The sequence below is a fragment of the Rhipicephalus microplus genome, chromosome 5, assembly GCF_043290135.1.
Source record: "Rhipicephalus microplus isolate Deutch F79 chromosome 5, USDA_Rmic, whole genome shotgun sequence".
Taxonomy (NCBI): domain Eukaryota; kingdom Metazoa; phylum Arthropoda; class Arachnida; order Ixodida; family Ixodidae; genus Rhipicephalus; species Rhipicephalus microplus.
Window position 1 is genome coordinate 117,223,562 of NC_134704.1, and position 72,089 is coordinate 117,295,650.

At 47.6% G+C, this 72,089-nt stretch overlaps 2 protein-coding genes across 2 annotated transcripts; one reads left to right on the forward strand and one right to left on the reverse strand.

The window, feature by feature from the left end:
* The first annotated feature begins 32,199 nt into the window (after positions 1 to 32,199).
* Positions 32,200 to 45,322, forward strand: LOC142817545 (uncharacterized). The gene is made up of 5 exons (XM_075894581.1): positions 32,200 to 32,310; positions 33,545 to 33,748; positions 34,787 to 34,909; positions 38,123 to 38,455; positions 45,189 to 45,322. The coding sequence occupies exons 1-5, from the start codon at positions 32,241 to 32,243 to the stop codon at positions 45,320 to 45,322; spliced, it is 864 nt and encodes a 287-aa protein (XP_075750696.1). The 5' UTR covers positions 32,200 to 32,240.
* A 7,500-nt stretch (positions 45,323 to 52,822) lies between these two features.
* Positions 52,823 to 56,474, reverse strand: LOC142817546 (uncharacterized). The gene is made up of 3 exons (XM_075894582.1): positions 55,451 to 56,474; positions 54,458 to 54,690; positions 52,823 to 53,234 (listed from the first exon to the last, which is right to left on the reverse strand). The coding sequence occupies exons 1-3, from the start codon at positions 56,453 to 56,455 to the stop codon at positions 52,823 to 52,825; spliced, it is 1,650 nt and encodes a 549-aa protein (XP_075750697.1). The 5' UTR covers positions 56,456 to 56,474.
* Between the last annotated feature and the right edge of the window lie 15,615 nt (positions 56,475 to 72,089).

Consider the following 72,089-nt stretch of genomic DNA (forward strand, 5'->3'; position numbering starts at 1 on the left):
ACTGCGGTTGAAAGAATACATCAAATGGGGTCACTGTCTTTGTGGATAAGTGGGCCACTTTCTCGCCGTAGAACTCTCTTACAATGGAACACACCGGGTTTCTCCAACACGCACCTGTACTCGGTCGACTCAAACTTGCAACTTCGTTTGCCATACGGGCTCCCACGATGCGCTGAAACTTCACTGTGTCGCATGAGGTTGGGTGTGGCATTTACGAATGCGTACTCTCGTCTCTTTGGAATGGCGAGCACTTCGGCATGCAACATCTGCGCCTGTGAGGAAACGCTCGAGCACATTCCATGTCATTGCCCAGCAAACCAGTCTGAACGACGTATAGTGGAAGCCAAGCTCCGTCAGCTGGATTCACGGCCGCTTACAGAAGAGAAGATCCTGGGACCTTGGCTGGCGGTCTCCCATACACGCAAAGCCATGAAAGACCTCTTGCACTTCTTAAGGACCACCAGACTTCACGATCGCTAGTGAAAGAACAGTGTGACACCATGCTAATTAGTCTCGAGCTGACTATTTATCCCTATTTTTCTTACTCTTCTTCTTTTCTATCTCTTCCCTTACTATCATACTCCCTTTCCCCCACCGCAAGTGTAAAATAGCCAACCAAGCCAAGCTTGGTAACCCTCCCTGCCTTTCCTCTCTATTTATCTATCTCTCTCTCTCAGCCATCTGAGAATAGATCGTTTGGTATGGTGCTAGACGTTAATTCAATCGCGACTCAACACATCGACAGCTTGCAAACGAACAGACAGCATATGCAGTTACCACTGAGATGCGTTCGAACGACCGCAAAACTACCATCATCCCCCAGAAATGTGGCGTTGTCCGTCTGAGCACTGTAGCTAACAGCCACCGTAAGAGATGCATGAAATTTCGCTAGATTATTAACATATTCAATATTATATCAAGGTAATTTATAAACAAAAATTACGAATTGAAAATAAAATTTAAGTGTGTGGTGTATACCATTAAAAACGTGGTATTTCCACATCTCATTGCTGTTGTTATATTAAGAGAGTGAAACGTGTTTTCATTGAAGTTTGTTAATGTTAATTGCACAATTAAACACAAGAGGTGGTTCAATGTCAGTCATTCTATGAAAGCTATAGCACCATTAGTGCAGATGCACCTACATCGACCACTGGTGGCACATGTTTATCCCAACAAGAAACATTCATATATATCTTGAACATTTTGAAGTATTTGACATACACCTGGAAAAAGCACATTGTGCATTCCTCAAAAAGGTGGCGTAAATATGCACGTCATCAACGCTGGTACTCGACATGCACCCATACAAATCACCTTCATTTCAGGCAACAAACAGCAAAGCGAAATTCTTATCTCAAGCCGTGAACTGGCGAATGGGTCCCACTTCCCACTTGCGTGTGTTTCGCTGGGTCAAAGCATCCGCTTGAACAAAATTGGACCATTGACATCGTTACCTTACTGCACCGCTTATTGAAGCTGTTTTATCGGTGTTTGCCAGCCCATGCACTCTACTCTACTTCGTGCATCGGGTATAGCGCTGCGCAAGCTGCGCAAAAAGCTGGGTAAGAAGACTTATGGGAGCACAAGCATCTATCGCTTCAATCTGGTCGGTGCAAACGCTTCTTTAAACCACACTAATTGCACAGCGGTAATTTAGTATTAGATAAAACTTCATAAAAATATAAGTAGTGTTCGCAGACTTTTGTGCATATTACCATTGTGTGCAATGTAATGAGTTCGGGTTGTTGCGGCCATTGAATAAAACTGCAATTTCATAACTCTGGCGTGACTATGCGTCATCTTTTTTCTTTTAAAACCGAAGAACACAAGTATTGTGCATGCTAAAGAGCACGCGTACGTAAGGAGCAAATAAGCATCGCTGCAGATATGACAGGAATACGCTTTTGGTTGCTTTAAACCGTGTTCGAATAATGACACGAACGCCCAATAAAAATTCCAAAAGAAAGATCCCCCTTAAAACAGGCACAAAGTGAACGGTAGTACACTTAAACATAGCTATCTAGTCATGAGTCGGTATCAGATTAGCTGTCGTTGATTTGAAGCGCACTCGTGGGGGAACTCGCCGCTAACCGACTCAGCGCGAGTCCTCAGCGATAAGGGGCCTAAGAAAAGTAGTTTGAGATCAAATATCCCACTAGTGCACGCAACATTACGTCACTTGTTAACCAGCTATTTCGTAACGTTCAAATAATTTTTGTTCCGCCGGAAGTATTCCACCTCACAGAGATGGCGCTAAGCCCTATGAGCAGCTGATCAGCCGCCATCTTCTGAACGTATGGGCTTCTATGGAGCCTTCGCCACCAGCTGTACCTACCTTGGAAGATATCTTGGCCACAACCACGTCACGAGCAGCCAACTAAAGCTCTGAAATTCAGGCGAATGCAACGCACTCCTTGCTCGGCGAAGAACGGTGTTTTTGCACAGTCAGCCGCGTATTAGACATAGACGCGCCTGTTGCCAAGGTCAAGCTTTCCACTGGATATTTATTTCTCGAATACTTCTGCCATCGCGAAGCGCTGGAACCACTCCCCCATAGACGCCGACAGGTATCGGTGTTACAACACGCGATGTTTAACGTTATTGTATCAGCAATAGTAGACTACCAAAATATAGACGAAGTATCACACACAATTTACAAAAAAGTGATTGAGTTTACTTACAGTTTCCGATCGCAATTTTGCTGGTCTCACTAAAGATCGTGATGTCGCTGGTGTAACTTTCTAGGGGGGCTGGAACGCGTACTCATGGTCACTCACGAGCTTCGACGTCAACTCTCTGCATCCCGGCAGCGCCATTGTAATTTACCGGGGCGGGAAAAGGTGAAATGGCACCAGAAAACTAGAAACAGTGAAAAACGAAAGTACCACACGCAATAAGTTTTCTTGATAACAATGCGAGCAATCTTGACTGTAATTACAATATCTTTCGTTTAACATTTTCGTTTATGCTGCGTAATATATAATCGTTTTCGACTACCTGCAGAAGCGTAATAAAAAGGGCGTGCGTTGGTCTCTTAGCCTTAATTTGCTGCCACAGAAAGTTGTCGTAATCCATCGCCTAAACCTCTCGGCCACCCCGGCTGCGGCGGCTGCATTTCCGGTGGAGGCGGAAATGTTGTAGGCCCGTGTGCTCAGATTTGGGTGCACGTTAAAGAACCCCAGGTGGTCTAAATTTCCGGAGCCCTCCACTACGGCGTCTCTCATAATTATATAGTGGTTTTGGGACGTTAAACCCCACATATCAATCAATCAAAGTTGTCGTAAGGTATAGTGGAGCGCATGTGCTAACACAAACCTCAAATTTTCGCTCACAAAACGAGCCTAAAAGATTTAGCTGCTTGTGACATTACTTAAAGAATAACTTAAATAATAATATAATATAAAGAGAGGTATGGCACAGTAGTTATGGGATCTGCAATTGTGAGGGTTTATCCAGCATGGTATAACGACGCAGTCAGTGTAGAGATTTGGCTCAAGTTTGTCTTTATGACTTGAGACGGCTTTTTCGTCATTGAAAATTGACAAAGCTATGGTGAAAGCACTTGTTTCAAGGCACCGAAGGACGTTGGCCCAAATGGCCATAGCGATGCTCGGCAGGAAGAGACGATTTCATGGGTGGCTCCCGCAGGACGTTCGGGAAACGGTGACACCCTGATTGCGGCGCACTCACGCGTCGGCTATGTCCAAATTTTCGCTTTCACATACTTGTATATAAGCATTTCCCTATAAGTTTTACGGAATAATGTGTTGCACGACTAATCATGATTACCTCTTTTCTCTGAAAATCAATAGCTAAAATTTTTTTACGAATTTTGAAGAGTTGGGACCATCCGCCCCAAGGAGTGGAAACCATGGATAAAAACTTCGACAATTTGTTAGTGGGTGGACGTTCAACTAGCACGCTTGAATTACATGAAAAGCCCGGGCAGCGACATTGTTCACTTGCCTACGTCTCGGCGGAGCACACGCCGAAGGCACGCCCACCAGCCCGAAGCAAACTATTGGCCGGCGCGTCAGCTGCTTCTTTTGAATGGTCCGATTGTGTCATGCGCATCTGTGATGCGCAGCACGTGTGCCACTGGAAGTAGCCGCCAGATACGAGTGACTTCCTCAACTTCAACGACTTGTACACTAGAAGATAAGCGGTAAAAATAACGCATACAGAGCGTGTGATGTCACAGCCATCAGTACCGTATAGATAACCAACCCTATACCACCCAGCGGGCTTAATTTTTCTGGACGATTGCCACGCCACATCATGACCTGGTAACTTTATATAAAACTTCATGGCAGCGGCCGAAAGCGGCGCCCCCGTGGGTTTGACGCGAGTAGGTTGCTGCTCCGGGACGTCCGAGCACGCTAGTGTCTCGCTTTAATCCCCCTACCCCTTCCCCCTTTATGCCGGATCGTCAATAAAGTTGTTTCACTCACTCATGGCATCTTTCTTAGACCCGGCCGATAGTATAGACTTGTTAACTTCACAATCATGCATTGATGATAAAATTTCTGACGATTTGTAAGAGCTGTTCAATTATTTTCTTTAATTTGCATTTCAGATCTGTGTAACCGTTTTCCGTGCTTAACATATCACCGTTGTCGAGCAGCTTCTTTGTAATTTTCGTAAGCATATTGATTGGCATGCTTGTAAGTGTTATGACTTGTAAGACTGTTGGCCTGTGTTGAATTTTTTACATTTAGAGTATCATACAGTCAATTTGCACGTTAAGTTTACACTTAATTAAAAGTAACCGTAACGTGGCGTACTCCACCATATAGCTTACGAGTGCGGTGGCAATACTGTGTATACCTGGCAGTTCATTTCTTCCCGTGCGAACACAGTTGTTTTCTGTTAAGTGTCTCGTGTAAGTAAGTCGTATATTTATGCTACAACGTATTCACGCTGTGCTCAAGTGTGCAGCTAATCACAGAAAAAGGCTGTATCAGCCACCCATGACTGCGAACATTAACTGCCAAACAGCTTTGGCTTTCTCCTCTGTTGCTCTCCCTGCACTTGTCTGTAGGTCCCGACATATCAACCCTCCTGAAGTATTCCGTAGGGCTGCCACCCAGGTTCCTTGGTTTCACTATGTGCTCAAGAAGATACGTTGTCATGTCTTTATAGTGCATGTCAGCAGCCGATTTTCACTCTGCGTGGCGACACCTTGAGGCAGTTTCGGGCTCTGGCGTGGTCAACCTGACTGCAAGGCCACGCATGCTCCTGACACATAAATTTAGAGCCCGAAACTGCCTCAAGGTGTCGCTCCGCAGAGGGAAACCCAGCTGCTCGCGCGCCCTAAGCAGACGTGGCCACGGCTGCACATAGTTCATTGAAAATTATCACTGTCACTGTTATACGGCGTCATTTGTCCGGCTCATTCCATTTCTACTTTTATTCTAGGAAGAACATAAAGTATCCATCAGAGCTCCTTTTCAGAACTCATTAACTATCAGAGCTCCTATCTATCGAAGCTCAATCTCTATCAGAGCTTTTTTGGTCGCAACCCATATCCTGCCTGTTTCGTGAAATTCATGACTGTGTTCAAGATTATTCATTAACTCTTCCTTTTGTAGGGTAAATAAACGAATCAAGGTGCGAGCCATAAACCCGGAGAGCGACGAGTGGCCTCGTCAATACTCGGCCTCCGGTGCGGCGCTGTCTGGGTTCATTTGGCATCATCGAGCCGGGAAGCGCGGCGGCCCACCACGCTCGACCCGGCGCTAATCTTACCCGCATTCACGCAAGTGCACACGATATCGTTGCTGTGCTTGGATCAACGAATCATGGGCGCCGCCTTCATTACGCAGCGATGTTCTTATTTTGTTGTGGCCAAAGCTTTCTAAGACGGCTGGAAAGGATAAAAGTTAATTCCGTGCTATGAACGGCTTCCTTTCAAAGCATGCAGGTGATGTTGTCAACACGCATTGTAGTGTTCGACTTGCACGTGAACGTTTGCCGCCATAAGTATATATGTGGTTCATTCAACAGAAAAAAGTCACAGTTTCACGCAAGGCCGCAGCAATGATTGCGATAGCAACAAAGTTAGATAGCCTTCATGTGCGTACCACCGGAGGCGGCACGCACTTGAAGGCCCTTGAAACAAAGTGGAATATCACGCGAGGAATGGCAAGCGAATTGAAACGTGCAGCACGTTTTTCGTACACAAAAGTCACAAATGACGTACGAAAATAACACAAGCAGGACAAAAGCGAACTAACAACGTTCACAGCTCAACGCTTAATGCACTGTTCAAAGAAATACGATGCACGAAACGCACTCCCATATACAGACGAGCGCGAACTAACAAGTGCAACGGTTGTTACATCATTGTGTCTAAAAAGCACGGTCCTTTCGCAAGTCGAGATATTGCAGCCACCGAAGTAAACTACATGAGCCTGGGAACTACAACGTGATCGTTCTAGTGAAAGACAAAGGCGTACAATGCTCCACACCGCGAGATTAGCGCGTGCACATCGGTGTCTATACCCTCTGTGGGGCAAAGTATGCTTTGGAGGTGAACGCATGACCACGCGTCGTGACGAGCGGGGCGCCGAGCGCACTCTTGGCGCTTCTCGTACTCTCACTGGTAATGTTATGAACACGCTGATACTCACCCCGAGATGTTCACTGCCAGTGGTAAGTGGTGTATATAAATAGCTCGTCATTTGAACGTTGAAGAACGAGTGCCTGCGTTGCTCATTGGTTGACGCTGCGCGCTGCAGAGTGAGAGATCCCTCGTTAGATTCGGCACATGGAAAACATTTTTCTAAATTATTTTCTATGATGATTTTCTTAATATATAAATACATATACATACTCTCTTCAGTCGCAAGAATGAACCAAGGAAAAAAGCTTTTGCAAATCTATTATTTGATTCCCTACACACAAGAAAAAAAATGCCGAAAAATTATGACTCCTGAAAAATTGAATGGTTGTCTGAAAATGTGATTGTACCCATTTGCGTGCTCCTGATCTTTTAATGTCTCTAAATTGGGTGAAACAAAATTATCAGACAAAAATGACTTTCAATATGATCTATAAGGCTTCCACATTTAAAAAAAATATAATGCAAACGTTGTCGCTCGCGCTGCAACTAAGAAAACAACTTTCACTTATCACGAAAACACAGCCGAGCATTCGTGCAGTACGCATGAGAGCGCTCGTGCAGTACGCAGTAACTTCCGTTCGCTTGTTTTGTGAATATGACTACACACAATGCGCCATTTCTCAGGGCAACGTGTCGCTTCGATGAGTTTCTTCGTGAAACAAAGTCATCCTTATTGTGCCAAAGGAAATTTGGACACGCGGATATTGAACTGTGATAATCTAGGGCCTTTAAAACAACGGTGCTTAAATGGGTACCCAGGAACCAAGGAGCATATTCGGAACATCACGGCACGGCAAAAACCAGTATAGAAAGTCAGCCTCGCAAAGATGAAAATGGCTTTTTTTTAGCATACTTAACAAATTGCGAATGGGAAGTTAAATGAGTCCTGGAGGGTGACCAGCTTCTGATACCAAAGCAGGACACTAAAATGAAGACACGTGCTGACTTAGTCAAAACACCGAACAGAAATTGCCGCAAATAGGATCTGTGTGTATGCCGAACCTTCCGATTGCTACGGAAAGTATAAAAATAAAATTATCATTGCCGTCTCATGATTTTATATGCTGATTGTAAGGACTTCGAAAGTTTGACGTATGCCAACCGCTTTTCTTGGTTTACCGAAACAGACTATGCCTCAACAGTATCGAGCAGGGAGATGCAGTGAACGTTTGGCGGTTACCGTCAGATAAAACGATAGTGGAGGGGTACTACGTCGAGAGCCAACATTATCATTGTGAGGAACGCCGTATTAGAAGAGGCAGTGACGATTGTGACGGGGCCCGTCAACGCAGTACTATCGTTGGAGTAAGGGGGCTCGTCATAAAAGCGATGCAGCTATATACACGAGCCTCATCACTGTTAAGCATTGACTACGGCCCGTCACGTCAGTGTGCTGGAAAAAAATGAGGGGATGGGTACGTTGCCCTAAATGTTGTTGCGAAGCGCACCTCCGACGACGTTACGAAGGGCGCCTCGAAATCTCACCGCTGCAACCACTGTTGCGAAAGACGGCGACGCCAACACGGTCCCGAAGGCGCCACTGCTTCGAACTCCGCAGGGAAGGTCACCAGCCGTTTGGTAGCGTAGGTTTCTCAGCTCTCGACTGCTTCTGCGCAGAGCTGATAGACGAGCGGACGAGACGACGGTGAGTTAAACAAAGTTAATGTACAGCATGTGTACAGAGGCGTTACAAATTCGGCACTGGGGCCGACAGAGACTCGAAGAGCCGAGCTCTCCTCTCTAACACATAGGTCTGCTCTCAAACGGGTCCGCTCTGACACACATGTCAGCTTTCACCTAGGACCCCCGATCGCGACGCGCCGCAGGGCTTCTTTTATTTGCACCGGGTCCAACCAAAATGTCCAATCAGAAGTGCCGCTGGTCGTCAGGGCAGACTCCTCCAATGGGGTCGCCGCACAATGTGTCAGACCCCCAGACATGAAGACGCCAGCTGTTTACTCGACGGGTCGCTTGCCGAGGCTGACTCACTGCACGTGCACGCCAGAGAGGCGCCGTCGCCTGTTGACGCCGTTGAGTTGTTCGCGTCAGGCGGACTGGCCTTGACAAAGATTGCCTTTTTCAGAGGCACGGCCGTTCGCTGTGGACTCGCAGGCATAACAATGTGTAGCCGTTTTAGACCCCCCATCATCTAGCTGTTCTGCTGGCATAGGGGGTTGACGTGCAGTTGGGAAACCGATGGTGCCGCAGGTCGTCAGTTCAAGTTCACATTCTGTTATTTTTTACTTTTGATTTTAAGGTAATGCGTCAAGAGCGATGTTACTGTTCTGAAAGAGTTGAAATTGTGATTTTTTGCAGAAATGTTTTTCGCTGTTTGTGCCTGTTGTTATATAGAATTCGACTACGTTGATATTTTGAGGCGAGTGGGTACGTTGTTGGCGTACGACTTCAGTTCAATTCACGCTGACCAACTAAGTTTTTCTTCTTTTTTTATGCTTTCAATATTCTTCCGAGTAATGTTGCCCGTTTTAAAGAGAGAATTGCGCTGGCCAGCATTCTACAGTGGAGCCCCAAGTAATAGTATCTTGTGATGTCATTGTATGTGAATAAATTATCTTTATAGTCCCCGGAACGGTAGTGGGCTTCGGGTAGGGTCTGACCGGCAAGGCAAGCGAGTCCTCGTGCCACCTCATTCGTCACCTCGTTGAGGTTGACCCGAGCTTGGTCTAGTTGTCCCAAATGCGCATGAAATCATCGGATTTCAGTATTGATAGGATTGACTTTGTTCATAAGTTTAATCACAGTCCCAGCGACATAGCCCTTGTCGAAGCTCTTAATTGCTGCTTTGGAGTCGCTCTAGATGTATGGCCATTTTCTGCTCCTGAAAGCTAAAGCAATCGCGGCTTGTTCCGCCACCATGGAGTCCTTTGTGAGAGTATAGTCAGGGCATCTCGTACCTCTCCCTGGCTGTCGACCACCACAGCCGTGTTTTCCAGTATACCCTAGTAGAAGTAAGAAACCTCCATAGAGATGCTGGAATTTTTTATCGACGACCTCATGGCGGATCCGCCAGCGTGCGTTGAACCATGAAACAGTCCATAAAGTGAAGACGAGGAAGAAGATATCCGCGTGCATTTCGTCGTGTTTCGAACGCACAGTCCTCGCGCTGGCACATGTTCCTGCGTGCCGAAGCCTGAATTACGACGTTCTACCGTCGTTCTTCGGACATCGAGGCGCAAGCCAGCTAGTAATCGTCTCCGCTACAATCCAACAGCGAGGTCTTGTTGGCAGGACTTCAGTCGTGGGACCTGCCGTGTGACCCGCCAAGAGGCCCATAGCCCTATGGCTGAACAGAACAAACGTAAGTTGGCGAACACAACTGAACGGGGCTCCATGACGTTCGACACAGTGGGCAGTGAAGCGTAAATTATTGCTTTAGGGTAAAGCCATGCCTCCTACAAGATGGCGGGTGTGACCGCCATCTCACTAGGAGCACGATAAAGCGATACCATTCGGCGAAGAAAGAATTGCATTCTGCCCCTTAAGCCTGCTTATTTATTTAGAGAGGCCAACGCAAGCCTTTGCGTTAGCGTTGCGCATGCGTCGTACGCTCGCCTATTGCAGGCTTGAACTCAGTATCGAACGTTACGGCAACTTTCTTCGAGTAGGCACTGTTCAACGTGAGTCACGGTGTAAACCGTTTGCTTAGAAAGCGTCAAAGTCTCCTGAAATCCTACTGAAGATCAAGTCACCAGTACTCATCTCGATTTGTTACTTCCACCAAGATCTTTACTTTACAACTAACCTACCAAATATAATAACATATCAATGTCACTTATTCTCGAAGGAATCACCAGAACAGGCCATTTTTTTATTTGGAATGGGGGGGGGGGCAAACACTAGCTTCAACTTTGTCGGTAAGGCATTGTGACAGCTTCCTTTCTAAATTTTTTATGTCTTCGATGCCTCGTGCTCACGTCCGTGCGTCCATACATCCCTCCATACGTTCCCTGGCACGGTGCCAGCTGTGGTCTCTTCTCCTCTCACACTCTCAGCCATCGCGTTATGACACAGCGTCTCGTTGGAGCGTTCGAGTCAGTCGAATCAACGATCGAATGGGGCCAGATGGCTCCCATGCACACGCTTCTTTCTCACTCACACTCTCTCAGCCACCCCGTGGCCACCGGGAAGCGCCTGAAAATCCCTTCTGCGTCGAAGGCTCACGTCTTGCTATTCGAAGGGCCCTTTACCACTCGCAAACATAGGTGCTGACTGCATAACGCGTAGTGGCGCTTGCCAGAACTATTGCGAGTGTAAATAACGCGGGAAGGTTGCACAACATCATTGGATGAATGTAACGTTAAATGTAATCACGGCATTGCATCAAAATAGGGATCACTATTGGATTTTTTTAAAGACGATAGTCTTTCTTGGGGACCTTGGACGCAAACATTTTTGTCTGTGTCTGTCTGTACATTTGTCTGTTTTACTACTTTTAATAGCATCGGGTACTTGAGATGGCCAACCCCATCCGCAGCGCCTACCAATGTTGCTCAAAGTAGATTGTTCATGCTCGTGCAATTGTCAATGAAAAAGCAATTATTTCGCATCTATGGGGCCCCATAACAACACGTATATATTCTGAATGTGCGTCTCTTACTAGAAAAGGCATACATAAGTAATTTTAATGAGTGTAGCGCTTATCACGCTGCGCTTCCCATGCAACGCTTGCACGGAACGGGGATTGTTCCCAACGCTTTGCTAAGACAAGATGGTGGTGGCACCTACCCATCGCCTTGCATTCTACACCTTATCACCTCTGAGATAGGCGCGCACACCCGTCTCAGAGCCACGCGCTTTGTTTCTTAAGAAAACTGCCAGATGGCACTCATGTCTAAGGTCTGGCGCTCGTTCATCTCTGCTGCACGCTCGAGGCACTCTAACGCAGTGCCTCCAGAATACCGCTCACATTTTCTTCCGCCGAACATCAAATAAATGTCTTGTTCACTCTCTCCACACGCAAGACTATCGTCTTTCGACGAGATTTACAGAAACATGCAGACATGGGGCAATTGTTTGTTTAGCATGATTTTTCCCGCAAAGCGGAAGAGAATGAAGCTCTTCGAATTTCCAGCTTGAAAACTGCAAAGCTTGTTCAAGAATGCGCCTAACGCCTTGGTTCTGAAAAAAAAACGCGTCGGGGATGCTCCAGGCGCCGTTGTTTGCACAAAATAAAAAAGTAAAAGCGTGCTCCTATCACTGCCGTTCTTGTGGCACTTATCTCTTAAGCCATCAGTGTACGCAACCAGCTTTAAAGACATGTCAAACTATGAGGTCGCGAAAAGTGTTAGAGGACCCAATTAAAGACGATAGCCTTTCATTGGATACTTCGAAGCGAAAATTCTGATCGGTCTGTCCGTCACCCGCAGCGGCTAGTCGTTTTTAATTCTATTGTTTGCCTTTAATTCCGAAATCCAACCACAGCCTCCACCAATATTGCAATGATTTTCGAGTACATACTTTTGTGTAGTATTGATTATGAATCCAGTTTTGCGCATATTTGAGGCAAAACATGAACACGTCAATATATTGTGATGTGTTTCTTTATACTATAAAAGTCGTGAATTAGTAATTCTAAAGATCGTTGCGTTTATTACGATAAGCTGACAATGCAACGCTTTGCACGAAAAGGGGGGTGTTTCCTGCGCCTTGCTAGAGTGTGCTAACATTTTAGTACATTCAAGTTTTGCGAAGACGATACGCTGGTGGCACTTGCCCACTGTGCGCATTGAGGCATTTTAACATATAGCACCTCCAGAATCCCATTCACCGATTTTATCCAACAGAACATCAAATAAATGTTTTCTTCACTCTCTCTGGATGCAAAGGCTATTGGCCTTCGATGAAATTTGCAGTGAAACATGGGCAAAGGAGACAATTATCATGGTTGTGTTCCGATTCTACACATTATCAAATATATAGTCTACGCTGACAGCGTAGAAGAGCTTATGTTTCCCGAGAAATTGGGCACTTTTATGTGCCGTCTACGTGACGCTATGGTACTTAACGTTGAAGAGAGAAAGCTAAGTTTAAAAATGTAACTGTTATTTCTTTTGCCTTATTTCGTTCTCAAATCTACGAAAATTTGAAGGCTACTCACGTCGAACATATTGAAACGCGTCTGTATGTGTTCAAACGACCATACCAACGAGATCTGAGCTATCTGAGCACTTCGCTGAGCCCCCATCTTGTTGGGACAGCAGAGTACCCTGCATCGTTTTTGTATACGATGCCTTCTTATCGAAGCTCCCTATTTTGCCCGCTACTTGAGAATTGGAATGGAACTTAAGATGGCCGCTGACAAGTTAGCTGTCTATGGAGCCGTTTACGGTGAATATTGGAACACACCCTATAACGTAGCGTCGCGCCGAACGTGCCCACTCATTGAAATAGAAGACGCGCGCATCGCATTCCGTTCTCACCAACCCCGTCTCAAAGGGCACAGGCTTTCGCTCAACACACTTTGGAGCTCACAAAGTGTGCTTCGATTTCTCCTTCAAAGTTCTTGTGATGTAGCTATTGCGCGATCGGCCGTAGTTTCTATCCTAACTACCACATAATTACACCATATTGTCACATTCGCCATCTTGTCAACTATGATTGGTCCAGAGCACTGCGGAGGCCTCTGTGATGGGCTTAAGATGCCGCAATTACGACATGGGATTATTTGGAGCAGGGGCGCAGCCAGCCGAGCTATCTTAACAGCTCAAGGTTTCTTCGCGTAGCGTAAACTGAAAACTCAATGCATATGAGCCAAGCAGCTAGATCTTAGTACAGCATGACCATTCATGGTATACAAATGTATAGCATAGCAAAAGTGTGGGAGAGAAATTGAGGGTGAGGAAGAATGAAAGAAGGAGAGAAATAATGCGTGGTTTTTGAAGAAGGGAAAAGGGCACCTGATTTCTGTCATCCTCGTGGGCGCTAAGCTCCCTTTCGAACCTGCCCCGCCGCGGTGGTCTAGTGGCTAAGGTACTCGGCTGCTGACCCGCAGGGCGCGGGTTGGAATCCCGGCTGCTGCGGCTGCATTTCCGATGGAGGCGGAAATGTTGTAGGCCCGTGTGCTCAGATTTGGGTGCACGTTAAAGAACCCCAGGTGGTCTAAATTTCCGGAGCCCTCCACTACGGCGTCTCTCATAATCATATAGTGGTTTTGGGACGTTAAACCCCACATATCGATCAATCAAATCCCTTTCGAACCAGTTGAAAATTGACTTGAAACTCCTACCATTATTCATTATATAAATTCATCCTCACTCACTTCAACCGTACAATTATGCAAAATGCAAATAAAGTTATGCCTTAGAAGTTCGTGGAACGGCGGGTCTGCGAAGCTCTGACCATGTCTCTGCAGCCATGTTGGTGGAAGAAGAGGACGACGACTCGTCGGTGGCCAGCTCGCCATTCGACGATGGAGGCTTTCTGGACAGTTTAGACTCCGTGGGCGGGGCTGCCGGCGATGGTCTGGAATCGTCGTCAGCCGCTGTCTCAGCTGTTGTGGAGGGTCCCCCGTTTTCCCCAAGAGCACCAGCGGCAGCAACTGCAACAACGGAAGCGACCACTGCACCGGGTGAGGTACAGGAAAGTTTGAAGGAACCTTGTGGAAGTTTTGTTAGGCCGCGAAGGTTGTAATTGGACGCGCGTGCGGCGGCAATGGCCTTTGTAGCCGGCCACGTATTGTTCTGCTTAGATTAAGCACTCGCAAAGTGTCCGGTTTCAGCTTTAGGTGATGTACGTCTGAGAAGAGTAGACCTGCATGGACGCTTACCGAGACAAAGACTCGAGAAGCCTTTAAAGCATAGACGCTTTGCCACGAAAATCATTCAGACATGTCTAATCTTTTTACGCTGACGTCACCCAAAACGTCACCTACCTAATAGATGTGGTTGCGGTGGTTTTCGCTTTGTAATTTTAGGAGCGACCTTTTCAAGACCCCTTTGATTTATAATCACGTGATATAGGCACCCGACCGTGGACCAGAGGGCACAACGAAGCTCTTGAGGGGCTGCCTCAGCATTGTTGGTACCGACCACCAGGGATACTAGGAAAATGGAACGCTCACTGAACCCAGTGACACGCTGATGTGTCAGTGCCTTTTAGGGGCGAAGCTCCTTATAGCGGCACACGTTCGTCCCGCGTCCCGTCGTAGTATGTAACCAGTCTTACGCTTTGACCTGCAAACATTTTGACCTCCAGGGTGGTGCCGGTGAGAGATTCCGTCTGTGAGTTGTTGAACAACAAAAAAATAGTGCTCAATGTACATTTCAATAGCTGATAATGGGGTATGATAGACAGGAGCATTCGGCTTTTAGTTAACGTGCACGCTGCGATCCCCATTAGCAGCCATTGCATGTACATTGAGCACTATCTGAAGGAAAAGGGTTGCTACGTTATACCCGCTGGGTGTAACCACCTTAGGTTTAGAAAGGTTTAGCGAGCATTGAGCCGCAGTGCCATGAATAGAAAGAACTAGTATATACCATGAATGAACTCGCGGTAGTTAAAGGTGGGAAGAAGCTACGAAGTGCAAGCCGTAAGAAAGTAAAAGCCGAATTCTCCTGTCTCTCATTTCCCATGCAGCCATTGGCATGTACATTGAGCTCTATCTGCCAGGAAAAGGTTGCTACGTTTTACTCGCTGGGTGTAACCTCCTTGGCTTTAAAAAGGTTTAGCGAGTGTTGGGCCGCAGTGCCATGAATACAGTGAACTAGTATATACCATGAACTCGAGGTGGTTAAAGGTGGGAAGTAGACCCGAAGCGCAAGCTGTTAGAAAGTGTGCGTGTGCCACCTCTCGTTTAGTCCTTGGAATGTCCGCTAGATGGCGGTGTTTCTATATGGGGAATATATGATGAAAAGATGCGAGATGGTGGTAGCCCTGCCGCGGTGGTCTAGTGGCTAAGGTACTCGGCTGCTGACCCGCAGGGCGCGGGTTCGAATCCCGGCTGCGGCGGCTGCGTTTCCGATGGAGGCGGAAATGTTGTAGGCCCGTGTGCTCAGATTTGGGTGCACGTTAAAGAACCCCAGGTGGTCTAAATTTCCGGAGCCCTCCACTACGGCGTCTTTCATAATCATATAGTGGTTTTGGGACGTTAAACCCCACATATCAATCAATGCGAGATGGTGGTACTTGGAGTGTTAAATAGATGGACGAACGGACACTCAGACAGATGCGTGAATGGACGCATGAATGGACGCAGGGGCGGATGCATGGAGGAACGCAGGAATGGACGCACGCACGGACGGGCGAATGGACGCATGAACGGTCGCACAGACGGAAGGAAGCAAGAACGAATGGACGGACGAATGCATCGCCCCACTCTCCATCATTCACTCCGTGGATATGCTGCCAATTTTTTGGCACGTTTTCAAAGAACGCTTCCTGGGCGCTTACATATTCAGCCGTAACCCACTTGCTCACAACTTAATAACAAAATGATTTGCGCGTGCAAGTTTGGTTTCGCAGCGTCTACTCGCTAGGCTACGCATTGGAAGACTCTGTTTTGCTGCGCCTACTCGTTAGGCTATGTGTTATGGCGCTACCATCAGTTCTCGTAAACTGCATTGCCGGGTGCCTATTTATCAGAACACAGAACCAAGAAAGGGACTTGATAAACATGTAAATCGGGCTGGTTGGTATGATTCTGTGTTCACTTGTCTTGTTGCTTCTTCATTCCTGTCCCTGTGTAGCTTATGTTTGCGGATGAACACGCGTACTTTTCTTACGTATATCTTTCATGCAGCCACCCGACCTCAGCGTGGCAGGTCCGTCAATGAGCAGCGGAGAGCAGCATAACTATCAGCTGCGAAGACGCATCCCGCAGCCTCCAAACGCGTTCATGCTGTTCGCAATGGAGAACAGGCGATCAGTGGCTGCTGAGAACCCTAATGTACGCGCAGTTTCCTCTCTACTTGTCAAAGCGTTTCCTTTCTACAACAAAAGGTTTCCACAAATAGCTTTCTTTACATAACGAAAAACAACAACAACAAAAAACACCCACATGGTATGAGCGTTTAGCTTAGAGCACTTGCGAGCTTCATTTGGGCGTTAGAATTATTTCTACAGCAATCGAGCCATTCCTCGTAAACTTTCAGTTTCTCCATCTGTTCGCCTAATTTTTATTGCTGTTATACTTCACTTCTTAGCAACACTGATTGGTCTAGTTGCCGACTACGGGGTAATAGCTGTACAAAGCTCCAACGTGCGGGGCTGTTACGTCCAAAGCCCGGAGATGAAGGTGAAACAGTAAAAAGTTCCCAAGCATTTCCCCGAGGGTGAACATGGTTAAGTGCGAATGCACGGGGTGATGCTATGAGGGGTATTTATTAATTCGCACTATTATATTTATTAATCACACTATGGTGCCTTTATGGTGTAATGGTTCCTGGGAATCGCAATTTGATCACACGGGGGAGCTTACGGTAACTCACTGGCGAATGCCAACGGATTTTAACTTTACTCCCCCTCATAGCATCACCCCGTGCATTCGCACTTAACTATGTTCACCCTCGGGAAAATGCTTGGGAGTTTTATTACTGATGATGATGATTAAAGTGTAAAAAATGAATTTGAGTGTTGTTTGTCAAGAAGCATTTGTACACAGATACATTATATACGAAGTATTATTTATTTACACTTCACGACGCGTCTGGACGAGCAAAGTCCAGGGCTCGACCGCTCTCCCACGCGGCATGTTCACTGGCTGGAACGGCTTCGGGAACGTCCACTCGCCGTTGACGATTGCGAGCGGCGTCTTGACCCCGGCCTTCATCGCCCTTCTCCGCCTGACGCTTGCGTTGTCGTTCCGTTTCTTGGGGGGCGCTGCGAGCGCTCGATGGTGACGGACGCACTCCACATCGCCTCCGTAGATTTTCTGCTATTTCTGCGGACATCCACCCTGGTACCCCTGAAACTTGGGTTTATCGTCACCGCCAAGTTCTCCGCTTCGCCTAGACAACACCTTCGTCCAGGTGGGTCCAGTTTTGACAACTTGAGGGATATCCTTCACTCCAGGCTACAACACCGCCTCGCTAAGGGCTCTCAGCCCGGCGATGGCGGCCGCCAACGTGGTTACGGGCTATGATCCTACCTCAAGCCAAGTACTGTCCATGGAGATTTCATCCTCCGTAAACACTATGCCATCAGAAGACGAATACCTCGACGACATGGTGAGACTGTGGCAACGCAAGCAAACCAAATCAAAGTCTGCGTCTCAACAACAACGAGACGCCACAGCTGGCCGCCGTTCCCCAGCCTTGCAAGGAAAGCCGGCACGCCATCCCTCCGGTGGTGTGCCTACCTCTGCTCCGTCCTCGCAGTTAGCGAAGCAACGCAAGTTGCGTCCGCGTCAGACTCTTCGCCTCTCTCGCGACAACTACATCGTAGTAGTGAAACCTCGCGTTCCCTGCGAGCTACGCACATTTGTTCCGGCCGATCGCGCGGGCGACGCCATCCGCAGCTACCTCGGCGACCGGACTACCACGCAAATTCAAGTGTGGCCAATCTGGGAACAGAACATCTTGGTCTGTAGCACCACCATTTTGCCTATGGCACAGCGACTCCTCGGGGACTTCAAGCTGCAAGTGGGGGATCAGCAGCTGCCCGTTCGAGGCCACGCCAAGGCACCAGGAGATACATGCAAGGGCGTCATCAACGTAAACCCTGCTGAAAGGCCGGAGGAGATAAAGTCTGAACTGTATTGGCCCCGAGGTACTATCCTTGTGGTCCGCAAACTCGGAGATTCCGCGGCGGCGGTGGTGACTTTCGAGGGCACGAAGTTACCCCGCTTCCTCTTCTACCACTGCGTGGCGACGTATATCCGCCCTTACAAGAAAACGGTCCCTGTTTGCACCAAGTGCGGTACCATCGGCCATCGACCACTTCAGTGTCCTCGCCCCGCTCCAACGCAATGTGCCAAATGTGGAACCCCCACACCTGCAGGTCTCAATACCCATGACTGCCACCCCAAGTGCCTCCTCTGCCACGGCGCCCATGAGACTGCGACCAGTGGCCGCACGACAAAATATAGGAAACGCAAGAAGCCCTCAACATCTCCACGAGGAACCACCTCACATTCGTCACAGCCGGACAGCGGCACCAACCTGCATCAGTCGGCTCCACCACTCCACGCCGACACTCAGGCATTCCCACCGCTCGAAGCACCAGCGGCGGTACCTAAGGTGAGCAGTTGGGCAGGGAATGCTGCTTCTAAGCCTCTCTCAACCCCTTCTGTCGATCCTCCTTCTCCCGAACTTGCGGCCCTTCGCCAGCAAGTTGCGGCACTTCAAAAGCAAAAATCTCTTTTAACTAAACAACTCGAACTCATAAATAAGCGACTTCAACCCCAACAACAGTGTACTGCAAGGCCATCCGGTATTGCCTCCGCTGTCCAGGCGGCTACGCCAGCTACGTCCAAGCTTAGTCCTTGCGCTAAGTTCACTTCCATTAAACCGCCGGTTCAAGCAGCCATGTGTACTCCAGCACTTGGAACCGGTGCCGCATCTACTCCAGAAGCTCTTGAGGCTCCTGGGGCACCTCAGGTTCTCTTGCCCGCTAACCGAACTCTCCTTAGCGAGGAGCGCGCCCCGCGCATAGAGGAACGCCTTACGCGCGTCGAAGCTTCGATTAATCACCTCCTCACCAGCTTCTCTGTCCAACGCATAGTAGTAGAGGTTACCCAGGCTATTCAAGCCTGGGCAATCACCCAGTTTCAACCCAAGGCATCGCGTTCCCGCTCCTGCTCGGTGAGCAGTGAAAGTGCAGCTCCACGGCGTCGTCGTAAGATGTCTACCACCAGCCCGCCGTAGGACAATCCGGCCTCTGTGCCCCTCCCTGCCTCTGAGGATTCCGAGCGGGACATGGAGGGCCAAATATAAAACCTAAGACAATCACGATGGCTACCAATCGTACGTCCCGTTCAAACATTGCGTCTAAATTCGAGATCATACAGTGGAACCCTGGAGGCTTCGGGAACAGGCGAAAGCGTTCACATCTTTCCCTTTTCCTCAGCTCACTTGGCTCTCAGCCGGCCGTCTTGGCGCTCCAAGAATCTGGCCCTGCTCCATTCCTTTCTGGATACTGCTCCTATGTAGGCGGCACCACCACATGTCTCCTCGTGCATAAAGCTTACACAGCGATACAGATTGACCTCGATCTGGATCTTCCTTACGACTACTTCAGTGCTGTCTCAGCGGAGGGGCCAACTATCAATACATATCTTAAACGTGTACTGTCCCCCTCGCCTTGCGAGGGCTTCGTTCGCGCATCTCTTCCATCGGGCGCTGCGTATCGCGGCCCGACAACCACTGGTGATTGTCGGGGACTTTAATGCCCCCAGCCCTCACTGGGGTTACCACTACGAGAAGGCCCGGGTCAGAGAGTTCAAGGAACTCCTTTCCTCGCTGAGCCTCACGCTTCTTACCGATCCGGCACAACCCACACGTTCCGGCAACTCGGTCACGCGAGACACATGCCCCAACCTCTCCCTCACCCGTCATATCCGCGATGCTAAATGGGAAATTTTAGGCGAAACCCTAGGCAGCGATCACTTTTTACTCCGCATTTTGTTCAAACCGCAGCAGAAAATGCGCCAACACTGGGGATAAGCCCGTCTCACCGATTGGACTCAGTTCAGAATGCAACCATTTCCCGCCGTCCTCTCCTCGACCGAATATGCAGCGTGGGCACCATACGCCCTCCATTTGAAACAAGCGAACACTCGCACCCTTGCAACCTCTAATTTGACTCCTGCAATCGATCCACACCTCCTACATCTTTGGCACGCTCGCCGCAGGCTCGTAAGGCGCTGGAAACGCAACAAACCTAATCGGAAACTTCGCGCTCGCATTGAGGCGCTCACTGCAGAGGCGGCCGCATACTCTGCACAACTTTCCGATGCTAACTGGGCAGACACCTGTTCGAAGGCTGCAAACTAGATGAGCTCTAAGAGTGCGTGGCGACTCTTTAGAAGCCTTCCCGATCCCTCCACCACCAGGGGCGAAACGCAACGCCAGCTCCACCGTGCTCTGCATGCCTTTCAGGGCACTACGGATCAACTTGCGCGAGAACTTTGTGACCGCTACATCTGCCGCACAATTGATCCCGCGGGCCCAGCATATACGTATTCCGGCGCCCCTAGCAACGACCTCAACACCCCATACACGCTTTCCGATTTACAATTTGCACTCACGAAAATGTGACGTGGCACGGCCCCTGGACACGACGGAATCACAGTATCGCTTCTGGCAAATCTTCCCGACCAAGCACACCTCTCGCTACTCCTCCTTATAAATTCAATATGGGATGGCTCTCCACTGCCAACGGAATAGACCACATCGGTCGTGACATTCATACCCAAATCGGCAAAGTCCGTTAGTATCGAGGCACTGAGACCCATCTCACTTACGTCCTGCGCAGGCAAACTCATGGAAACCATGGTTCGCGAACGCCTTTCCGCCTACTTGGAGGCCAGGAGGACCTTTGCCGACACAATGTTTGACTTTCGCCCGCATCTGTCGGCGCAGGACGTCCTGCTCCAGCTTCAACACATCATAGAGCCGACTACTATGCGCCATAACGATAAAGCCGTGCTCGCTCTCGATCTCCGCGGGGCGTTCGACAACGTCAAACACAGCACTATACTCACTAACCTGTCTACCACAAACTGCGGGCAGAAGACTTTCAATTACATTCGCGCCTTTCTATCACATCGCACCACCATCATTCGCCTTAATTCTACCGAACACGGCCCGTACTTATTAGGCACGTGGGGTACACCTCAAGGGGCAGTCCTGTCTCCTCTTCTTTTTAACCTGGCGATGATGAACCTCCCCTCTCTTCTAAGCGAGGTCGAGGGAATACAACACGCACTATATGCGAACGATATCACAATCTGGACCAACACCGGCTCCTTAGCGCAAATCGAAGAACGCCTGCAAAAGGCTGCCCTTCTGGTGGATACCTACGCTGGTTCATGCGGCCTGGAGTGCTCTCCAGCTAAATCGGCTCTTCTTTCAGTCTCTCCGCTACCGCCGCCTAAATTTTTTCTTCCGTCCGGGCCCGTCCCGTCAGTGCAAAATATTCGGGTTCTTGGCCTTCACCTCACATCGTCCTTGGATCCAAAGGGCACAATAGCAGGCCTCAGACGCACCAGCGAGCAGGTGAGCCGCATGATACGGCGAGTGTCTACCAAGCGCGGCGGCCTCCGCGGGTCTCAGTCCCTCCGATTGGCCCACGCGTTTGTGACCAGTCGCATCCTCTACGCTTTGCCTTACTTTCGCCTGCGTCATCGACACGAGCACCAGCTGGACGTCCTTCTTCGTTCAGTATACAAACGCGCTCTGGACCTACCTATTGCAACTTCCAACAGCCGATTCGCGGCTCTGGGGGTACACAACACCTTTGCAGAGATGCGCGAAGCTCATGGCGTTAACCAAATCAATCGACTGTCACATACGCCTTCAGGGCGCCGTCTTCTACACAGACTTGGCCTTAACGCGATATCTGACCAAGACCCTCTGCAGCCGGTACCAGAGCTCTGGCGTCAAAAGCTATGGGTTGAACCTCTACCCCGTAATATGAACCCCGACCTCCATCCTCGCCGTAGACTAGCACGCGCCGCGGCCCTTCATACGCGACACTCCGATCGTCTTGGTGTTTTCTACGTGGACGTCTCGGGTCCCTCCCCCTCAGGTCACTTCATGGCTGCCGTGATTACAGAGGGCAAACACGTCGATGGCCTCTCCTTTCGAGCAGACACAGTAACGCACGCTGAAGAGGTTGCCATAGCTTTGGCCGCCTCTCACCCTGCCTCACGCACCATCATGACGGACTCGCGCTCGGCCTGTTCTCAGTACCTTCAGGGTTCCATTGCCCCGCTGGTGGCTAGCCTACTACAGGCAGCCTCTTGGCGCTTTAACCCTCATCCCATTTGTATAGTCTGGACCCCAGGCCACTCGGGCCTGCCCGGCAACGAGGTGGCAAATGCCGCTGCCCGCGCTTCTCCTGTCCGGGCCGTTGCCCCTCCATGTCCCGAGACTGAATCTGGCAATACCAACCTGACGCGCTTTCGCGAAATTTTGGCTTATTACCGGGCTTCGCACCGCCTCTACCCGGACCCCACACGCGGTTTGGAGAAAGCGGACGAACGACTGCTACGCCGCCTGCAGACTGACACCTTTATCAGTCCGGCGGTCGCCAGGCACTTTTTGCCGGAAATCAATGGCACCTGCTCGACCTGTCATGTCCTCGCCGACACATATCACGTCGTAGCATCGTGCCCAGTTAATCCCGTCCCTTTCTCATCCCCTTTTTCTATCCCAACTAGAGAGGCTTGGGAGGAGCACCTGCTTGGCTGCTCTACCTTGGCTGCGCAACGCTCCTTCGTGGAGCGTGCACGGGCAACTTCCAGCTCCACTGGCGTCCCGCAATAGGGTCTGGCCACTCTAGCACGCCGATGGGCCACGTCGGCACTCTCTAGTAGACTTTTTCTGAAATAAATGTTTTTTACCACCACCACCACCACCACCACCGCTTCTTGGGCCGCGTTCGCGGCTCGATGCTGACGCCTCATCTCGGCCTCGCGAGCGCGCAGTTCACCATCCGCTGCACGCTTCGCCTGCTTGTCCTCGGCCTCGCGAGCGCGAAGTTTGGCATCCTCTGCACGTTTCGCCCACTTGTCCTCGGCCTCGCGAGCGCGCAGTTCGGCATCCGCTGCACGCTTCGCCCGATTGCACTCGGCCTCGCGAGCACGCAGTTCGGCATCCGCTGTACGCTTCGCCCGCTTACGTTCGGTCTCACGAGCCCTTCGCAGCGCCGCCTTGTCTTCCAACGTCGGCGAAACCACCGCGGTACCGTCACCTCCAACGACGGGTGCAGTGCTGGCATTCGGTTGTACTGCATTCGTTGTTGATGGTAGCGTTGCCTCCGGGACATCCATCGCACGACCCGCTTCCACGGGAGACTGAGAGAGAAGGCGGGCGCGCGAGAGAGAGGGGTGCGCGCGCAGCTATAGCGAGCGAGGAGAGCGGAGGAGCGAGCGAAGGGGGCGGGGGACGCGCGCAGCGGCTTAGATATAAGGCGCGTTACTGACACCGATATCAGCGTCGCGTCCGTGGCTTATTCGGTAGAGCGTTGCGCTGCGGCCCGCCAAGTCCTCTTTCATTTAAAGATAGAGAGAAGACTGCGGACGCCGCCGACGGCGGTGGATGGTTTGGGGTCGCTTATAAAGTGTATTCACACTTAAAAACACTTTGCTTATATATCGTGCCGTAAGTGCGCCGGTATATAAAGAACCCCAGGTGGTCGAAATTTCCGGAGCCTTCCACTAAGGCGTCTCTCATAATCATATGGTGGTTTTGGGACGTTAAACCCCACAAATCAATCATCAATCAAGTACGACGGTATAAAAGAAGTGAAAAGGGAGAATGGGGAGGTAGCCTAGACATGGCAGCTTTATACTGATCGCAGTCAGGTCCCATCATTACAGGGCAGCTTGGCAGACCGCTCTTATCAACAACACGTAGTGCTATCGCATACATGACAGCGGCAACTTTTTTCTTCATTTAGCATTTGCTTTTTAGGCGTAACGCCTCGTATATGCTTTATTTCAGCACTCGTGGATCGGAGCACATAATTTAGCACTAAGCAGTGCACTTACTTTCCGTTCCCACCATATTCGATTCGCATCATGTCACCGTAATTTCGCCGCAAACGCTTAAATCACAGAAACGTTACCTTTGGAAGCCACATTTGTAGTGCTGCAACGGGTTGTCGAAACGCATGCCGCGTTTTTAGCGAGGCAAAAATGTGACAGGCAGTGGGTGCCGGCGTTGCCGTAGAATGGAGTCGCTATGCTAAAACTATTTTTATCACGTTTCAGGGCTTGGGCACTGTACTCACTTTCATACTTTTTTTGCGGTTTTTTTGTAGGACAATGATAGAACTTAACGTTACACTAAAGAGAAACATTGAATTGATTGAAATTGCTAAATTGTACTGTGAGAATGCTATAATTATTTGATCATCATAACTTCACTAATAGTGTAGAAAACCAAGGTCAACGTTTCGTTTTTAACTTTAGCCTCAAAGCTTCCACGCATGACGTCACGAATTCCAAAGTACTATTATGGCACCATTGGTTCCACAAAATTTTCTCAAACTTGGGGTGTTGAACCCTAAGAGGACAATCTACTTCATTTTCACTGAAGAAGATTTGGGTAGGCTCTTGTAAGCGTCGTCATTATATATGACCTCACGGAGAATGGTGAGGAAACTTCGTCTATTATGCTTGTAGGTATACAGGAAAAGTGAAATACTCGAACATTAAGTTGAAGTTTATTGAAGAAACTCGCGGCAATTCTTGAGCTCGTATGAAGCTCCCTTACATACACTGGCTCACCATATCTTTACAACCTGATGACTTCTTTAGGTGTGCTTTCATGTTTTTTTCTGTCTCATTATTATGTCTTTTTGGCACGTGAAACCTGATAAAAATATTGTGCTTGTTTTCAACGCAGGAGGACAACCAGCGTGTGAGCACCCGACTGGGTAAATTGTGGCGTTCTCTCAGCACGGCCGCTAAAGAATCTTATCGGCGCAAGGCGGCTGTAGCAGCAGCATTCCACCGAATCAAATATCCTGGTATAATTTAAATGCAAATGATTTGTTTCCGCACTGCGGACTCCTTTGACGTCTATTTACGCATCTATCTATCAGCCGCCTACGTCTGCGTGCTCAACTTGGGGTGGCCAAGAATTGGTATGAAAAAGTAAGGTGGTTTGACGAATATGGCCCACTGGTCGTAGCAAGAATAGTGAACAGTTATTATATACCAAGCTTAGCGGATAGCGGGCTTACCCCGATAGCGGGATCAAAGATGCGCATACACAGATGCATACGTTGCTCGTACCGCTTACCGTACGCGCGTTCTTTTTCATATTTAACGTTACCGTGTTAGCGTGCTGTACGTAGTGTACGTAAACATGGAGGCGCTTACGGGCGCCCGCTTCGAAGTGATTATGCGTAGTTGTTGAAAGGTAGACCTCGTTCACAGCAAACGACAGCTTAAAATGACTCCGCTTGCCTGCAATTGGCTTTGATGACCGAGTATTGCGGGTATGCTAGTGTAATTTTTGAGATAGCTTCTCAATATGAACGTCCCTACGCCTAAATAGAAAATCGGTGTAAACAAATGAGAAACCTAATTGTTTTAGCGTTTTGTGCGAGGTTTATACTTATTTACGTTTAATATTCCTAAAATTTTCTTGTAAGAGTACTTCGCACGGTCACACAGGCGAACATACTCGATTTCTTCTTTTCATGTTCTTCAACTTATCGACTGTTCGATAGATGGCGCCACCATCCTAGCTAGGGCATGTAAACCATGTAAACGCTATCCCGCTAAACTATAGGACGCTGTCCGTAACGTACGTTTTCTGCACGGTAACGCTATTTCTTTAACCCCGCTGTCACGCTAACGGTAAGCTAGCACTGTCTAATGTTACAATTCCAACGTGCACCTCGTCAAACACCTTCTGACGCGGTGGCCATACTTGTGGGCGGGTATGTGCCACTGGAGGCGGTTATGCACCACAAGTGATTGAAACTTTCTATGTACCCAGGAACCGTGACAACAGACATTGGTAAGTCAAATGCGAGAGTGTTAAGAAAAAGTGACATCGGCAGCGTTGGCTGGATGAAAGCAAAGAATAAATGCCGTTGTCCCAGCACGAATTGAGTCCTGCTATTTCGCGTGTATTCTACCACATAACGATGCCAGGTCTCCATAAGGATTTGTAAAAATGTGCTATTCGGACGTAATGTGGGAGAAACGTCAGTTGTGCTTGCGAATCTGCAATTGTGTAAACATTATATATGTACTGCTACGATAGAGACATCTCGTAGCATTAGCGACAGTTGTGTTTAGCCACCATGTACTGTAGTTTTTAAGGGCTAAGCTCCTTAAGGCGTGGTCTGTCCTTCCTCCGTTGTTGTCGTACGTAGCCACCGGGATGTGAGATGGGAGAGGGTGGCACTTGGAGAGTTCACTAGACGGACGCACGGATGAACACATGGACGGATGGACGAACAGACAGACTAGCAGATGAGCGGACGGATGGACTGACATGAGGAGCGGGTATGTGCCACAGGAGATGCGAGATGGGGGTACTTAAAGTGTTCACTAGATGGACACACAGATGGACCGACAGACAGACTAGAAGACAGATGTGTGGACGTTCGGACGGATGGACGCACGGACAGATGGAAGGACACGTGGAGAGACGCGTGGATGGTCACGCGGACGGACGGAAGCACGGAAGAGCTGACGGACGCTTCACCCCAATTATAATTCGCTCTGTAGATACGCTGTAGTTTTTTTTTGTAGCAGTGTGCAGGGCTACCATCCTCATGTACAAGTGTTACATATCAGCTTACCGCTTCTTGTGTTGCTAATACTCATGTTGCTGTTGGCATCGTGTTGCAAGTGCAAACAACTGGTTATATAAAACATGTGCGACTTTTCATCTTATGTCTGTGTGTACAAGACTTCGCGTCTACTTAGCGTCATTCCGTAACGTGTCGCTCAATAACAAATATTACAATACGGCCACCTTCCCTTCGCATGCTTCGCATAACGTCGATTCCCAAGTTGCATGGGATCTGCTGAATTTAACGCAAAATCCGTTAAGTAATGCAAGATCAATCAATGATATTCCAGTACGGGGCTCACAATTCTATCTATCTATCTATCCATCTATCTATCTATCTATCTATCTATTTATCTATCTATCTATCGATCCATCAACTAAACCTGAAAGTGAAAGCGATCGCAAGTAGTAGAACCAAAATCTCTGTCAAAGGCGTCTTTTGAAATCCCCACTTCGTACTACTCGCCGGTATAATCCTGCCAACCGTCATCTGGACTTTTCAGCAATGATGGTACTACTGTACCATTCACGCTGTAGGATATTACCGTTGCGTTTCAAAACATACCACTATCCGAGCAGTTAATACAATTGTGTGCGAGTTGCTCGGTGCATACGGTAACGTGATAGAATGGTTATAGTGAAAAATACGTGTATGACAGATTGAAATAGTGACATGCCGACCACGAACTTATGGTACATTTGTACGGTAAACGGACCCTAATAAATGAATCCACCATAAGGATTTGACTGGGACAGTTGGTGAAAATGAGAGCTATTGTTATACATCAAAGGTATCTCCCTCGCCAAGTGAGCGTTGTTTCATAGAATGCCAGCCAAATGACGTTTCCATTGGAGAGCAGCAATTGCGTCAAGCGTTAAAACTCGTTCACACCTAGGTCTAGCACCGGTCGTGCGATAAAGTTAGTCGAAAAGCGACTGGTAGCAAATAGTCGCAAAAGACCGCTTGGGCCACAAGGTGACAGCTTTAGCTCATCCGCTCGCTCCTTGATTTTTCAGTCGGACGGCATCAGTTGCAAAACTCTGAGCCAGTCACATGAGCAGGAACATTACGTGAGCTTACTTTGCGGGACACTGGCAAAGCGAGCTACATGGAGGTAGGAAAGCTATATGCGAGAAGACATGAATTCTGTGTGACGACGATACGTACAGGTCCCACTTGGCCGTGAACAATCATGGCTTTGAACTGCCGCTCGAAAATGGTAGCAGGTGTGTACGAGCCTTTAAGGCCGTGTCGCATCACTGACCGTTACGAGCGTTTCGTAACGCTGATCTGAAGAGCTTCGGTGCTGTGCTAATCCTTAGGCACTCTTTCAAGGCTTGCGCATGCAGTCTCGTTTCAAAATAATACCACTTAGGTGACGTGAATCGCTCGAACGGCGTATACCACGCTACAGTGAGTTCGTCAATGCGCAGGCTACGTCTACAACCCACGCGAGGCACACCGACGCAAGGAGCAGGCGTGCATAGCCAAGGCGATTGCCAGCAAAGTGAAGCAGGAGCCTTCGGACGACCAGAAGCTGGAAGCACAGAGCACCTCTGCATCCCTAGATCCAAATACTCCTGCATTGCAGAACCCACGGCGGCTTCCGCAGTCACCTCCCCCGCTGCCACTCCAGCTCAGGCGGTGGGCAACCACTGCTACCCTGGCCAGCACTCAGGCCGACGCTCGGACAACGCCAACTGGCAGGTTGACGGCTGCCGCACCATCCACCACATCGGCTGGACCAGTTGCACGGCCATACTGCGTAAGTGCGTGTATTAAGCCATTAGACAAATACAGACGTGTGAACACCACTAAAATTTTATGCTGCCGCATTAACCTCGAATTAAAAGGCGGTGTTTTAAAAGCGAAGGAAGAAGCAAGATGACAGTCGGAACAGCGCGGCCTTCGCGCGATGTATGATCGCTAATGATAACACCATTGACCGGAACGAGATCCATACCGTAAAATCAACATTGCTGTCGCAGCAGCCGATAACTACTGTAAATCTACCCTACCTAACAGTAAGCAACATTGGTTTATGGCAGTAATGCGAGTTGAAACACGGTAGCCTAATTAGGTCAAAATTGTCACATTTTTTTAGAAACAGTGGGGGATAAATGTTGTTGTTGTTGTTGTTGTTGTTGTTGTTGTGTTTGTTGTTGTTGTTGTTGTTGTTGTTGTTGTTGTTGTTGTTGTTGTTGTTGTTGTTGTTGTTGTTGTTGTTGTTGTTGTTGTTGTTGTTGTTGTTGTTGTTGTTGTTGTTGCAGAAGCAGGAGCGTAGAGGAAGAATGAGACAGGTCAATCAGCATGCCACTCAGCATAGGCCTTGCAGCGCGTCACTAGAGTGAATAATTAAAGTTGCACCTTCGGTTCCAAGATGCGAGAAATCTACCTAACCAGAAAAAACTGAATGAACCATTTTCAGTCATTTCTCTTGCATTAGGGTGAGGTAACACAGCGTGTAAATCCGAAAGTGTTTAGTCAAATCAGCAAAGTTTTCCGTTCCTAAATGTTCTCCGCACTTTGTGAAACAGTTTTGATGGTGATATGCCCAGCGTCCAGATTGGCTGGAAACTAGTATTGCGAACAATTTTAGCGTTGAGACGACTGAAGACAGCACGTCAAGATGAATTCTCCTCAGTAAACTTCACATTTCGGAGACGTCAGATTGCTGCATTGCTAAGCAGCGCTTGCACAGGCCTCCGCTTTCGTGCACACTTCGTATCTATGTGAACTTCAATACACCGAGAACACGTATGTGGTGCATGCGTCAACAGCCAGCATCTATTGTTTTTGTTTCTCTATCAGCTTGTTCCCGACCACAAGCTTGCGTATAAAACAGCTGACGAAAATGATTTGGGAGAGAGGGGAGGAGCTTACCACAGACGAGAGCGCCAAATCGGTCCCTTATCTGTACTCTATCGTCCCTGTCGCCGCTCTTGTGCAAGGTATGAAAATGCAGGTTTAAACAATGAAGATTATTATTTTTATGTTATAAATGGTCGGGAACCACTCACGTTGCTTACTCAGAGCCGTTCCAATTTTCATCCTCCGGGAACCGGTGATCGAAAACAGGCCATTGCGGGAATCATGTCTCCTTTTCATTGAAATAACGTAGCAATCTTTAGAAACTTAGTAACGTGTTTCACTCTCGAGGACCTTTTAGTGGGTGATCTCCAAGAAGGGCGCCGCTCACAAGGGAGTCCGTGCCCTGTTCTGACTCTCTCCATTACGCGTTATCGCTGACTACCGGCTAATAAACGTCTGAAGAATAATCAAATATGGCGTTTAAGGCCCCAAGAGCACGACACATAATTACGAGAGACGCCGTAAGAGAGGGCTGTGGATGTTTCGGCCATCCGGTGTTATTTGCCGCGTGCACTGAAATGGCACAGTACACGGGCCTCTGAGATTTCACCTGCATGGAAATGCGACCGCCACGACTGGGACAGAACCCGCGACCTTCGGGTCGGCAGCCGAGCTCCTTAACAACTGCTCCACTATGGTGGGCTCGCTTCATTTAGATTTTTGCATGTATTGCGAAGCTTCTTTTCGTCGAGATTACATAGAAAAAAGGAAGCGGAAAGTGGGGGGGAGGGGACGATGATGTGATGGAACAGCGGTAAAATGTCCCCCCTCTCTCTTGGAGGAACCCTGCACACGTTTGTGCACACATCTGTCCTTAATTTGACAAACTGCCTGAGTACATATTGACACGTGTGGTTCTTTTGGTTTACGAAGAAAGCCGCTATCACTTTCTGTTAAGCGCAACGCAGGCCGCGTTTATATTGTGTGCCACTCTGGAACGCGTTATGACCCGTGTTTAAAAGACTGACACGTGCGGTTCTTTTGGTTTACGAAGGAAGCCGCTATCACTTTCTGTTAAGCGCAACGCAGGCCGCGTTTATCTTGTATGCCACTCTGGAACGCGTTACGACGCGTGTATAAAAGCCGGCGCAGTGCGCCACTGGGGAGTCTTTTTTTCCGTCGGCCGACGACTGTTCACGCCGCTGTTGCTGTGAGTTGCGTTTGGCCCTGTTTTGCTGGGCACAAGTTCGCCCAATAAACAGTTCGCCTGACACCGCCCTGACTCCTGCGTGCTTCCTCTCAAGTGCTGCGTGTATCACAACCTCGTGACATCTGGTGGAGGTGCTTCTCGGTCCATATACCGTACGCCCCCGTCCAGCCGTGAGCCAAGCCCAAGCCGCCAAGAGGACGACGCCTACCCAGTCGTTCGAGTGAGCCGAAGACAACAAGGACTACCGCCCGAATACCTGCCGCTCCCCGACAAGGACAAGAAAACAAAGGCTGCTACGAAGCCGGCATCCACGATGACGGAATCAAGGTCTTCGGCAACCGTTGATTTTATTGATTGATTGATTAAATAACTGATTTATAGATACATTGATTGATTTGATTGATTGATTGATTGATTGATTGATTGATTGATTGATTGATTGATTGATTGATTGATTGATTGATTGATTGATTGATTGATTGAACAGTTATTGATACCATGGTCATATTCAGCGATTACGCAGAGCTCCGCCACCGCCACTGCGTAGGGTTGGTACTGTCACCACCTGTGAGCCGCCGACCACTTACCCACTAAACCAGCTGAGCTCGCTGGCAGCCCTCAGCAGAGACGGCGCTGCTGTGCGTAGGTATTCACAACCATTTGCTGTAGGTTCCCAATTGGGTGGGGTAGCACAGTGTAGAATACCTTACCATTGTATTGCTTTTGTCAAGATCTTGTTGGTGATGTACATGAAGGTAAGAAATTCGATCTTATTTTCTCGACGTGGAACGTAGTTTAAACATGACAGTATTCGACATATCTTGGGGTATTCGGCGATAAAGTTCAGCTAGTAAGGGTTGATTTCCGACCTTGTTGGTGCGACGTGTGTAGGCTTGAAAGTGGAACGTGTATGACCGAATAAAGTGTGACAGAACACACATACGAGTTGATCGTATTCCTTCCTGTCATTTAGGCCCACAAACTATGTCTAACATTGAAAACCCAACCGTGTCTACTTGCGTTGGCAATATATTTCTTTTTACTTTAAAAACACGAGCTGTTATATAACTTTCCTGCGTCTTTTCATCTCATCCACAAGCGAACGGCCCTGGACTGCCTCAGTTTTTCGATGCAAGTGCCCGAACGATGGGATGGTTCTTCGACCAAACAGCCCAAGCCGCTGCAGCTCACATGACAGTCGGAGTAGCCGCAGCGCGTGAGTACACCTTGATAATAGGAGACTACCATGATGACTGTAACGTCTAGCTTTATTGCCCTTGGCTCATTTTTATTCATGCATACCCTCTTTTCCCATGCCAAATACAAGATTGATTGATTGATATATGGGGTTTAACGTCCCAAAACCACATATGATTATGAGAGACGCCGTAGTAGAGGGCTCCGGAAATTTAGACCACCTGGGGTTCTTTAACGTGCACCCAAATCTGAGCACACGGGCCTACAACATTTCCGCCTCCATCGGAAATGCAGCCGCCGCAACCGGGATTCGAACCCGCGACCTGCGGGTCAGCAGCCGAGTACCTTAGCCACTAGACCACCACGGCGGGGCTATGCCAAATACAAGGTTTGTCATTTTGGGGCCATCTCTGGCTAAGCCCTATGTTTTCTTTTTTCTTTCTTTATTTTTTGGTTTTTGTTTTATTTCTTTTTGCTTGCTTGCTTGCTTTCTCTCTTTCTTTCTTTGTTTCTTTTTTTCGTGAAGAAAGTGTGGTAAAATATTAACAATTGCAATTAGCCAGATTCCACTAAGTTTTCGTGTCGAAGTCGCATTACAAAAGATGCGCCAATTACTGTCGAAAAATAGAAAAGAAATAATATGGCGTTTAAAATGAAAAACCATTCCACATATCAAGCATACAGCGTTGCGAATGACGTCTTTCAAGAAGCAGGCACAAATGGGTGGGCAAACTAACGAATCACAATTTTTTCAAACTTGTAAACACATTTTCTCACATATACATACCCTGCCTCAAGTACGCTTAAACCCAGTCTTTTTTACTTTCATTTGAAGCAGCCTTGAGTATGCAGAGTTCACTCCGAAATCTTCCAGGTACCATTTTTTGATTTACCGGTCGCTATTCACTTAAGCCCAGTGTTATAGGAAATCACCGAAATAGTCACCTGGTAGAAGCGCGGTGCCTCAATGCAGCCCCCCCCCCTCCCCCGGCATGCATTCACGGTATACTTACTGACTAAGATTGTCGGCGTGTTTCATGTGTGCTTGAGCTGCGCCTGTTTTAAGCGTTTGTGAGCTTTCACTCCCACACAAAATATGCGACGTGTTGGGTGATGTTTTTGATAAACATGGCAAAAAGTGCGTCTCATGTGTTCATTTCAACACAGGAGGCGTCTACTGCACTCCAGTAGCAGTCATTTATGCTTCGTCGTGGTAGAAGCAAGCGAATGGAACTAAGTCTTCCACGATGCAGCGGTGCTGTGCTGGCCAGTTATTGCGGCTGCCGCACCTCCAGCCCTGGCTCCACCACTGCCCTATCTGCTGCCCGTGGCCGTGGCTCCTGCAATGGTCGGACCCCACTTTGCCTTGCCAGGTCCACAGATGCCACTCCCCAGGCCGGAAGTACCAGCCAGACCTGGTCCGGTGCAGTTCTTCTACATGATGCAGGCGAGCTATCGTACTCCGTTTCGCCGTTATTCGTGCTGGCCTGATCCTCGTTACAATTAAATCCCATTATTCGATATAAGACATTATTGTAAAGCTCAGTCGGGTGATCACTCCCGCCAGTAAATGTACCTTGGATTTTAAATGGGTACAGCACCAATTTCATAAGCCTAGTTTACGTTGTCATACAAATTTCCAGCATATCAGGACGACTCCGACCAGGCGCGAAGCTCATAGATTGCTGATAACATTTTATTTTGACATTGAAGTCAATTTTTGCTTGGCGCACTTACTGCCATCGACAAAATATGAGAGGGACGACAAGGAGCCCCAACCTTCTCCACTATCACATCGACACTAGCGTTACGCCAAACTACAGTACCAATTCTTGTGATCAGAAGCGCTCGTACAGCGAGTTGCGATGACGTCATCTTGTGCGTCGCCGAGCGATGCGACCGTGGATAAGTGACGATTTTTTGACCGCTTGCGTCACTAGAAGCTCACTCTGCGTCGTAAGTTCACGTTAGAGTAGGAACGAAAACTGGGTTTTGTATATATGCTGTAATATTTCAGGGCGCAATCACTTTTGCTAATGCAAATAATGTCTCCAATCTATAGAGATGCATACCGCTGTAAGAAAAGAAAAGCAATTTTGAAGCCAGCAATAAATTGTCGCATTTTTCTGAATTTTGGAGTACGTTGCGCACATTTCATGACACACCCTGTGTAACTGTTTACTCATTAGTGCTTCATAAATGGCTTTGAGGTAAGAAATTTGCATTGGAAGACCGCAGAACTGAGAGGAAACTAGAGGCGCATTGATATGGTTAGGGAATGTGCAGCTGCACGTCTAAACCGACATCGCAATCGATCGAAGTCACCGAGTGTGATGTCCGTCCATAGATGGACACAAAATTACAACGACGATTGCAACCACGATGGTGATAACGTGAGCGCTACAGGTCGCAAATTCTTACATTCGTATCATTTATGGTGCCATCATTCAGCATATTGCCTTTTTTACTATACTTCAAGTGATTTGCGTCCAAAGGTTTACATGTGGCGCCCTTCGCCGAGCAGCCCGCGCAGCGGAGGAACACCGCCACTGCCACCAGGAGGGCACCGACCGGAACCGCGATGCCGAATATGTCCAGTCGCCAACAGCGAATTGCAGGTGAGACCATGGCTGCGCAAGCTGTTTTGTGGCTTATCTATTTGTAATTAATTTGTATTCCACGTGTTAATCATCCTTGCGAAGTTGTCAGAACTCGCCACGGTACTTTGGTGGTTATTGTGCTCGACTGCTGACCCGAAAACAGAGTGGTGGTCTGTTTCGGCTGACTCCAATTGCGAGACGGCTCGTGTGCCTAGGCTTAGGTGCGCGTTGAAGACCTCCAGATGTTTAAAATATCTGGAGCCCTCCATTGCGCTGTCACTCATAATCATATCGTTGTTCTCAGGCGAAAAAAAAAGAACATCAAATAATTACCATGAGGTCTTTGAAAAAGGAACATGGCTGGAGTGTGACGTTCCAAGAATTGCCCTGCTGAGGACCGCTTAACCTGACAGAACTTCTCGACGACACGCCCCCTGCAATATATGTCGGCGGGACTGTTACAGATTGACGGCATCAACATTACGTAAACTCAATTGCTGTCTTTTCACAACTGCAGAAAACGCTCCGCGTGCAGGCAATGCTAGTCGAATAAGCAAAAATGGATACGCCTAACAGGGTCAACGTGGCACTTTCGCCATGGTTTCTCTTGGCGCTGTGCTGAAGTTTTTTGATTGTGGCGTCAGATCGCGTTGCTTCATTGAAGGTGAAAGCGGACCGCTTAATTCTCATCGGCATAAAGAATTTTATTGGCGAAAGAGCGAAAATAATCCTGCTATTGGTGGGAACACTCAGCCTTTTCGGTGAACGCAAACATATTTACTTCAAGTCGAAGAACCTGTTTAGCGAGCCCAAAGTTGAAGACGGCCATTGCTCATGTTGACGGGTCTCTCCGAAACGCACTACAGTCCTTTTGCGCTTCGTTGCTACACTGCTACAGGCAAGGCCTTATCAGTTTTTGAGCTAAGTACGCTGCGACCTTTGCCGCCAATTTATGTATCCCAGTGAGTTTTGTTTTGCCATCAAAAGCTGAATACGCATTCAATTCACCTGATAAGAAAAAAAGCAGCGTCTCGCGAGCGGTGAGCAGCGCGTGGCAGAGTGCAGCGTTCGTTCGTACTCTTACATAAAGGAGCTATGCCTCTGCTGGTGTGTCTTGAGGTAAGGCAAATCGTACGTTCTATTGAACATTCGCCGATCCATGTTTTAAGGTTTCTAATGATTAGGTTTGCGTGCTTTTGGACACTCTGTTGTTCTTGTTGGCAGTAGATGATATTGAAAGCAGGTATATGCACGCCCACTACGCACGCTACGAATGCAACGTGACAGACATGCCGTATATACGCACGAACATACGTGCACGCTATCCACAAACGCGACCTTTGTGCGTGCGTTTGTGTATGCAAAATAAAAAAAATCGGGAGAAATGACTACAGCAGCTTGATTTGAGAATGGGTAGCACTACGGCTTGCACAGAAAACAAGCATATCATAAATATACAGTCACACGTGTAACGCAACGAACTTCCTCAAGCGTTTGCTTATTTAAACGACTCCGCTCTTAGAGAAGGCCGGATATTGATAAAAATTCACACAAGCTCAATAATGGTTTACCCACCGAGCAGAATTAAGTCATCGCAAGCGAAGTAATTAAAACAAACTACTGTAGTGGCCATCACCTTCTTCCCAATGCGCAAGTTTCCGGTTTTCACCGTTCCCTTTCGTGCGTGTCTGCAAGCGTAAGAAAGTGACAGAACGATACGTTGCCATCTCTCCCCCACGATACCACGCATTGCGATACAGTGCAACAGTTTCTGAACATCGCTTTCTACTATTTCGGGCTCTTGCATGCAGCATGGCGAAAAGACAGAAACTATTCGGCCACGTCTCAACACACGCAAGGTGGTCACATCTCCTTTAACGGTTCTCCCAGGTAGCGCCGTTTACAGACATGGCCGCTAGGTGGCAAGCGCTCAGTTGGACTTGCGAATAGCAGCCTGAAACTCGTACTGAGCACTCGCTCAAGCGTTTTCAATCACCTGCATTGTTGAAGCCACTAGATCACCAAGACGACAACAAAACTTCTGTAGAGTTACAAAGGAAGACCGAAAGACTACCACGTTGATACATATGCATCAATATAATCTAATGCAGAAAATCATATAGGGACAAACGAGGGAGTGACACGAGTTCTGGTGTTTGTTTTCTCGTAGTTGTCTCAATTTAGCGCATAAATTCGAATTATGCTTAAAAAGGGCATCAATCCAGAATAATACGTTCACACCATGTTTCAAATCAAATTGCTGCTTTTTGAACTGTGATTGCGGCATATGAACGTCGACATCGAGCCTCTCGCACTGCTACACTGTACCGCACGTTCGCGGTGCCAGCGCATCGACGACTTGACCACACTAAATCTTATTGGTCATCTTTCTTCGCAGGTCCAGAAATCTTAACTGCTGCAAGAAGCAGGCAGACATCCGACTACAACAGCGCTTATGTGCTTGACTTTAGCGCATGATATTTCCCGTACGAATCGAAGCTTCCACTTCGCTACTGGAGATAAGCCGATCGAGCTCTATAGCAAGTAGACGCCAATGCATCTCTATAGTTCACGATTGATACGTGGGGTTTCACGCCCCAAAATCACCATATGTATAAAAAAAAGATGTCACAGTGAAGGGCTTCGGAAATTTCGACCAACTGGTGTTCGTGCACCCAAATTGAGCACACGGGCCTGCAGCATTTTCACTTCCATCGAAAATGCAGCCGCCACAGCCGGGATTCAATACCGCGACCTGCGGGTCAGCAGGCGAGTATCTTAGCCACTAGACCACCGCGGCGGGTCTCTGTATTGTTCAGGTTATGCTCGTTTAAAACGGCCGAACATGCTGGCATGTCAGGAGACCACTTGGTCGCCCATACTGATTCTGAACAAAAGCGTTCTGCACCACAGGGAAGCACCAGCATAGTAATATCTGGGGGTTTATGTACCAAAACCACGGTGCCATTGTAAGGGACACCATGGCGCATAGCTCCAGAAATATTGACCATCTGGTGTACTCCTGCCCAAATGTGGCACACACCATTTCGCCTCCACCCAAACACGAATGCCACGGCTGAGACCTAATCCGAATCCTTCGGGTGATCAGATGAGTACCGTGACCAATGAACCACCGTGCCGAACTCCACTGCTGGGCTAAATGAGCATGTGGCTTGGGGTACTGAATTTGGATGCACCAAGCAACGAGTGACGCATGCCGACCTCTTTCAGGGTCCCGTTGGAGGTTCACTGAAGCTGCCACTTCCAGCGCTGTGGAAGCAACGCTGTGCTCACCGGCGACTGCGCAGGCCACGCAGCACCAGAATATGGGTGGACCCTTCCAGCCGTGTGAACTCGTGTTCTCCCGTGCGATTGCCTCCCTCCCCTATGCCTACTCGACGCAGGTTTGCTGCACGGGTACTGGTGAGCAGCCCTGCAATGCGTTGCGCGGCCCGTACTCGGGCCGTGGAGGTGGTCTCATCTTGCCGGGAACGCCAACGTCATTTCAGGACCCGAAACCAGCGGCTCAAACCAACCACCGCGTTGCGGGCGTGCTGTTGACCGGTCAGTTTTCTTTACATCATACTGTCTATATTATCACCTGGAGTGCGGTTTCTACGCATTTCCTGCTTTCCTGACCTTGAAATCTAACATGGAAAAATTTGTGGGGAGAAGCAAAGGAGCTTGAGAAGATAAAGCTGGATATCGTATGCAGAATGAAGCTGAAAAAAATGGGGTACCTGCAAGTGTGGCGGATGATTAGGCGGTGTCATAAAATTTAGAACACTGAAGGCATGCTCCAGAATTAACTGGCACAAGACAGGGTAAATTAATTTACATATGATGATGATGCATTCAAATTGCTAGTCCCCTCTCGTGCTTTTCATTGCCTCCACTTGTTAGAAGAAAAAAGAAGAAAATTTCGCTTCTTTTATCGTCTCGTCAGACAGCTGCTCAGAAAATCATAAAAACTAGCTACAGAAATGTGGTATTATTAGCAATCAACCACGCAATTAGGGTGGTGGACGACCCTTGATTGTACCGATTTAGGTGAGATAAAAATATGTTGATGCTAGGGGTGTTATAAAGCTGCTTCTAAGTAGCTGGGAACAATTCACCTAATAAAATTGGAACATTCGTTCACTTTATACAAAAGAAGAAGATTCAACCATTAGCAGCATATGTATAAAGAACACCAGTGGTAATATCGTCGCTTACGCATATAGTGTGCCTGTTATGCGCTAAATCAATCATCCCAAAGTGATACGACGTTTAACTTTGACCTTCATACTTCCCAAAGATGTGCACAGACACACCTTAATATGCAATGATTGTAAAAAAAAACACACAGGAGAGTTGACCTCCACCTTGAAAAGTAGGCGTGATAGGTTAACAGGCCACGTGTACATTGCTTTCTTAACTGCCAGCCTTCTTTGATTCTCGGTGCAAGCCTTAAACATGCCATAAAAAAAAACGAATGACTGGGAGCGAAAAATCGGCCGTTTAAAAGTATCGTTGAATGCCTACGCGTCCGTAGTATAGAGGCTAGAAAAGTTTGCCTAGTGTCGGGAAGGGGCGCGCCGAAGCGAAGTAGTCTGCAATGATCCACAGTAGATGGCGCCACTGCTCGCTGGCGCGCGGCTCTCGTGGGCGTCTGCGCGCTTTTGTGCGGCTGTTCGCGTGCGAGCATATATTTTTGGCCGCTCACTACAAGTCCTCCGCAGACACACGAAAAATAATCAAACATGCGATTACATACACTCATGATGACGATCTTGTGAGCTTGACAAGCGCACATTACGCGACCACGGCTTGGGTGCGCAAACCTCATCGGAAGGGGTAGTTTGATTGCGGGGATTAACGTGCCGAAACTGCGCCTTCGTGGAGCGTTCCCGATTAATTTCGACCACCTGAGGATCTTTAACGTGCGCCGAAATCTCGAACACACGGGGGTTCTTCCTTTTCAACTCCCTCAGAAAAGCGGCCGCCGCGGCCAGAAATTACCCGCGTCTTTGTGCTCAGCAGCACAACGCTTTAGCCATGCACTAAGCCACTGCGGCAAGTGGAAGGGGCAGTTTTTCCTTTATCGGCCCTGTACGCGTGGTTCCAGCCACCCTGAGTAGTAATTAAAATATTACTACTATTAGGAACTTAGCGGAAGCAACGAGTTATGAAATACAGCTGAAGTTTCCAATACAAAAACTACCACACAACAACCCCAAACATAACAGAATTCAAGATTGTCTATGAGCATTTATTGCAGTGTTATAAAATGAAACTTCAAAAATCACACATTTTGAAAATTAACACCGATTCCCATCTTTGGGAACAAAGCAAGAAATAGATACATAATTTAACAAACAGTCACATTTTCGTGCGAAAAACAAAAAATACACACGAGCACAGAACATTTTACACTCCAAAAAAGTATGCACGACAGTGCGTGTACAAGGCTAGGTCACTTTGCTGAACTGCAGACGTTTTTATTGACATCGCCTCATTTTCAGAAGTTTTTGTTTTTGCCTCTGAGTGCTCCTCTCCAGGTTCTTTGCTTTTGCAAAAAAGTGTAATCGGGTCAGGGTATATAACCTAATTATGTTCCTCGTAACATCCCTTCCGTGTTCGCTGCACCCAACTTCTTTCAGCTGAGCTCCATGCGAAAACTGCAAAAAGTGCATCATGCTCCCAGCATGAAGCTCATTTCTGCTGAAGAACACAGTAAAGGTGTCTTCAAGATTCCCAACGAGCTCCTCGACCGGCTTGGAAAGGTAAATTATAAATTAACCCAGCATGATCAAATTCTCGCGTAAAAGAAGCATTATCATTGCACTCTGCTTGCACAGGCAAAATACAAAGAGAAGAAGCGCATTCAAGGCATGAAGACCTTTTGAGGAATTTTCTCACAACATAGCCTGCTATGTAAAATACAAGGCGGCTATCACTGTGCTTTTCAATGCAGCTTTTGTGATCAAGCAGCCCTTGTGTTCGCAACACATATTCTGCACGCTCCAAGTTGCCATCATCCAAAATCTCGTCAATTACTGCTGATATGTGGGCTGACTTTTCCCTACCAAAGTCAGATTGCCCCAAAAGTGCTCTGACAACTTCTTCGGGAGAGTTCCCATTCTTAGGGGACCGTGCTAGGCTGTAAAGTGACAGACTGTTGATTATTATCAAGAACTTCTCTGGTGATGGGTGGTCATTGCATCCGAAAGACTGCCTTACAATGCCGAACACATTTTCCATTTTGTCTTGGCTTAAATTTGCCGTTAAGAGATATTTAAAACCAAGAGAGCTACTCAAGTAGCAAAGAAGTGACAGCGTGCTTTTCAAAGTCACACGCAGCCCACAGGCAGTGTCTGGACTCAAAAACTCGCCACCATGCTCAGCAGCGTGCTGTTCCCACTCAGCCAGGAATTCAATAAAATTGTCGAGAAACTGCGCACTCGGTGAGTTTGGTCGGAGGCCTTTCAATGGTGTTCTAGATGTCATGACAAAAATCAGCTTCTCCGTGAGCTTTACAAGCTCTTCTGTAGGTTGGACTGCTCGGAATGTTTTGTTCAAGTGTTTTTTGTAGAAAGAAAGCCCCTTAAGGACTTCTTCACTGAACAACTGAAAAGCTAAGTTCACCCGCATTTTCTCAAAAGAATTTGGCTGAACGTGAGACTTGGTAATGCGTGGCATAACTTTCAGTGTTAGAGAATTCTGGTCCTCTTTCTAGGCTTCCTTAATTACATTGGCATGGGCATGACCAGTTGGAATTTAAAGACCTTTTGACACGAAAGCATTTCGCACATATTTGACCAAATGAGGAAAGTTGGAGATAAAATGCAGGCTTCTTGTTGCGTCCACTGGATGGGGAGCTTGGCACTTTATTTCTTTGATGGATGCTGCAAAGGTAAGAAAATTTTGTTACTTAGGGCAACTGAGCAGGCTCAACGGGATTAAATACAAGTGTCGTGATAAAAATTGGCCTACCTTTGATCCCAAACAGTTTCCATAAACTGCGATTCCAAGGAGCCCCATCACTGGTCCAGTAGTCGACGAAACGGCCAGACGTCTCAGTTAGAATTGTGGCCTCCAGAAGAATTTTCGAAAGAATGTTCGCCTTCATGTTTCCCTTGGAAGAAAAAACTCCTAGGATCTGGGGCCAGTATTCTGGAAAAGGAAATAAAAGGGCTTTGTTAAGTGCAACAACTTTGCAAAGAGAAATGCTTGTGCAGCACAATTTAGTTCCAAAGTATAAAGTATCAAAACGTGAAAAAGATTATACTATCATCACATGCTCTACAGAGAACTCACCCTGAAAAGGCTGAAACATGATGGCAAGGCCGTGATCACTCACTGTAGTCTCGTTGCTTTCAGTAAATGGGCCGAGGTTCACAAAGCCGCTCAGTTCTCCAGAGGTCTTCACACTGATGTTCTCTGAAAGTTTTATTTCGTCGAACACAAGACCACCATGGCAGTTGCGTGCACCCATTCCTTTAGTCTTCTTCTTCAGTGCCTCGAAAACGCTGGCGTTAACCCATATATGCCCAAACTTGATAAAATTAACAAAACTAATTCATTTCTCTGAAATGATTGCTTCTACGACCTCAAAAAACATAAGGCTTTCAATAAAAAAAAGTTCTTTCGAAAAATAAAAAAATGGTTTTGGAGCAATCCTATATGTAGGACACCAATGTTTGACACACTGCGAACAAGAAACATTGGGGCCTATCTCGGTCATACTAAAGCTACCGCACACCCAATAACTGACGAACAACGGACAAAAATATCAGCAGCATCAAGAACAACTTGACTCGATATCACTTATGTTGATTTTTTGCGGTATGGCGCTCAGCTACAAGCACGCGATATAGCCATTTTGTGAATGCAAGCACGTAGCTATTTGTACACCAGTGATCACCTAGACTTGCAGGTGACGAGGACCGGGAATCATAAACACATCTCAGGTGTTGCTACCGTTTTTTTACAGAAAAAAACATTCGAGTCACACTGAAAAGTCTCAGCGTCTTACATGTAGGTTACTAGGCTTATATGGGTTAAAGCCAAACGAACTCTTAAAACCGGCCATGTGTCGGTCTAAACAGGACTTGCTGGGCAGAGCCAGTATCTCATGCCTCCGCACGTGCTCATAAAGCTTGGGGCTCTTTGTGCGCATGAGTATACACTCCAAAACCCAGAGTTGGTCGTACACCATGCCCCTGGTCGACTTTCTGGAGGCAGCATCAAAGCATGTTTTCACAGCAAGGCGTTGTTTGGGAGGCAGACCTTCGATCCTTTCATCCAAGGTTGAACTAGCGATATTCTGGTTCATTATCCTAAGATCTTCCAGGCTTCTGCGTGCCTTTGTCAGCTTTCTTTTCGTTCGGAACAACTCGAGCGACTTTCTGGCCAACCGCTGTTTGAAGCTTGTGCTGCGTTTCTTCTTCAACCTGTACATGTGATTCTGCACCAGCTTCCGAGTGGATTTACAGCGCAAACAGGGTTTCCCGTCGGGGCTGGTCACCAGGCAGTTCTTTGCGAAGTGGGCTGCACCAAGCTTCACGCACTGGCCACTTGCTACTGGTTCAATGCCACATCCTGGGCAAAGTTTCAGTCCATCGGCCTTCTTCAGCGCCTCCGCAGCGTCACACTCATTATTTACGGGCAGTTCATCTGTCTTAATGCCGCGGCAGAACACGGTGCAAAGAAATGAGTTTTCCTGCGCCGCAGTGGCTTATGTGCACGCTCAAATCGTAACGTGTTTCATAACACGCAAGTCGCCGGGTTCTGAGCTTGTGTGCCAGGCGAAACAGAGGGCTGTAGGCTCACTTGGCAAGACAACCTTGCTGCACAATGGGGACGGCAAAATGATGTCCCCAAGCAGCTTGGGTGGCTGCGGCGTTTCCTCCGGGCAGACATTCATCTCAACGACTACATCAACGTCGGTGTTGGAAGCACTTCGTTTCGCCGGTGCGGCTTCGGTGTTACCGAAGTCTCTAGCTTTCCTTTTCTTCGGCACCTGCTTCGTGAAATACGAAGCAGCATGAGGAATTATAGTAGAAATGGCGTCCTCTGTAAGCGCTGGACGTTCACGGTCAAGTTGCACAGTTTCTCCACTGATTACGTGCGTAAACTTTTTCCGGATAAATCGTTCATCGAAGTGGCGCGAACAGACAACACAGGTGTTATCCAAAACTTTGTCCTCCCGCTTGATATTTCTTGCCTATTCCTTCAAGCGAGCAGGGTTGGTTGGAGCACGGAACAACGATACCTTTTGTGTTGACGACTTGTATCCACCTTTACAAAGCGGCACGAAACACGTTCTTGCCTTTTTAGATGGCATTGTGGCGCACACAACGGTTCAAAACGCTGCCTCACATCGTGTCTTGAGCACACAGGGAAGAAGCAAGGAGCCCGCCAACAACGCACGTGCTAACCACGCCGAAGAAAGGTACACGTTTACGCGCCCTCGGCTGCTGCGCGAGCCGCTGCTGACAGCGCGCCACCGACACCCAGCGCCACCACCCGGCCGCCGTTCCACTCATCCAAACTGCTTTCAGCGGCGTCGGGGTAAGAGACGCCCGCTCCGGACACTAGGAAAACCTTCTAGCCTCTATATCCATAGGGCAACACGTGAACCCTTCGCCGCTGTTCACTTTGTTTATGGTTTTGCTGTTGACCTCCGCTTTGAGAGTAAGTCGTGAAGGGTTAATAGGGCCTCCTTTACATCGCCTTCTTAACTGCCAACCTTCTTCGGTCTCAGTGCAAGCCTTGGCCGTGCGGTAAGAAAACTAATGACTGTGCGCTGAAAATTAGCCATTTAAAAGTATCGTTGAATGCCTATGGGTCCGTAAGGCAACACGTGAACCCTTCGCTTTGTTTATTGTTCTGCTGTTGATCATTAACTGTGTCTAAGCGCTTTGTAATGTGCTGGCTTTTAAAACACCCACTATTTGCACAATCCACAACTTTTGATGGCTGGCGCGATCTTACGCTTCTTCCACGAAATATATATGATGCGTCAACTCCTTTAATCTGCACGAAATTCATGTTGATTTTTTAAACTGTTTCAACACATATCTTGGCTTCATGGTAGCTAGGGTTCGATCTACATGTTCCTCAGACTCGGAATGTTCAAATTATTCTATTTTATTTGCATTTTTTTTATTTTTCAGTCGCGCACAAGATAATTTTTCACTCACCACCATTGACGCCGACGACAACATATCTGCGAAACGAGCTCTCTGACGTTGTCGAGGTAAAAAAAAACAGACCTAGAATAACTGCCCACCTACATGACAACTCGCAGGCACCACCCTCGACTCATGGTGCGGCAGCAGCAACAGCAACCCGTACAGCGACAGCAGCACACAGTTGGACAGCATCAGCAGCCATCGTGGGGAGGGTCCTCAGGTTCGCAAATCGGTCTTGCCCTGGATATGATTCACCAATCTATAGCTCAACTGCAGCAGCCGCACTCATCTATGACAACAATTTCGGCCGCTCCTGAAGGCACGCAGCAGTTTTGACGTGCATTGTAGCCGCATGATATGCAGATGCACAAAAATAAAAATACCGTCTTGCATCCAGGCATCTATGGCACAGATGCGGAAGTTTTCAGCGATGTGTTTTAGTGTGGGTGATCCCAGTTACAACTCTTTGTTTACGGCTCCATCTGCCGGATGTTCATGCGTGCAGTGAAGTGCTGAAAATAAAGCCGAGAGAAGACCCATGGTTCCTGCAGCACGGCCTTCAAATTTCCTCTAGAAAAACATGATTCGTAGTCGCCAAACAAGGTTTGTTGCTAGAGCCCGCGTTGAGACAACACGTCTTTGTCAGCACAACAATCGTTTTCCTTACTTATTTATGAGCGTGTATCTCTCAACATTTCTGCTAAAAATAAAGATTTGCTACCTATAATAAAGACTGTTTGGGTCAAGCTGTGGCTGCAGCACCATTTCTTGCTCGACGACTCTTCAGGCCTTCATATCCGCTGGAACTTGTTTTCCCTCGTTTTTATTTAGGGGTGGTAAACAGTGGCATAGTTACGGGGTGGCGCACCAGGCCGGCGCGTGCCCCCCCCCCCTTCCTCTCTACCCCAAAAACATTTGTATTTTCGCCCCCTCGGTGATAAACGATGCTCTCGAGTGTGTGCTCAGGGTTTGGGACAGGCTGACCCTTACATTGACATAAGATCTTGTCCTATACTCGGTAATTTACCTCTACAGGTGCCACTACACGCGATGAAGGCAGATCCGGGGTGTGTGTTGCCATAGAGTTTCCCAAAATTAACTAGAGAGGACTCTGGCGATCGTTCAGTCACCGTGAGAATGATGGGTAGTACACACAATTGCCTTGTCTTCGTGCTTGCGGGCGGCGACTCATACTTGCGGCTTCGTTTATTGCTGTGTTTCAGTTTTGTTTTGAAAGAAAGATTCACCCCTTTTGAACTTTGTGACCGGATTCGGAAAGGTAAGTCTAAAACAATAAGGTGGTTAAATGCCAGCGCTGAACATTTGCTCATTTTTGTTTCGTAAGAAAACAGCTTCAAGGCACACGAACACACACGGAGCCAAAAGCAGTCCCGAAGTACGAAGATTAGACAAATGTGTGTACTACCCATCGTTCCCATGCTCGCTGAGGCGCCTTGCGTTGCAGCTCCAATAGACACTAGCGCCAGAGTTTCTTCTAGTGTATGTTAGGAAACTCTATGCGTGTTGCAGGCATGATTATGCTCGCAACTGGAATGCACTCGTATGCTGGAGTAATCCAACACCAGACATATGATCACTTCACGCAAACAGTGGGTGGCGCCAGGATTGAAAAATAGCAATATATGTGGATGACATCAACCTTTGGGCCGGAAGGGGTTCCCCATCAGAAATACAACACACGCTGCAGTCGGCTATTGACACGACTTCTCGATACCTTGAAGAAAAAGGGCTCACTCTTTCCAGTGCCAAATCTGAGTTTATCGTCGCTAACAAACGGGTAGCTTCCAAACGCTCAGGAAGACCGGCAACTCGTTACACTCTCCATACAAAATGACCCTATTCCAAGGAAGCCCTGCATCAAAGTGCTAGGCTTCTGGTCGCAAGATTAAGGCAAGTCAAAGGAGTGGCTCCGACATACAATACAGCAGTTACAGCAAGTACACCGTCTTTTGAAACGCACAGCGCGAAAGTTGAGAGGCATCAAAGAACACCAACCCAGGCACATGACCCCAGCTTTAGCCATTCCCCGTCTCACGTATCAATATCCATATAGTGACATCACCAAGACCCGAAAATCGAAGCTCGAGACCCTGCTTCGTCAGATTTCTTGCGCGATACTGGGTACCCCTCATTATGCAAAGTCTGATAGGGTTCAAGGAACCGCGATCCTACCAAAACTCGATGAGTTGGCCCAAATTCAACGTGAAGCACAATTCACGCGTCTCAAACATTCCGCACAAGGATACGCCCTGCTTCGTGAATTAGGCTTCGACATATCTGCACCTGTCACATTTGAAACAACCCGGCCCCCTTGGGCGACACTCGACCAGATCACCGTCGAACCAGTTCCGCGGCACATGGTTCGAGATAACCAAACAGGACGACGTAAATCACGAGTGCAACATCTCCAAGAAACCACAAGAGAGTGGATCTTGTACACGGATGCATCTCCGTCTCATACCGGCGAGGGTTTTCGAACGTGAATAGCTTCCGATGGACTACCACTGTCATGGGGCTTCCATTACAACATTAGTACGTAATGCATTGCAGAAATCACGGCCATAGTGGAAGCAGTTACCATGCCCCATCCAAATGCGCGTAATTTACTGATACGCACAGATACCCAAACTGCCTGTCGAGCTCTCGCGACAGGTGACATTCCAGACGCGCATCACAACAAACTTATGAAGCACTTAGCTGACCACCCTTCGTTACGTGTTTGTATACAGTGGATACCTGGTCACTCGGGGATCCGAGGGAATGAAGTGGCACACGCCATGCCCTGCGTAAATCTCCCAGGCCCTCCTCTGTGGTGGACGGATTCTCTGAAACGCACCTAATTACTTGCTATGGCACGTTTAAAGAGGCGCGAACGATTAGATGAGATGTGCAACAATCGCAGAGTTTATCCCGATCCTCCTCATTTCATGACGAGACGCGAGACATCCCTGATAAGGCGTGCCCAAACTCACTCTTTAATCACACCACACATTCAACACTACATACAAGGAAAAGACGGATCATCTGCTTGCATGACATGTGGTAGCTTCCCGGATAATGCTCACGTTATGTGGGATTGTCCGGGTGGTCGCGCAACCTTGGCAGAGAGCCTCAAGCACATACCTATAAATTTAAGACCTGCGACCCTGGAGGAGTGGCTGGCGGACTCCTCGCCGGACATCATGAAGACACTGCTCCATCAATTGCAACTTCTAGGTCTGTCTGATGGATAGGCTTTTTTTCAGTAGGCCTGGACTGGGTTTTTTTTATTTTTAAATAAATTTGTTCTCTATGTCTAGACTTTCTTATAGACTACCTTATCTTAGACATGTGGGCACCATCACCCTGAGCTGTAGAGGAGCAGGAGGATGCAACTTTATTAAAAGAACTTTCATGGGTTGCGAGCTGGCCGATTGTCTGCGGCGACCCCTTGTGCCCACGCAATCACTGCTTTCAGCAGTTTTTTGTCGGGGGACCGTAATAAGGTCTCCCTCGTCGTTTCGGAGGGAGCTGGCAGAAACTCTCGGTATGGGGAAGGCCCTCGCATTCCCAGAGGATGTAACTTTGGTTTGCTATGACATTTTTGTCACAATTTTTGCATGTTGAGTCAACCTCTCCACCTGTGAATATCGCTAAGCGGTGAGGAGTGGTTAGGCTGTTCGTTTGAACTCGGAGGAGGATAGTGGTCTGCGCTCTTGCGAGGTTGCTGTGTGGTATGGGATATAATGTCCTGTCATTTTTATACATATTCGTAAGTTTGTTATAGGAGGTCACTGGCTCTCCTATCGGAGAGCCCGATTCCAATGAAAGCGCGACCCCGTTCACTAACCCTCTGGCCACTTTATCGGCTTCCTCGTTACCGAGTGTGATGTGAATTATTATGCAATGAAACAACGGATGCTCCAATTCTGTCGTTTTCGTATGCATCAACATGGAGGCACTGAAACCCCTCTGTTGAAGTCTGTAGACCGCAAGCGAAGGGCCTCTATCTGTGGTCATGCGCTTCCAAGTGTAGCGCCTCCTCAATTTTATCCATGTCAGGCAGATGCGCCCGATTCAGCCATTCACCGCCCTCTCAATTAACCCTTTCCTGCTCTCACCCATCGTCTAGACTTCGCATGTGCTTTTCGGTCATGGGGAAGAGAGCACGTCATGCAGTGCCTCACGACGGGATTGATATAGCGTGGTTTTTCGTTCAGTTGTGTACAGATTTGTGGGATGGTGTCTTGCATTCCTCGTGACCACAATGTTGGCGATAGCGCTGGCTCTGTAAGGGATGAGATGTTTTCACGTAGTGGGTCATGGTTCATTGTGCTACGCGGGCAACCAATAGGGACGCGTCACAGTGACGCCGTGACGCGATCCCATTGCTCAGCTCAGCTTCGTACGCGTCACGGCGACGCCGTGTACGGCGCTGAGCTCCACACCACGCACACGCAAATACGAGCATCACTTGTCACCGTCGCAAGCAAGCTCTCTACTCTTCAAAAACTTCAAGCGTAGCCGTCACACTGCATGCTTTCTTGATAGCCTGCAGCATTTCCTTAAAAATTGTAGTGTTTTAATCATGCACATGAATTTACGTAAATCCACGCTTTGAATAAATTGCGTTTTTTTGTCGACGCATAATGCTTGCTCCCCTGCCTTATGTTTTACCAGCAGGTCGTAGGATTGAATCCCAGCCACGGTGGTAGCATTTTTTGATTAAAGCTAAAATGCTTAATTAAGGCCCGCGTGCTTTGATTTTGTTCCGCGTTGAAGAACTCCAGAAAGTCGAATATTCCAGGGCCCTCCACTATGGCATCTTTAACATTTATATAGTGGTTTAGGGACGACAAACTCAAACAACTGTTCTTATTGCGTTTTTTCTTCACCAAGAGTTGCGTCATTACGCTAACCTTAGCATCAACCAACCAGTCTAACATATTTTATTACGACACTTCAGATGACCGAATTCGATCTCCATAATGCAAAACTGACTTTTTTTTTTTTTAGAATCTCTCCGAACAAATTTCGATACTCTGGATAGCGAGGACGTTGAGTTTTATAATGCGCCGTCCGCTTTGCCAAGGTAAAAAGGACCCTTGTCACAAATAGTTACAGCCTACAAAATTGGCCGAAATCTTTGCAAATGAGCAGATAATGTTTTATTTCACAATGCCGGTAGTCATCCTGAACTCGTGCAAGTGCAAGACGTATCGATGGGTGCTTTTTAACGTCATCATGCTTCCACGAAAAATTCAACCAAGGAGTTGACTAAACTTCAGCTTCATCATTTGTTGTGAGGAGCTTCTCATCCTGTGACATGCACTTTCGTGATCCTTCACAAGTTCTCAATGTAACCTAGAAAGGAAGCACAATTTTTCTTACTAGAAATTTGTCTTAGCTACAGTGACGCAATTCATTGGGCACTTGCTGCCCCAGTCACAACAGAACTTTGATTAACAGTGTTGAGAAATTTGTGCGCCGTGAAAGAAAACAAAGAAACATAAAACTAATATTGAATAAGGCACGAGCAATACTTTTTATGGCAGACTTATTTTGGAGTTTATTATTATGCTTTCCTAAACACCCATGAATATCTTCCTTATAACATCAGGCAACGCTGTGTATGTTACAAATGTTTTTTTTTATTTCACATTGTACACCCATTTGAACAAAAGTGAGCGCCCAACGCATTTGACACATGTTTAATTACAAATGTTTTTTTATTTCACATTGTACACCCATTTGAACAAAAGTGAGCGCCCAACGCATTTGACACATGTTTAGACTGGATAAACTAGACCGTGCGACTGCACCACGTTACTGCGTGATACACTTGATACGTTCACCACGTTCTCTAGAGCAAATTTCATGCCATACTTTTACATCTCAGAGTATAGCAGTTGCTTTAGTGGTCTAAACCTTGCTGTTGAAGAACGAATGAAGTGGCATGATTTCATGATCAGGGGTCACGATGCATCGCTGCACCCGCCACCTAACCACGTGCCGAAGTCCTCAGAAGAAGACCAGAAGTCGCACCGTGCTAAAATGTGTTAAGTTCGAATCGCTTAAGGGGACCAGTCTGTCGTATGCTGTCGGCCACCGAATCAGCCACCGAACCGTGGCCGATTCGGTTGCCGTCTCCACCTCCGAGAGCACGGCGTTGACATTGTCAACACAAGAGAAACAACCGGAGTGGTCGTGGCGTGATCGCCTGACACCACTCAACGACATTACACAACAGTACAGACGAAACAGACGCAAATACTCACCACCACTCAAAAAATTGAAGAAAAGACAGGCCGCAACTCCGAGATAATTGCAAACCAATACGTACCCCAGCCCTGCGATCCTACGCCTGTGTTATTCAGGCCTATGCCCGACGGACGCTTGTAAAGTGAGCGGGGAAAGTGCCACATCGCGGCTCATTCTTTGGGGGTGTGCCGGAGAAGCTAATACCGCTGCCGCCGCTCCCTTCGCGCGCGACGCATGTCAGGCAGGGACGAACTCTGAGACAATCACTCTCCTCCATATCCTCTCCAAAGTGTCCCGCCATACTCTCCCAAGTGTTCATAAGGCTTTTTTTTTTTAAAGCCTCTCTACAACGTTCACGGTGCGGCCACTGGTCCTATACCACGCCTCGCGTCACTTTCCTATCAAGAGTGCTATGTAACTCTGATAACACATACGATGTTCGTGGTGACCTGATAGGCGGGTGAGGAGAGTGCGTGGCGCGGCGGCTTGGTTAAAAGATTGGCGTTACTTTCCTAAATACATCCAGGGACTTTAGGGTCATCTGGCAAGCCTAAGAGGCCGCCCGGGTCCAAGGACTTCAAGCGGTCCCCTGAGGCACCACCGTCATGATCGACGAAGGGGGAAATTACAGAGGTTCTCTCTTCGCCCACCTCGCACGAACGAAATTACCGGATTTAAAACAAAGTTTATTCATTCACTTGTTGGACAGCACTTGTACCATCTACTTACTAGTGTTTTCGTGTCTTTTTTTTTTGGGGGGGGGGGGGGGCTGCTGATCTTGATGAGTTTGTACCAAGTAGCCCAATTTGCTACTTGTCCCGTCACGGTGGTCTAGTGATTGAGGTACTCGGCTGCTGAACCACAGGTCGCGGGATAAAATCCCGGTGGTGGCGGCTGCATTTCCGATGGAGGCGGAAATGTTGTAGGCCCGTGTGCTTAGATTTCGGTGCACGTTGAAGAACCCCAGGTGGTCTGAATTCCCGGGTCCACTACACGTCTCTCATATTCATATGGTGGTTTTGAGACGTTAAACCCCACATACCATCCTCATCAATTTGCTACTTTACTCTAGCATTGCAACCATGAACTAAGCAACAACCGAGCCTCATTCAAAATGTTTGTAGAGAGATATTTCAAGTGGACGAGCCCCTCGTCCCAAACGGTTTGGGCACAGTCTAGCAAGGACGAGCTGGGCTCATTCAAAACTATTAAGGGGTTAAGAAAGCTATCCAGGAATGCGATACCACGACCTAACAGTGATCACTTCGGCTAGCTAGTCGTTGTGTCATTATCACTGGTGGAACAAAAATAGACACCTGTTAAAGAGACAGGCGCTATCTTTCTAGCACCTGTCCCTTTTGTTTATAAACAGTGTTTCTTCTGCTCGTAACAAATTAGCACTTCATATAAAGGGAATAGTTGTTACAAGAAGTGTAACTCAGACGTGTAGGCAAAAGAACGGGTTCAAGTGAGATAAAAAGTCACTTCTTTACTCATCCTCTTCTTTCAGACTTCGCCGCAGCGTAGCGCCGTCCACACACGCTCGCTTGCAGGCTTCGTCAGAGGAGAAGCGGTTGGAGCCGATGAGGCAGCGGTGCGTCAGCAGAGTCGCCGCCGACGAGCGGACGCATCGCACGTGACCATCAACGCCGGGCGACACGTCGGCAAAGAACGGGAACCGCAGGACATTGGAGTCACACGTGACTCCGTCTCCGGGTCCCCTACACTTTCCCTGGCGATCGCTATCACCCAGAAGCTGGGGCGATGAGCAGCGATCCACACATTCGTTCAGGCTTCCGAAGATATCGCTGTCGTCGGAGCTTGGGCATCGGCCCTTGGGAAAGTCCCACGGCCGACATCGCTGACCATCGAAAACCCACCAACTGGACTTGACATCTTGTCTATTCAAAAGAAAAAATATGCACAGAAGCAAAGAAGGTGCCAACTGGTGAACTTGTGAAGACAGGTGAACACAGCACATCATAATTAGCACAAAATATATGCATGCGCGAGAAGGCTGTCCGTTGTTTTTCTCAGACCGGCTGTCATCCAACCGCCTAATGCAAAAAAGCTCTCGAAAGCGCAGCCGCCATCTACTTATAGGACAAGCAGTCATTCAGTTTCCATTCGAGTCTAGAGCTGTACCATGTTACATCCTAATTTCTTTTATTTATTCACCAATTCCAAAGACCATCATGAACCCTTTGCAGGGGGGGGCATATAAGCAGCGCACGAAGCTATAACAGAAAAATGACAATCAGGCCCATGAGAAAAACAAAGGCAAAGAATGCAAGACTGAGTGCGATAATTGAAATCATAGAACAGACGTTTATATTTCGTGTTCTAAGTCATTCGTATCGAAAACAGAAGAGGATGGAGCAATTCAACCTTACCGACTCGTAGGAAGAAAGTTCTGCTTAATTACTTGGATTAAATAGTCAGTAGACAATCAGAGCCCATCCTTGTGATTTCTTTATTTTATGTTGGCAGTCTTAATATCAAATTCAGTAACATTTTAGCACCTGTACAGTGAAGTGCCTCTTTTAAACACCCAATTATGCAGTACACCTTCCCAAAGAAGTAATTTTAGCCCCGCCGCAGTGGTCTAGTGGCAAAGGTACTCGGCTGCTGACCCACAGGTCACGGGATCAAATCCCGGCTGCGGCGGCTGCATTCCCGATGGAGGCGGAGATGATGTAGGGGCGTGTGCTCAGGTTTGGGTGCACGTCAAAGAACCCCAGGTGGTCGAAATTTCCGGAACCCTCTACTACAGTGTCTCTCATAATCATAAGGTGGTTTTGGGACGTTACCAATCAATCAATCAAAAAAGTAATTTTGAATAATACATGTCTAAAACACGTCTTCTGCAACGATGTATTGGTAAGTACGAATGATCCTGACATCGAACGGTGTTATACACCACTTCGCTGTGTGCAGCTTGAATGCTATAGAATTCATAAGAACCATATCATTTTTTTTTGTTTCCGCTTTCGCGGCTAATTTCCTTCATCGCATATTGTGCATATAACGCTAGATGAGGCCAAAAAGAATCCACCAAGTTGTTTGTTAACTAGCAGTGGCGGGTTGTCGGCTCTCTTTGGTAATTTTGTACTAAGGCACGCACCTGTTACACCAGGAGAATAGGGTCTTCTCGAAGCAGGCATCTGATGTCACGTGGGTGTGGACACATTTCTTCTCGCACTCACTGCGCGAGGTGAACCTGTTCGGCGAGTGATTGCAGATGTGCACGTCGTCCACCAGAGTGCGCACACACGAGCGCGTCGTGTGGCGGTAGTAGGCCTCGTGCAGAAACGTCAAACAATACGTGTAGAAGGCCAGGCCGCACTTGTGCTTTGTCTGCGAAAGGTACAAGGCAACGTTTCTTTTCTACTGTGTTCGAGTATTCTTTTCGCTCCCGCTAGAATGAGACCGATGTTTACGAAGCATCCACAAGCGAAGTTTATTGGGAACACCTAATGCAACATAAAAAGCATAATATCTGGGGTTCGACCCATCACACGGTACACCAACTTCTATCACTTTGTCTCCATCAAAATGCCATCGTCTTAGCCTGCATCAAACCTGCGACATTCGAGTCAGTGGCCGAGCACTGTAACCGCTTGCGGTGCACGAAAGCACACAGATGTCCCCGAACCGTCACTTTCTACAAGTACCGACGTCTCGCCTAGAATTCCTGTAATGCGTCTTGGTGTACTAGTTCGTACATGGTCACTGAAATACAAGAACCATTGAAAAAAACATGGCGTAACCCCTATGAAAAAAACGTGTTAAAAGCTTTCCTGTTCCATCGACTTCATCCACCTCGGTTGCACGTCGTTTTGTATTTCGGTAAACTATAACCAATTATATAATATCTCCTGTAAGTAATCGCTTGCATTATCATTCTACGCCTGCTACAAGACAAAGGATTCCACTCAGCAACCAGCCCTGTCCATAAACACTGACGGACCATAGACGACTGACCATAGACCCTCTTACTTTGGCTGTCTGGACGTTTCTGTGGCTTTTTTTTCTAGGCGATTGGTCGTTTTACTTTATTGAACATCAATATTAAAGGACGCGGCTGTGAAGGTGGGCAACGTTGCAGTAATCTTACCGGTCTGCGTATCGGTGCCGACAAGACGTTCCGCCTCGAATGGAAACCTTCTTCCCGTGATAATGCCGCAGGACGTTGCGTGCTCCGACGCTTCGTGGTCGAGGGCTGCCGTGGCAGAGACGCAGAAGTTTGAGTCGGTGCTACGGTACTATTCATTCCTCCTGTTATATTTTCCTCGCTTGATGGTGGTTGCGTGACTTTCATGATCAGTGCGGTGGTTTCTTCTTGCACGTCAGATGCAACCGTTACATTATCGTAAAGACCGCCCAAGGTCATTCCTTCGTAGAGGACCACTCTTTCCTTAGCACTGGATGACGACTCACCTGTGATCACTGTAGTCCGCGATGGGTACGTGGTTCTCTGCACCGACGCGTTGCCCTCGACTGGCGATACAACCACGGGAAGGTTCGGGTCTACCAAGAGCTGCGCCCAATGGTTGCGGGAGAGCGCGGTCCATCGCATGTCCACCACGACCGCAGTGACGCAGGCCACCAGCACCGCAACCAAGAACATCATCAGCGCGTACCGTTGGCAGGGACCCACATCAGCGCACCTCTGCCGGTCTTCGGCTATGGAGCTGACGCGGTGAGACAGCGACGCCTGGTCGAACTCGTAACCAAACGTGGACTGCGAGAAGAGGCGGCTCATGCTGTGCGGGCTGCAGTGGTCTTCTTCGCTCGAATACACCGGCGACACTCTGCGCACGTCACGGAAGCTGCTGATGACGCTCCATTGCCGGCTGCTTGGGTGCGATACGCTTCCGAATTCTACATGCGCCGCCGCTGTATCGTGCTTTGGAAGGCCTTGCGTTGAAGACGATGAGGCCACCTGCGAGACCGTCTCGCTACTTCCGCCGGCGGAAAAGCAAAGTTCCTGCTGAAAAGGGCCCCCAGAAAACCGCCGGTGCGATCTGCATGGCGCAGCGCTTTCTGGTTCTCGCTGTGGAGTCCCTTTTAATGAGCACTCGTCAGTGTTCTTCGGGCTTTGACGAGGGCCTGACGCCATTTCTGAGAAAAGTCCCCGAACTGCGAACGTAAAGCGGATGATGATGATGATGATGATGATGATGATCCTTGACACTCTGGCGCACACCCACAAAGGGGGATCGGCCAAGAACCGGGCGGCAGGATCTTAACTAAAAGGCTAATGGTTTTTCAAAGAAAACGTAATTTTGGGCTAAAAAAAATATAGAATGGAAAGCCGAAAATCGAAAAAGGAGTATATCTGAGCAGGGAGCGATGCAGGCCATCAGATGCGATTTGAGACAGAGGTAATGGTGGGTCTATATATATATATATATATATATATATATATATATATACATACATACACATACATACACACACACACACACATTTATATATATATATATATATATATATATATATATATATACATACACACACACACACATATACATACATATATAGGCAGATTAACATGGCAATCGCTTTGTTTCAATTATGTATTCAAATACCGCAGAGCAGACGTCCCTGTGGCTATAACCGAATTTAATGCTGCCAAACGACAAAATTACTGCCACATTTAATTCTAATCCCAATTTTTCAAGTGGAGCTACCAGGTATCTTTTCCGCTGATGAGAATACCGGCGACAGAACAAAAAGAAGTGATCTATCGTTTCCATTTTTTGGTGCGTTCGCGTGGGCGCGTGCTGCTAACTTCCACTTCTTTTGGGCCTCCGGACGGCTTCGCGCTGAAACAGTGAAGTTTATAAGCTACGGTGGAATGCGCAGTTAGAAGGAAAATTAAGAGGAGACGGTTCACACAAAATCTCCAATTACGATATGTGATATAAAACTACGAGAAAGCACAAGAGAATACTAAATCCACCAGAGTGACTTATTGGGTGAGTTGGTTCATTTTTAACTAGCTTATGGTGCGAAAAAAAAACACGAAAGAAGGACAAGCGCATGTTTCACTTGTCCATCTTTCGTGTTCTTTTTTGCGCTATGAGCTCGTTAATTAGATCCACCATAGAGTTGAGAGAATATTCTCAATGAAGTAAAACCACCAGCACATTTCTGACATCATCTCACTCCAGAAGAGGAAAAAAATTGTTCGCCGAAATATATATGCATTTTTTGCTCACTCTGACCTAGACCCTTTGATTATCTTTTTGGATCATTGAGAATTTCCCGATAACAATTGGAACAAAAGGCACTCATGAAAAAAAAGCATAGTGGCCAATATGAGCTATGTATGATTTAGCAAACCAGTTTACGCAAGGTCATCAAGAAAAGAGACCACATTAGTGACGTACGAGCCACTCTTCAAACATAAATGGAATATCGTATGAAGCATATGAGTGTCATTTATGCAGTCATCCTTAAAAGATTATTAATAATGTGTGGAATTTAACGTCTCAAAACTGCCATATGATTGATTATGAGGGACGCCGTAGTGGAGGGCTCCGGAAATTTCGACCACCTGGGGTATTTTAACGTGCAACCAAATCTGAGCACACGAGCCTACAGCATTTTCGTATCTACGAAAAATGCAGCCACCAAAGCCGGGTATCGATCCCGCGACCTGCGGCTCAGCAGCCAGGTGCCTTAGCCACTAGACCACTGCGGATGCACATCCTTAAAAGATTGGCAAACCAAAATTTAGTTATCTGTAATCTATGATTGCTTCAAGAATTAGTTTTATTTTTGAATTTTCATTACTCTGTCGATATAATAGCTGCCTGTGCAATCGTTTTGAAAAAGAGAGTTTATAGAACTTAGAACACATTTATGTAATATATACGAGACTCGAGACAATGTGCAATTGCCTTTAGAGCTACAAGTATCAGCATCAGAATAGCACTTAGGCACATGTCGTAAAGGTCGTGTCAGAAAGGTTATTTTGCATTTACGTATTCTGCAATCTTTCCACCATAGTTTCCTACCGTTTCTGTCTTTCATCTTTCTGATTTTTTTTATTTACCGTGATTTCATTCTCTTATTATTTGTTGCTATTCTACAGCGTTTAATTTCTTTTTATAATAGACAGTGTAGTCAATCCCCCTACTGGGCATCAGCCCATTTCTCTTAGGAGACAAAACAAACAAAAGAAGAAGAACGCAACTGTCGCTCCAAAGGGTACGCACATTGGCTTCCGTTCCATGACATGGCCATGTCAGGAAGGCTACAGCTTCACAACATGAGTCTTGCCAAAGGAGCGGTAGACAAGCACCGAGCGCGAGCCTTTTCATCGCGTAGCTCACAGTCCCAGTTCGCATCCCTGTGGCGCCATCGATTCAGCCCAAGCAGCGGCAACTCTCGGATAATCCCCGGCCGGCTCCCGCAGAGGATCGGCGTCAAGCGCGGCGACGCAGCTGCTGCTGGCGGGTACAGTGCGTCGGCTCTTCAAGGAACTGACGCGCACTTACTGTCACGAGCTTACTACACCGCAGACTTCGATGTAACGACCAAGCACGAGGGGGTGTCGTGGGCGCCAAAGGTGAGCAGACATTGCGATATGACACGTTTTTAGTTGAATTGGCTTTTCTACGCAAGGAAAAAAAGTGTCGCCACGTTTTGCCGCGAAGCACTATGCAAAGCTTAGGCCGGATAAATACGTGGTCGGCTGAAGCATACAATGTGCCGTGTCATCTATATTACGGCACAATACCCGCAAGGATTCACTGATGCGAGCTTGGTATAACGTATAGAGTCACTAAGCTCCGTCATCCTATAAACTTGGCGTAAAAAATGGATTTTACTCTTGAACCTGCCAATAATGGAATCGCAAAAAAGAGGAACAGGGAAGCAGTGTGATGTATTGTATAATTCAGTTTAAACATATTTAAAATCTTATCGCATGCGAATATGGGCAAGCATGTTTACTACACGGCACCACCTCACAATAATGCAAGAAAGGCGGCTTCACGGCAGCACTTGGGTTATTTTTTTTCCTGTGGTGTTAGTTTTTAGAGGTACGACTTAAAGCCAGGGGTGCGTTATAAGCGAGGAACTATGGTCTTCATGCAAATGGCACTGTTAAAGAAAAAAATTACTGTTTACTCACTGAACACATTGATCACTGACATAAAGCTTCGTTTGTGGAAAACCTATATACTTCTCGTGCCTGGAGTTTCATGCTAGCCAATATTCGATGTATGAAGCGTTCCAGCCATTTTTGTTTTATGCAGCCATACTAGTGCACGGACGTGAAATAAATGTGGTGTTTACAAATAATTCCATAGAAAGTATAATTCGGCTTACCAGTGTTCAATATAAGCTAGTTTGACTATAGGGTGCATAAATAAGCTTTTAAGAAGCATAAGTACTCAAGGTGCCCTCTGAGTACATTTTTATGCAAACATGGCGTGTTTTTTCGAGTAATTGATGAAACAAGGGACGAAACTACCACATTCTAATACTCGCAAAGTTGTACGGTTTAGTTTGGCGGAAATTATGTGCAAGACATATAGTAAACACACGTCTCCCAAGTTGTTTAACCTTAATTTTAGCACTTGGAACTGTGCTGTGCTTCACGTTACACTGCAGATTATATAATAGGAAAGATGACGGTGAGGTGATGGCTCTGGCGTTAGTGTTACAAAGTTTTATTTATAATGAGAAATTCATCACAAACAGCACAAATTCACAGTGCAATCAAGGACCATTAGCTATTTCCTTTTCTTGAGAGGGAGAGGCGAATTGGAGCTTGTTACCCCGTTTCTACGAGCTCTTCCTTACCCTTCTGATAATTAGTGTGCTAAAAACAGTTGTGCTTGCACTTGACAATTAAAATTGAGATATTCATATAGACCTCACAGGCGTTTCTTTTTTCTTTTTTAACCCTGTTAACGTATACTTAAGAAGCAACGTGTAAATCCACAACTACTCCAGGTTGCCCTCGTGGTCACGGCGATCGCCGCGATGTTCTTGATTGGCGTCATCGGCCTCTTCATAGTGAGCAAAGACATTAGTGCGAATATTCTGGCCCACAACGACTACAGGGTAAGTGAGTATGATGGCTTCGATCCTGCCTCATCGAGGAGTCCTCTCCCGGATGTAAGAGTACGCGAAAAGACCATTGCCGACCGCCGTGAAACGGCTTTGACGCGTCTCGGTACGGTGACCGCATCGAAAGCCACACTCGGGTCATCGACGCCGAGATCAGACCAGCACCACCACGGACCCAGGTACGCTGATGACGGGGTGTCTGAAACCACCGACGGGGTGGTAGAAGCGCCGGCAGCAGCGACTATTGGATCTGCTGAAAGAACAGAGGAGGCTGCTGCGAAAACGGATACTGAGGTAAGTACGAATAAACCTCTTTCGAGTAAAATGAACGCGAGTAAAATGAACGTCACACAAAGAAGGCTAACGCGAAAAGTGCTAACAGCAAACTAAATTTATCGCTTCTTGGCCAGCATCAATTCGACATAATATTGAGAGAAATATGCAAAAAAATCGATAAGCTTTCCTCATTGCATATGCACTATATTAATTTCCTTGGCGTACAAAACAGCAAGGACATCTCTGTCCCACCTGTTATATCGTTCTTAGACTAAGCAAGTTTTGACGCATCATAGTAGGGCTGACATTCCTGCTACTCGCGAGCGTCTTCATGTCAGCAGGCTTGAAAACCACTGTATGAATGATGAGAAGCACCTATAGATTTGCCTAGGCTTCGTGCTTATGGCTTTGAATGCACTCGTGACTTTATTTATCGTTGTGTTCTGATTTATAAATCAAATAAAATAACTAAATTATATCCTTCACGTGAACTTATTTGAAGTTGTCCAGCTGAATGACCGAAGGTGGCGAAGTGGGACTGCTAAACTTTCACGGAACTTCGTCTTGCAACAAATCGGCTGAAGGCCGCCCAATGCCACAAGGAGCGTAGGCACCGTGCAGTAGAGTTCTCAGTGTCACTGCAGCACCAGAATGCAATGACTAGCGGAGAAAACACGCAATAATGATACGGGGTCAGTCAAAATGGAAAGCGATTCGGGCGTCTCTTTCCATGTATGATCGAACGGATTGTAGCACGGATGCATGAAGGATGCATGCGCGCGTTTGTTTTCGCACGCCCGTAGCAGCCAACGTCAGCGAACTTGGGATTGTTGTGACCTGGGTTTGCATGCACCGGAGGTCCGGGATGAAGTTGTCGAGGCAGGAAGAAGAGAGACTTGAGGATTTATTTACATTATATACAAGGTGAACTCTCGTAAATGAAGAGCTCTTTCTTACATGGCAAGCTTTCAAATCTGGCATTCCTCTACATGGCGCTCATTCGAATGAGCCGGGTGGCTCATTATAAAGGGTATGTGCTCTCCAGATCCCTAGATCAAGGAACACGTGCAAATGGTACTGTCCAATCACAGATCACACTCAACTGGCGAGGAGGACGAGCATGCAGAGCCCACGTGAACGTCCAATATTGAGGCGTGACTCTGCAGTCTAAGGTGGCGCCAGCGGGGCTCTTCTTCGTCGTGTGTGTGCCGCTGGTCGAGGGGTCCCAAGCTCATGACATCATACATCAAAGGGTCCGCCGAGCTGCTCGCTTAATTAGCAGGGCGATTTGCAACAGCCGCCGTGGTCTCTTCTAATGAAGATGCTGTATTTGTTGTCCTCTCTCGAACGGCTTACGGCGTCGGGGCGACACGACGTCTCACCCTCCGGCTAGGAGGGACAATGCCTGACGGTTATAGGCAGCCGGACGGTCGGTTACTTGTTTGAGGATCTAAAGAGCACCACTCCCTCGTCAGCTCTGGCGCCAGTCACAACAGGATGGGCTATAGTGCGGGCCACGCAGCTCCCTTTGATCAGTGTACGGCGCCTATAAAGAAGGAAGCGTAGGCAATTCCCTGTACTGCCCATCATTTCCACGCTGTCTGAAACGTATTATGTTGCAGCTGTTACAGACACGAGCGATATAATTCTCCCTGTTGTGCATTAATAAAAAAAAATCACAGTATATCCAGGGACTGAATGCTGATGAGTTGGGCGAAGCGTTCGTCAGTCCGTTCGTTTTTGATTCCACCAGTGTGTGCATCCATCCGTCCATCCGTGCATGTGTCCGACCGGCCGTCTGTGTGTCCGTACATCTGTCCGTTCGTCCGTGCTTGCATCTGTCTGTCTGTCCATTCACCTAGTGAACTTTCCAGGTACCGCCACCTCGCATCTTTTTATCATATAGAAGTACCACAATCCAGCGGATATTCCTAGGACAAAACGAGACGTGGCTACTACTACTACTACTACTACTACTGCTGCTGCTGCTGCTGCTGCTGCTGCTGCCGCCGCTGCCGCCGCCGCTGCCGCCGCCGCCGCTGCCGCCGCCGCTGCCGCCGCCGCCACCGCTGCCGCCGCCGCCGCCACTGCTGCCGCTGCTGCTGCTGCTGCTGCTGCTGCTGCTCCTCCTCCTCCTCCTCAGCGACAACTTTTCTTGGCACTGAAGAGAAAGCTACGGAGGCGGAGCGTCTGCACATATAACACTACGCGAAGTAGTCCGTTTTGGCACACGTCTCGTCATGCTATGGAAAGTGCTATGTAGGGGAAGACGCCGCTTAACGTTTGAGGTGCACGAAAGAAGGCGGGACTTTCTCGCGCGTTCAAAAATGCGAAGTCGCCACGAATAAATTCGCGAGGTCACAACGCGAAGTCACAACAAACCATACATCTAGATTTAGGGGCTTTGCCCCTAAAAAAACTAAAGATGTATGGCTTAGGGCCCCTTACAGGAAAGCTTGAAGCCATGCATACGCCTTACAACGCGCCATCGCGTGGTGTGCACACTCGGCGTCGCGTCGCGTTCGTATGAATAGAAAGGGCGCGCAACTACGTGTACTTGCGCGCCCTCTGTCTACAGAAAAAGCGCGCGGATAGCAAGGCGGCCTGCCACGCGCTGACGCATTGCTGCGCGTATGGTTTGGACTGCCACCAATCTTTTCTCCCACAGCAGCCCCCAAAACACGGCTGTTACGTCGCTTTGCACAAGTACTGCGTCAAAGTGCGCGACGAGTACTACTACCAGCCGGCGGTGAACGCGTGCGTCATGACACCCACCGACAGCACCGTCGTCTGCAACCACACTGCAGCCACAACAAGTTCGTCTCGCACGCCAGCTGCCGGAAGAACTGCGTCGAGAGCGCAGTGCCGGCTGAAAAGTGCTTTCATACAGCCACTTTCTCAATGTGCACCAGGTATGCAGTTCAAGGATGCATGACACGTCTGTACGCCTCAGATAATTACGGCATTCGTTAAGCCTGGACTAAAATAAAAGTGTTAAATAAAGAAACAATAACTGACAGAAGTCAACCCCTTCGTGTACACTGAGTGAGAGAAACAGAGAAATATTATTTATTTGCACACATCGACAATGGTGAAGGTGGAAGCTTTGGCCTCTTATCCCGTTCATTCCCCTAGCCGTCGGCCGGAACGCCTTGGTATTCGGTGGTGGTCAGGGCGAGACCGATGACTTCACGTTGTTCTTCGACGTCGTGGCTGCATGATAAGGCCTCCCAGGATTCTACGTTTTTGTTTGGATAGTTGTAGTACACTGAATACAAAGGCAGTTTAGAAAAATGCGTAAATGAGTTTTGTAAATAAGCGGAGAAAGTTAGTAAGTACGGTGAAAATGAAGAAAGTATAGATCAGCGAAAAAAAAGAGAAAAAAAGGAAGGCGACTTCAGCATAGTCAGAGGTCATGCACTTGATCTGGCGTTGTTTATGTATTTAGAAATGGGAACAAAAATAGTTAAAAAAGTAAAATGGGTTAAAAGAAACAAAAATTTTGATATGATCACTTGATATTCAAAATTATGGTGTTGATATCTCAGTTGTGAGTCGACAGACGTCCTGTCTTTCCGTCTGCTATCGTCCCTGTCTAACACTGAGTAAAAAAGCCTTTTTCAAGTTGATACTTCTCCACAAACGGTATATCGCACTTGTCTACCCTTTGGTGGTTGTTCTTAAGTGTCTTCATGCTTTCCGTAAAATCGCACAGAAATCTATTAGAGCACACTTTTCCTGGATTACACTATACACTGGAGTATTGCAATGAAACCAGAAGGTGAACCCGTACTTTGATAAACTTTGCATGATTTAGAGTTGTTTCACAACCGGAACAGTTTGAAATTTTCATGAATTATCTGAGATCAATGAAGAATGATTATTACATAGAAGCGTGACGGTTTAGGTTAGTTGGTAGGTCATGATGTTTGTTATAGCACGAGCTCAGAACGACGACATAATGACAAGAAGACAATACAGTTTCCCTCTAGTACAGCAAAACGAAACTGTATGGCACACCGTAACCTTTTTGATGGGCGAAGCTCCTCTTAGTCTAACCTTGTCACGCGTCACGCGTAACCGCGAGAAGAGACGAGAGAGAAAAGAAGGCAGTATCTCCCAAACAGTATAATAGACGGCGATGTCCCACAGAAGTACATACTGAAGTTGAGTGAGGATATTCTAGATGGCACTGTAGCGTTTCTCTCCGAAACGCTGCTGCGCGCGCTTTGCCTGAGTGCTCGGGGAACGAGTGACTCTCTCAGTCTCTGAATCGTCGCCGTACGTAGCGGATCGTTGGTGGGCCATGGACGAAGCAGAGTGGCGGGCGCGTCAAAGAAGCTTGCGCTCGGCTTCCTTGGCGCGCGTCTCGTCGGTGCTACCCGCGCGCCGTCTGCATTCTCTAACGCGGTTGGACGCACGCATGGACGAACGGATGGATGGGTGGACGCACGCTTTGCCCCTCTCATCATCATTCACTCCGTGGATATTCAATGATTTTTCAGCGCTGAACTTCCTGTCTCTTCGTGATCGTTCTGAGCTCATGCTGTAACAGTCGTGATGACTTACCAACTAGCCCTAACCGGCACGCTTTATTATCATTGCGTCATCTTGCAAATCATCAGCATACCAAGCTGCGCTCAGCGCGATCTCTTTCATCCTACAGCGAAACCACATTTAACAATTTCCAACGTATGATTCATATTCTTACTCTAACCTATGGTAATTAATAATTTGATGGACATTCGCAGTAGCAGGAAAGTAAGGTCGTCTTAATTTTTCAAGAGGAGCCTCAGAGTAATCACTTCAATAATAAGAGCGTAATAGCGTGCCCTCATCGCAATCGTCCTTGACGTATTTCCAATAAACAAAAATAAATAGTAATAATTATTGTTGGGCTTTAATGTCCCAAAACCACCATACGGTTACAATAAACACCGTAGTGGAGGGCTTCGAAAATTTCAACCACCTGGGGTTCTTAACGTGCAGAAAAATCTAAGCAATTTTGCCTTCATCGAAAGTGCGGCCGCCGCGACCGGGATTCGATCCCACGACCTTAGGGTCAGCAGCTGAGTGCCTTCGTCACTAGACCACTGTAGCGGGGCGTCATTGTATACGCGTGCAAGCACACCTCTCTATTAACAAAGCCTATATCTTCCTAGAGTTCAGTTAATTTTTTGCATTGACGCCCGCGAACCGTGGATTATATGTACGTGTCCTCTCGTCGCAGGCGTGACGTGCGCCACAAGTGGTGGTACTACGACGGCTCCCGATGCCAGTCGTGGAACTTCCCGCTGGGTGCTTGCCCTTCGCTGACGGACGCTGATGGTGGAGAGGCGTTCACCAGTAGACATGAATGCACCGAACACTGCGAGGGAGCTGGCGACCAGCAACAACACCACCTGAACCGCCGCTGCATGCCACCGGTCAGGGAGCCATGCACTGCTCACCAACTTCGGTAGGTGTCACCAGCGGCGGTGCTCGCTTTGATTGCCGCAATCGTAGGCAGTTCACAGACGGTATCGAGTTTCGCATTTGTTTTTATATCTTTCTTTTCTGAAGTTGAACGTTGATTTTATGCTCAGCGTAGTAAAGGATGATTGTTAAAGGGATTGTGGTGGCTGCCAACAGTCCGAGGCAAAAAAAAAAAAAAAAGCGGCAGTTCTCCTCTCAAAACTGATTCTCCCTTCTCCTACTCGGCTCACTCACCTCGAGGGCAAGAAAAGAACTGCGAGAGTGAACAGAAAAAACAAATAAAGAAGTCAGTGGAAAGTGGGGATCCTCACCGTGCAGTTGTATTTCTTTGCCGCGCGTACTCGTGTCCCACCCATAGGGTACCGGACGAGGCTTACCGCCATTTCAACATATCGACGTCATGCAGAGATCAACTGACGCACCAGCCATTTCCGCCATCGACACCAAGCTCCCGTCGTTTTGGACAGTAGAGACGCATCTTTGGTTCCTGAAGGTGAAGTCGCGATTCGGTGCTTGCCAAATTAATGATGTCTTAACAAAATATGACGAAGCAGTCGCTAGCCTATTACCGAAAATGGCCAACGAAGTACGCAATCCACTCCTCGGTCCACTTGCAGAGAATACGTACATAACATTCAAGCATCTGCTCATCGGGCGTCTCACGTCTTCATGGCCTCAAAGTCTGCAACAGCTACTTCACGCCGCCGAGCTCGACGACAGGAGCTCTAGTCAATTATCGAGCCATATCAGACGGCGCACTGTTACGCAGCCGATGGTACCTTTAACGCTGGCAGCAGACTGCTTTCTGAGCACGCAAAAGGAGTAATCACCTTGTCACGGTTCTTCATGTAACCTATATACACTGCTTATTTGCTTAAATGTAGACATAAGCCGTTAACATTGAGGGGATGATTACTCTGAATGTAATACCACTGTCACACGTGGCAACTCAACTGCACTTTGTGCAAGTCCCCTTACGCTCAGAGCACCGCTTTGGAGGTGCGCAGCTACACGAGAAAGTAAAGTGTGGTACTTTCGAAACGATAGCAGTAGCAATCGGCGGATTAGTTGCGCAACACAAATTTATTTTTGCTCCCGTCCCTCAGCGCCGGACCATGTTGTCTTCGTGGAAGTGACCCCATGGCACACGCCATCGCAAATTACTAAAGAACGACTGACCTAAACATGTGCACGGAAGCAAACGCCGCAGACGCAGACATTCATACATAGTATGTGCATATTCCCCAAGCAGACGTGACAGGAAGCTGCTCGATCACAACAGTAGTGAGGTTTTAGTTCTAGTATGACTTCTTTCATCACACAGCAGTATTCATCATAACGGCAACAGATGTTTAAATACAATGAGCGCCTCTTTATACCATAGCGTATTTATGTGCAAGCCGCTGCTACCGAAGCTAAACAGTCCGTCACGGCGAAGAGACGTTAGCAAACACCCTTGCCGGCATTGTGTACTTTGCAACTAGTGACACTAAAGTTTTTCGTGTGAAAGCGTGCAAATGACACTCGTGGCGAAGTACACTCGCTCAAAGTGTATCCAATTAAGATACCGCATATATGTAACAGGGTATAATTATACATTTAATTTTCAACGCACGTTGTTACCATTCTAACAAGTGGTTGTCCTCAGAGGCCAGCGACTTAAAGTGAATCTGCTCAAAACGAAAGGCAAGCTATTTACCACGTGGCTAACTTCATGTTTTCGCATTTGAAAGCCCTTACAAAGGCGAATTGCTCTGGAGGAAAGTTGCAATATTTCGAAATAACGTGAAGTCCTTCAAGGCGAAAGCCTTAGGTATACCTCGTCAAATACAATAATTGACCATCAGCTGCAACACGAGTGATGCATAAGTAATCACGTGATGACGTCACTATGACGTTTGGCATGACGTCATCGCTTGGCCAAAGGCGAGTCAATTACGGAGGCTGAGCAAAACCGGGCGAGCTTCAGAAGGCTTTCTTAAGGCAGCATATGACAGTATTAATACATCCACTGGGAAAACAAACGATCGCTTTCAGCCGAGAGTCAAAAGATTGCATAAAAGACCCCGTGTTAAAGTTCCTCGCAGCCCCACACAGTACATTTATTTTGCTTTTCCTTAGAGATAAATCGCTCAACCACTGCTATAATGCCGGCGTATTTTTCGGCAGCTGTGGTGAACTAGAACTCGTTAAAAAATCAAATTTTCGCATATCTGGCACTAGCCAACGTGAGGCTATCGTGTTTCCATCACGTTCGCGTCGAAGAGCAATGGCCCTGTGTCAAGACGTTTGCTGTTTGCGCAAAGCCCACAGTAAATACAACACTAGCCCTGGAATGAATAACATTGACCAATACTGAAAGTTGGGCGAGTTGGTACTCATTCATGACTTCTTCGCGCAAACACGTACACGTACACGCCCGTGTTGTTTGCCTCTTTTCCTTGTGTCCGTGTACGTGTTTGCGCAAAGAAGTCATGAACATTGACCAAGTTTTGACTTACGTTGGTTGGCAAGGTAATGTAAGTAACTATTATAATAACTATATAACAAACGCATTACTGTCGTGAATCGCGACGAAAGTTCTGTGGCGCATATGATGTCTCTTTTTTTCCTTATTCCAAATGCTAGGTTTCCGTACTTCGCTATCGGAGTTCCCACTGCGGGAAGCGGCACCTTCCGCTGCGTCAAGGCATCGGGAGCCGTCCTCGCGCACCACCGCTGCCCAACTAGCGATAATCGATTCCGAACGAAGGACGACTGCGCCAAAATGTGCATGCATGGATCATGATTACGCGCTTTATACCCCCTCTCCCCTATACTGTATATCCCCATAACCGTCTCACCCGTATTTCTTGTGTTGTGAATTAAAATACGCAGCAAGAAATGTTATGTTATCACACAATGAATTCAAGAGTTCCTTTGTCATTACAATAAATTTGTAACAAATATATCTGCACAACGTGAAAGGTTTCGTTTATTGCATGAAAAGAAAATTCGAGTGGTTTCCGCTGTTGTGCGATCTCTGCATAGTTTTTGACACGCAAATAGTGGGGGACCTCTGTAGTCGTTTATATGGCCTCAAGTTGGCAAACGCTTGGAACGTACCATGGTATCCACTGATAATTATTATTAGACATTGGTAACTTCAAGGTAAGCACAATGTGTTGATTCATAAATGGCACATATTATCATTGAAATGGGCAATCAAAGAAGGCTAAAGAACAAACAAAATGGATTGATTGATATGTGGGGTTTAACGTCCCAAAACCACCATATGATTATGAGAGACGCCGTAGTGGAGGACTCCGGAAATTTTGACCACCTGGGGTTCTTTAACGTGCACCCAAATCTGAGCACACGGGCCTACAACATTTCCGCCTCCATCGGAAATGCAGCCGCCGCAGCCGGGATTCGAACCCGCGACTTGCGGTTCAGCAGCCGAGTACCTTAGCCACTAGACCACCACGGCGGGGCAAACAAAATGGATTGGAACAAAAATCACAAATGTGAGTAAGCTTTCGACGAAGCATTAAATACAACTGCGTGTAATAATAACATGGCGTCGGCAGGATTAAGTATTTTTGAGGTGGGGGTGGAGGGGTGCGTGTGCAAATCCGTTGCTTCGCGTTAAGGGTGGCGGATGTTCATCGGCTTGAATGGTAAGAACGAGGTACCGCAGTGTCCACAAAACACGAAGGACAAATCTTTTCTGGACACACATGTAGATGTCGCAACTGTCTCAGTGACGGACAAAGCGGTATTTCTAGGTGGCGTCGGCCGAAACGGCAACAACTAATGCGAGGCCACACTTGGCGCGAGAGGCGCGGTGGAAACCCCAGGCAGCCGCGGGGGTTTATGTCCACCACTCCTTTTCTAAGGATGGGCGAGACATCTCGTACGTCCGAGAAAGAATTAGGTCACTCGTCGCGAGCACCAGTGGTAGTTTCGAAATGAGAACTTCTCTGTTGCGACAGCATTCTCTGCGAAGCAACTCTTTGACTAGCCTGTGTAACGCTGTCCCTCCATACAACGCACCGCAGGTGTTGGCGCGGTGCCAAGTAGGTCATACCACTGCTACGCGTTGGCGTCACGCTCCCCTCGCTGACGTCACTCTCTTGCTTGCCACGCGCTCGCTGTGACGCCCGCAGCTGCCGCCTCGTCCGTTCGCCCGTAACACATGCAGCGACCAATGCTCGCTACACCCCCAAATCGTCGGTTCACGCGCAATAAACCTGACGCGCGCCTAACGTACGCGTTGAAATATGTCTGTACGTATGACCTACAAGACCTATGCCAGCCATCGCTTCAAACGAAACTCGCAGCGCTCACCACCGCAACCGCGTTTGCGCCGTACAACCCATGCGCAACAATGCTGCTTCGCATCCCATCAGGGTTACCTTCGGCGAGATGGTCTTTTTTGTTGTTGTTGGGCTAAATGGTGTACGTTCTTAACTTTTTAGCGTGCTAAACAACACAGTCACAAGAAAAACGGCTGGGCCTGCGCGGAAGGTGCAGCAGTCACAGTGAAAGGAGAGCGGCCTTTCAGAGCCTTTTTTGAACACTCATTGGGTAAGTGCTGCAAGCACACTTGCTTGATGCCCACTACGGCCTTTATAATAGAGATTTTAGGGCAGGTGGCCGGCATTCGCTGTGCTATTTTTCGTCATTCTTATGAGAAGCGTGGTGTCCGCTAAACTATTGCAAGGAATTTTGTGCCAATAGCTCATGCAGTGGCTGACAATGATGAATTATGCCTGAAGTGGGTATGCGCAACAGCTAATGGCTTAACAAAAACAAGCTTTTATGATGGGTTGGAGCATTAAACGACCCACTCGTTACGCTGTTTGCATTGTGCGACAACTGCTTATTCTTTCGTTGTTTTAAAACGTTTTACAAGTCGTAATAACGTGATTGATTTCCTGACATCAAGCCTGCCCAAGGCAAGTTTGCCAACAAGTCCGCGTTGTGATCTCACAACAGCTTTCGCTGTAAAAACAGGGGACAGAGCCCCACCAAGCACTAAGTTACTCGCAGAAATACCCTGCGTCCTGTCCCTTGCACTGCGCAAGGGACAGGACACTAGCAAACTTGTCACGTCTTTATTTGTTGGTGTTTTAATGATTGTAGAGGAGTGTGTTCAAAATAGTCGAGGATTACCCAATCATCGCCAAGCAAGCTCCTCTAACATCCTTCACTTAGTGTATATGGTGGCGATTTTTAAAACAGCATATAATAAAGATTTAGACAGATGACTCATGAGACTCCCTTTCGGTCACTAGTCTGATTTGTCAAGTGACAGAACATACACACTAGATAGTTCAATATTAAGTATACTACCTGCGTTACCGCTCTTTTGGGCATCCCATATTGTATTCCTTTAGATTTTTAGCCACCTCCGGTATCTAGACTTCTGCGAATAATGAGTTTTGAGTTCAAAATGAAGAGCGATTCGATTCGAATGATTTTGAGTTGATTTGAAGAGGAGATACCACATATAAAAACGAGCCCATTTGTCACGACTAGCGATGAAATTCTAAGCGAATGAGCAGAATTCTAAGCTTTTATGAGCAGAAATTAGAGGTTAAGAAAAGCTTTTGTAGTGTTTTTAGGTGCCTATTAATGCCTACTTATCGCGTTCGTGCCAAAACGCTTATCATCATCATCATCAGCCTGACTACATCCACGGCAGGACAAAGGCCTCTCCCATGTTCCGCCAGTTAACCCGGTCCTGTGCTTGCTGCTGCCAATTTATACCCACAAACTTCTTAATCTCATCTGCCCACCTAACCTTCTGTCTCCCCCTAACCCGCTTCCCTTCTCTGGGAATCCAGTTAGTTACCCTTAATGACCAGCGGTTATCCTGTCTACGCGCTACATGCCCGGCCCATGTCCATTTGCTCTTCTTTATTTCA

Excerpts from the sequence above, each read along its gene's own strand:
- LOC142817545 (XM_075894581.1), top strand. The coding sequence starts at position 32,241 with ATGGGATGGTTCTTCGACCAAACAGCCCAAGCCGCTGCAGCTCACATG. Across the intron at positions 33,749-34,786 it reads CATGATGCAGGCGAGCTATC|GTTTACATGTGGCGCCCTTC; the intron begins GTACTCCGTTTC and ends TTGCGTCCAAAG. Across the intron at positions 38,456-45,188 it reads TGCGGGCGTGCTGTTGACCG|GCACCACCCTCGACTCATGG; the intron begins GTCAGTTTTCTT and ends GACAACTCGCAG.
- LOC142817546 (XM_075894582.1), bottom strand. The coding sequence starts at position 56,455 with ATGGCGTCAGGCCCTCGTCAAAGCCCGAAGAACACTGACGAGTGCTCA. Across the intron at positions 54,691-55,450 it reads CGGCACCGATACGCAGACCG|ACAAAGCACAAGTGCGGCCT; the intron begins GTAAGATTACTG and ends TACCTTTCGCAG. Across the intron at positions 53,235-54,457 it reads CTATTCTCCTGGTGTAACAG|ACAAGATGTCAAGTCCAGTT; the intron begins GTGCGTGCCTTA and ends TCTTTTGAATAG.